At 31.1% G+C, this 72,089-nt stretch overlaps 5 protein-coding genes across 7 annotated transcripts; 3 read left to right on the top strand and 2 right to left on the bottom strand.

Annotated features, from left to right (window-relative positions):
- The first annotated feature begins 1,447 nt into the window (after positions 1–1,447).
- On the top strand, positions 1,448–18,516 carry LOC134690465 (protein phosphatase 1H-like). The gene is made up of 12 exons (XM_063550439.1): positions 1,448–1,474; positions 4,119–4,356; positions 4,910–5,045; positions 6,440–6,538; positions 7,340–7,483; positions 8,021–8,133; positions 9,632–9,716; positions 10,448–10,566; positions 11,115–11,178; positions 12,732–12,839; positions 13,350–13,495; positions 15,897–18,516. The coding sequence occupies exons 2-12, from the start codon at positions 4,133–4,135 to the stop codon at positions 16,039–16,041; spliced, it is 1,383 nt and encodes a 460-aa protein (XP_063406509.1). The 5' UTR covers positions 1,448–1,474; positions 4,119–4,132; the 3' UTR covers positions 16,042–18,516.
- Positions 18,517–24,095: 5,579 nt separating this feature from the next.
- LOC134690421 (WD repeat-containing protein 82-like) lies at positions 24,096–37,206 on the bottom strand. Its single transcript, XM_063550393.1, has 9 exons — positions 36,990–37,206; positions 36,063–36,160; positions 35,521–35,587; positions 34,620–34,719; positions 34,111–34,227; positions 33,552–33,707; positions 31,533–31,602; positions 26,089–26,231; positions 24,096–25,145 (listed from the first exon to the last, which is right to left on the bottom strand). Exons 1-9 carry the CDS (start codon positions 37,148–37,150, stop codon positions 25,116–25,118), a joined length of 942 nt encoding a protein of 313 aa, XP_063406463.1. The 5' UTR covers positions 37,151–37,206; the 3' UTR covers positions 24,096–25,115.
- Positions 37,207–37,595: 389 nt separating this feature from the next.
- LOC134690402 (glycerate kinase-like) lies at positions 37,596–49,041 on the top strand. Of its 2 annotated transcripts, none has more exons than XM_063550376.1 (5): positions 37,596–37,697; positions 43,509–43,940; positions 45,132–45,283; positions 46,273–46,448; positions 47,442–49,041. In XM_063550376.1, the coding sequence occupies exons 1-5, from the start codon at positions 37,690–37,692 to the stop codon at positions 48,360–48,362; spliced, it is 1,689 nt and encodes a 562-aa protein (XP_063406446.1). In that variant the 5' UTR covers positions 37,596–37,689; the 3' UTR covers positions 48,363–49,041. The 2 variants fall into 2 exon arrangements, with proteins under 2 accessions (XP_063406446.1, XP_063406454.1); XM_063550384.1 differs by having other exon boundaries at positions 37,602–37,739.
- A 4,353-nt stretch (positions 49,042–53,394) lies between these two features.
- Positions 53,395–60,380, bottom strand: LOC134690383 (UBX domain-containing protein 6-like). 2 transcript variants are annotated; one of them, XM_063550367.1, is made up of 3 exons: positions 60,037–60,380; positions 58,051–58,364; positions 53,395–57,046 (listed from the first exon to the last, which is right to left on the bottom strand). In XM_063550367.1, the coding sequence occupies exons 2-3, from the start codon at positions 58,298–58,300 to the stop codon at positions 55,941–55,943; spliced, it is 1,356 nt and encodes a 451-aa protein (XP_063406437.1). In that variant the 5' UTR covers positions 58,301–58,364; positions 60,037–60,380; the 3' UTR covers positions 53,395–55,940. The 2 variants fall into 2 exon arrangements, with proteins under 2 accessions (XP_063406437.1, XP_063406431.1); XM_063550361.1 differs by having other exon boundaries at positions 60,041–60,380.
- Positions 60,381–60,432: 52 nt separating this feature from the next.
- Positions 60,433–69,548, top strand: LOC134690375 (acid phosphatase type 7-like). Its single transcript, XM_063550350.1, has 2 exons — positions 60,433–60,917; positions 65,465–69,548. The coding sequence occupies exons 1-2, from the start codon at positions 60,693–60,695 to the stop codon at positions 66,794–66,796; spliced, it is 1,557 nt and encodes a 518-aa protein (XP_063406420.1). The 5' UTR covers positions 60,433–60,692; the 3' UTR covers positions 66,797–69,548.
- Positions 69,549–72,089: the final 2,541 nt, after the last annotated feature.

Raw genomic sequence — 72,089 nt, 5'->3', positions numbered from 1 at the left:
AATGATAGGTAGTGGGTTCGGAAGGGACGACGCCCGCGAAAGCTATGAGAATGAGATACCAGATACCGTAATGATTCCTGTCAGTAAAAAATCATTGATAGCACCATACTTTTGAATGTAAATGGTTTATTTGTTTTTGGTTAAATTTTGTAATATGTTAACTTTATAATCATCGTGTTAACCTGGAAGCTAGCCTAATGGTCATTGGTTTTAGAGAAAACGTCCAAACTAATATTACTTTTAAATAAGTTTAAAGGGTGCAGTGAGTGAGCATACAATCGACAAAAACACCTTTTAATGAACACTAAGAGGTGCAATATGAAAAATTATGGAACACCTAGGATTTCTTCCCACAAAAAGTGAATCAAAATATATCGTTCATTTAAAGGGATTTAAAAAAAAATCTTAAATTTTCTTTTGATATTTTTTTCTTGATCTGGAATATTTCACGACAATCTATGAAGGTTTATAAATAGAGCATGTAAAACAATTAATTGCGTAAAGAAAAGTCCGGCTATCTGTCTATCAGAAAAGAACAGAAAAATGAACGAAAACAAATGCTTTCCAAATTTTAGCTTTAGACATTAGTCATAGAAAAAGCTTCTTTGGCATTTTCATAAAATTCGATGAAGGTTCGACAAGTAGTTAATGTAATTGAGAAATAACTAAATGTAAGCCCAAACTGCGACCGCTTATTAATTGCAGAAAGAAATACATTTTGTCCTTAAAATGCAGGAAAATTGAAGATATAATTGCAATCTAAATATTGACGCCGCTTTGTCTCTCTTTTGGGACATAAATCACAGGGTCGACAAAAATACAAACAGAATTTCAAATCTGAGCAGATAGTGAATTGCTTTAAATATAAGAAAAGTACGTAGAATTCATAGTAGATTTAGACTTTTACAAAAGATTCGAACACATATATTAATAGATCTATTTGAGAAAAATTAGTCCCTTTTTATTCAAAATTTCAATCCATTGAAAAAGAAGCACAAGGCTGATGTGCTTTTGACCAGTTTTTTCTTATTCTAGGTCGATTATTTTTTTTATTTTCAAAATTCAAGTGTACGCCCGGGCGTTTTGACGTAAACGTAAGACAATAATTTACCATCAAAGTTTATATGACTTTTACCTGATAAAATTATATTTGACTATCAATTAAGTATTTCGAAAGATTTTTAAGAAGATTAATTTTGACGATCACCCATGACGGTCTAAAAACTGATAAATCATAAAGAACAATAGTTGCAGTTACAATAGAAAAGTTCTGCTATTACGTTTAAACAAAAGTAGCATCTGCAACAAAAATAAATAGCATTTAATCATCTATAATTAACATAAGAAAAACAATGCACTGCAATTTTCGGTTTCTACGCAGTTTCTGTCATTTATGGAACGTGATGGGTTGTATATTACAAACTTACTCTTCGGTGTTAGGGTTGATTGATTGTCAGAAGGAAGGAAATCGAAAGTAGGCTTGTGCATCAAACTTATAATAATACAGGAAATCTTATTGGTCATTTGATGTGGTAAACAAAAGAAGTACACATCCTTATGTTGTCTAGGATCTTTATAAAGTAATTTTCTCCATGCTTGTTACATAACACACAACAACTCACTGACAAATATAAAATTAAATAGGTTAAAAAAGAAGGCGTCAAACCAAGGACTTAAATAGATATATACGTCCCCGGTCAAACGTAGAAGACTTTTAGTAAATAAATGTAAGTGTGCAGATATTACTTTCTCTATTAATAAATGGATAACATTTCATATTGTTTACCACAAGCAGCTGTATCAGTAAATAAGTTAACATATTTACATAGACTTATCTACTGAGACCAGATTATAAATGAACATGATGAACCACAGGCACTTGTTTCTATCCATAGGAAGGTTGACTATCCATATTTATTATGGATAGTTGATCTTCCTATGGATAGAAACAAGTGCCTGTGTTATTATAGCACTGAAAAGAACAGACCATACTAATTGTTGAAGGCCTCACAGTGACCTATAGTGGGCCACCTATAGTTGTTAATTTCTGTGTCATTGCCTCTTATGAAGAGTGAATTATAGTTATCCCGTACCACTGTAAACTCGTACCAACGTCAACTCGTACCACTTTACAAAAACTCGTACCAATGCAAACTCGTACCACTGCTAACTCGTACCAACTTATTTAAATGCATTTAAATGGTGTTTAATGATGATCTATATAATTTACTTTCCCTCAATATTTCTCAAGCCTGTAAAATGTATATAATTTATAGTACAATTCCCAATTTGTAGATAATGTTCCCTGTCTATTGGATCGAAAATACTGCGGCAGATTTGCTTTGATGTCTCCTTTGAATAAACTCTTTTTTAAACTTTTACTGATAATCATTGAATTTAATTTTTAATCATTTCAAATTAATTTTTCATGAAAAAATCCTAGCAGTTAATCAAAATAATTTCCAAAATGAAATTCTTACTTTTTATAAATAACAAGTTACAATGAAATGTAACTGTTTCCTGTTCCCGAATTTTCTCGCCAAAAAGCACATGGCTTTCAATAATTGTAAACATAGCATTCGATTTGTGATCATGGATTACCAGCATTAAATTAATTGAATTTGGATATAGATATTCAACTTAAGGTACAGTTAAAGCAATGTTTTACTTTCTTCTGGATTATAATTACTTTGAAAGATCAGCTTAAAAAATAAAGCTTTTAGACAAACTTTCGTATTTTTTGTCTATTAAAACCCAGTATAAAATTCAAGTAATTCAACATTAGTTTTATTAAGTTTACAAAAAAATACCATAAAATATTCGTAGTTTTTAATATATTTTTGATGGTACGAGTTTGAAGTGGTACGACTTCCCAGTGGTACGAGTTAACTTTTTTGGTACGAGTTAACATGGTACGAGTTTCCGTTGGTACGAGTTAACTTGCTTCCTGAAGAGTTGTCTCATTGGCAATCATACATATCTTTATTATGTATCATAAGTTCAAGATAATATATCATTTAACTTCTTCAGAATAATGAATTTTATCAAATTATCATGTACTTAATATATTTCCTTAACTTTATATCACTTTCAAACTCTAAATGGTGCACATGATGTTACTAATTCATTTATTATGACGGTAATGTGTTGCATTTCCATAATTGACATATTTAACCTAGATAAGACAACCGTTCATGCTGGCTGTTCAAACCCCTTCCTCTGAAAAATCACAGTGCCAGTAGTTTGCTTCTTTACAAACAAAAAGGGAGGTTCATGGAAGAGCCTACACAAACGCTTTTACACTTATACTTATCCGACATAGAAATAACCTTGATTGTCCTAATCAGAATCAAAATAATTGATGCAAGCTATACTTTATTGTAGTTTTAACATTCATGTTATTTAAGCCCTCATTCTTGCTTGGGAAAAAATAATCACAAATATAATGCCTACCCATGTTAAAATTATAATAAAGTATTATTTCGTAAACAAAAAATGAACGGCCTACTTCATGTACAAAATAATGAACAAAAAAAAAAACATGTTGCACAGTAACATATGACAACCACAGGCTCCTAACTTGAAATGGGTACATGTACATACAGAATGTGGTGGGCTAAACTACTTTGTACGCAGCACACCCTTCTAAACCTCCCTGGAACAATGGTGTAACAGTGGAAATTAAGAACAAACTATAAAAATGGGTTGAAAAAGGCAGAACCTATCTCAGATGGATACAAATAGAAATACATCATATTTTTTTTTTTTTTATATGTTACTTATGTATATATATAGTACTTAATCTCAAGTTATTTATTTAAATTTACTATTATTGCAAACAAATGTACAATTTTGATGTCTTGAAAATTTTCTTATATGTCTTGAATTTATTGTATCAACTATAAATTCTTCACATTTTCATACAATACGTATGACCTGGACATGCATGAAATATTTGCCACTGGACATCAATCAACCAACCATCAATCATCAAAATAAATGTTAATGCAACATTTAAAACCCCCCTCCCCATACAAAAAAAAGAAAGAACAGACCTTACAAACAAATTACAAAACACCTTATAAATATAATATATATATATTGATCTTTCTTTGCAGATGATTTGATAACGATGTGGGGGAAACTACAAGGTGCTATTGACAGGTTTTCTAAGATTGCACAACCTGGTGAAGAACAAGAAGCAACAAACAGTAAACCAAGAAAATTCACTTATGGCCGTCCTGAATTCTTGCAACTTAATGATGATGAAGTACAAGTTTGTCAAGATATCTATACACGACCTATTATTGTTCCTAGAGATGAAATGCTGTTACTTAGGACATCTGGATATGCTGAGTAAGATTTTAATCATAGATCTATTATGACTTAAAAAATTGATAGCATTTAACTGCATGAGCTGGATTCATTGCCATCTTAAGCTTGGGCATCTGTTCTTACCATTAAAAAAATATTATTAGAATGAATCTGACTTCAGATCAGTAATTTAAAAGTCATTATCAACCCTAGTGTTAAGTAGAAACAGACTGAAATTTTATTTTTTAAAAGTTTATGAGCAATTTCATATCTCCAGGCTCGTGTACAGTAGCATCATGTCATGTTTTAAAATGTATATAGAGCAGACAGAATGTATCTTAATATCTTAAAATGGTTGAATTTCATTTGCAACTGTCAGTTTGACTTACTTGTTTATCATGGTTATAGTTGTGTTTTAGGTTGAATTTACATGTAGGAGCAAATTGTAATTTTAGGTAAAGCATCTCTTTTCTAAAGACACACCATTCAGTTTTCTTAAGAGAAGTTTAACAGTTAAAAATTTTATTAACATTTGTAAATACCTTTGAGTGTTGACAGTTTATAATCAAGATATATTCTTTTGTTCCAATCACAGGGTTATAAATGGTGGAAAAAGTAAATTAAATGAAGACCAATCTACATCCAAACAATTTTTTATCAAGAAGAAATCAGTAAGAAATGGTGCAGCATCCACAGAAATTCCACTGGAACCAATAACAGATGGGGGACCAGTAAGTCACATGTCTAATATCAGACATTTAGTCTTATTCTAAATCTGTTGATGAATGAAAGAGAGAGGTGGGTTATATGTGAATGAGAAATCCTAAAGACAAAAACAGACATCAAGAACTTCATTAATGATTCAACAATACTAGGGACAAGCCTGTCATAAAAAAAGGATATGGAATTATAAAATCAGTTAATGCACAACAAAACACACTCAAAAAGCAAAGGAACAGAGATTTTATTGTACTCTCTATCCAGATTTATATTGTCTAGAAACGGATGAATAAATTCAAAATAACACACAGATATGTGAATAAATTCAAAATAACACACAGATATGTGAATAAATTCAAAATAACACACAGATATGTGACTAACTACAAATAATTTGAGTGACAAAGACAACTAAGGAATAAAAAGTGACAATCACTGACAAGTTTTTGACTCAGAACAGGCAAATTAACATTTTGTGTGGTTAAACTAGTTTTTGAATACTTAACCCTCCCCATCTTTTATCACAGTCTGTGTAATAACAATATGAACACAGATGAAGATAATCAATTCAGAAAAAAAAACATTATGGTGGCTCGGGCCTATTCGAAGTTTCTATCAGAAGTGCAGTATTTTTGTTATTTTATTCTTTAAAGAAAATGAATCAAATTTGTTGAAAAAAAATAGGGGGTCACGGACCATTTAAGCTCAAAATTTTACTTTTAAACAGGTATGTTAAAGGGACCATTTTTCAATGAAATGATAGGGAAAATAAAGGTGTTGACATATTTTTATCAGAATATCAAAAAACCGTTCTATGACAATTGGTCCAAAATTGTAATATGAAAAGCTGGAATATAGCTTCAAAGAATGAGCCAATAAAAAACATAGGTCACCGATAAGGAAAAAAAAAATTTGGTCTTTTAACCCAAATTTTGGCGGGAAAATAGTGAAAATCGGTGAAATGTCATTTTGACCCTTTAAAAAATATGGATCATAACGAAAATATTCTATTAGTCACATAACTACAATGATTAAACATTTCTAATCAATCAAAATAATTCAAAAAGTTATATCGAATATACGACAAATACTTTTGTAATTTATGCGTGATATTATGCGCAGTTGAATAGTCCTGAGCCACCAAATTTGATACAATTAAAGGAAACTGCGTTCTTAGACTGTTCCTTAAATAAATGATAATTACGAATCAATGATAACAAGCCAAAAAAATCATCAATTCAGTTTCAGATCATACATATAATGATGATTTAAGTTTAGGATCAATACATGTACATGTAATAACTATTGACTAATAACATGACCTTTTGATGTAAGCCTTGACAACAGTTTATTCTAAGAAACAAACATGACAAAGTAATGAGTTTTAATATAACTGTCCTTTCAGATGAATGAGATTCCAGTGACCTACTTTGCAATATTTGATGGACATGCTGGCCCTGATGCTGCAGTGATGGCTTCTAAATTGTTACATAAACTAATTGAGGTAAGATGGCCTCCAGGTATTTAAAGAAATATATAGAGTTTAATGCAAATGTTGGGAATTTAGACTGAAATGTTGCTTTAAAAAATAAAACAAAACATATTATTCCATATTGATAAAATTTTAGTAGGTTTTTTATATGAATGGATTTTGAATAAATAAGCATATTCACCTACAGAAAAAGTATAATATACACCGTGCAAAACATCGCATGCTTTTACATGCATAATTTTGGTAAAACAAACTTTTGATGTACAATTGCTTTTGGTAAATAATTGCAATTTAATGCATTTCTCTCAGAATATGGAATAAAACAATTACTGTCTTTTGTTTCGGTAAATATGTGGTTTAATTGACTTTGAAAAAACTGATACATGTATTCACTTCGGCTGTTGGAAGTTCAGTTCAGTTCTTTTTGTAAAAGGCATAACAGTCACGGAACTAAAACACATCTGCACTCACTTTGTTTGTGTTATATCAAAACTATAAAACAGAATTCACATTCAATTAAAGATTGATTGGGATGTTTTCCTGTCTAGTGATTAGAAAATCAATGGGCATGAGATATACATTCATAACAGAAAATCAGTACATGCGCAGCAAAAAACACACAGAAAGCAAAGGAACAGTGCTTGTTTGCTGTTCTTTATCTCAAAGTCACAGTGCATGTGAAGCAAATATATTTAAAGTTACTGGTTAAAAATCAGAAAATATAGAGCAACAAATTTGTTGTAAAAATAAAAAAATATGAAAGGGATGTTGCATACTGATTGTAATATTTAAACAGTTACTTTTATTTTGTAGGAAAAGTTGAATGGTGTAAAAGACTTTATTTTTGAAATAGCAGGTCCTACCAAAGGACAGCTTGGAGATTCAAAGCACGATTCAAAATCCATATCTATCCATAGTTTAGTCATTGGTGCACTGGAACAATCTTTTATTTCAATGGTAATATTCACTTTTAAAGTCATCTGTTTTCAACCATTTCACGCTGTGCAACTGACCTATATCTTTTTACAAACACCAATGAATACTATCAATATTTGCTGTAAACTTGAAGAATGAGTCTTGTTTATAGTGTAGAAAGAGACACTTGAATTTTACAGCAATAAGTTAAGATAAAAGCATTCAATTAACAAGCATTTTAATTTACATGAAAACAATTATTGTAGTTATATGTCTATCATGGTTTTATTTAAAACACACACAGAGACTTAGAATATATATCATGTACTTGAGGTGGGTTTTTTTCAGAATAAAATGTATTAACAAATAAATTGTATGTTTAAAACATAAATAACAGGTAGAATAATAGTTAAATAATAGTGTTTTAAAACCCTTAATGCTACTTTTTTTTATTACAAGAAAGTTTTACAGATAAAGACCTAAACATCATATAAATGGAAAGAAATTATAAATTAAAATTTCTGCAATAGAATACCAAAGCTTTGTATCTTACTGTGTAAAAGTACTATACCATTTCAGGACCAACAAATAATAGACGAGAAACAGAACTATACAATATCAGGAGGTTGTGCTGTAATTGTTGCTTTATTTTTACTGGGTAAACTCTACATTGCCAATGCTGGAGATTGCAGGTTGGTTTATATAAATTAAATCAAATAACTTCAGACCAGAATATACTTGCTTAAGTCCAAACACTTTGCTGGCTGTTTGTAAAATTGAGAATGGAAATGGGGAATGTGTCAAAGAGACAACTTCCAACTTCTTCAGCTGGCCTCTAAACAAAAATGTTTACTAGTTCAGTGATAACGGACGTCATACTAAACTCTGAATGTACATATACATGTATTGATGATGTGTATGTGGTCAGGGTATTGATTTTTATTTATTATTGCTCTTGTTGAATGTTGTACTCTCTGTAGATTTGTGGTTATGATTTAGAATAAATATAGAGATATATTTTTGAAAATCAAAGCAACTGGTTTTTTTTTGTCAAAGTTAAATTATGATATTGAATATTTATAGATCAATTTATCTCAAATACTTTCAAAAGAAATGAAAAATTAATTCATTTTTGTCGAGCCTTCGACTTTAGTTGAAAAAGCAAGACTAAGCAATCCTACATTCCATCGTAGTCGGCAGCGTCAACAAATATTCACTCTGTGGTTAAAGTTTTTGAAATTTTAATAACTTTCTTAAACTATACTGGATTTCTACCAAACTTTGACAGAAGCTTGTTTATGATCATTAGATAGTATCCAGAAGTAAATTCTGTAAAAATAAAATTCCATTTTTTCCTTATTTTACTATAAATGGACTTAGTTTTTTCTGCGGGGAAACAAAACATTCACTCTGTGGTTAAAGTTTTTAGAATTTTAATAACTTTCTCCAACTATCCAGGGTTTGTACCAAACTTGGACAGAAGCTTGTTTATGATCATAAGATAGTATCCAGAGGTAAATTTTGTAAAAATAAAATTCCATTTTTTCCGTATTGTACTATAAATGGACTTAGTTTTTTCTGCGGGGAAACAAAACATTCACTCTGTGGTTAAAGTTTTTAGAATTTTAATAACTTTCTTAAACTATCCTGGGTTTGTACCAAACTTGGACAGAAGCTTGTTTGTGATCATAAGATAGTATCCAGAAGTAAATTTTGTAAATAAATAAATTCATTTTTCCATATTTAACTTTTAAATGGACTTAGTTTTTCTGCGGGGAACCATTACATTCACTCTGTGGTTAAAGTTTTTAAAATTTTAATAACTTTCTTAAACTATCCTGGGTTTGTACCAAACTTGGACAGAAGCTTATTTATGATCATAAGATTGTATCCAGAAGTAAAGTTTGTAAAAAGATTACTCTGTTTTTTTTCTGTAATTTACTTTTAAATGGACTTAGATTTTCTTACAATCATAAAATAGTAACAAGAGGAATATTTTTATTGATTTTTTTCCTCATTGTTGTTGAGCCTGCGATTTACAGCAAAAATAGGCGAGACACTGGGTTCCGCGGAACCCTTACAAATTTTTTAGTAAAGCAGACTAGACATTTCAGCATATGCACTATGTGCAGTTGATTGTGGTTTTGATTTTAGAGACATAACAATACATATATCTGTGCATTTTTGTAGAGCAATCTACTGTAACAAGAAAGTAACTGTACAGTTATCCAATGATATGACACCTCATTATGAAAGACAGAGGATAATGATACAGGTAAGATTTTCAAAGCTAAGTAGAGTCATTCTGACATTAAAGAAGACTGAGATGCTAAACAAGGTAGGTAACTCATCCATCACAATGCCAATCAGTGGGATGATCGCCATTGAGACAACTCTCCTCAATAGACCAAATGACACAGAAATTAACCACTAGCTAATATTTATTAAGATTTATGAGTATGTAAATTTGTTCATTAGTCAAGTTTGTTTGTTTATGGTTATGTTAAGGAAATGAACTTACTAACCAAACTTATGAAATTATCAGATTTCAAGATAAATGTGTGTCAGTCATGTTAATAAGTACACAATTCACAGTTGGTTAAGTTAACAATTTTAATCTGAAAAAGGAGTGTATGAAATATTCTCAAAAAACAAAAAAGTACATGACTAATAAGCTTTTATTAACATACACATGTTGTACATATGAAATGAAAAGCAATTATTGTAGGCAACAACCACTCATCACTGGATTACATGCTCCTGACTGGGGACTGGCATGTGAAGAATATGGTTATTAAACATGTTTGTGAGTGCTCAACCCTCTCATATCCCAAGACAATGTTATAACAGCACATCATATGAACTTGATTGGAAAGATTTGTTTCTGTTTTTCTTGCTTTCTGTAAATTGTTAATTCATATGAAACACAATACTTTTCTCAGGATATCTTTTTAAAATTTTTATGAAAAGAATTAATTTTTAAAACATACCTTTACACTTGTTCAGGCCATGACACGTCCAGAATTAATTGGAGAAGACTTCACTTACAACGAATATACAAGACGAATAACCAGGAACGATATTGGGAAAAGAATACTGTATAGAGGGCCAATGATGACTGGATGGTCAGTAAATACTTTTGTATTATGTTTGGATACAAGGTAGGGGGGATTATAGGTCATTTATTGACAGATTCATACTCAAAGGACTATAAATTACACAAAATTCATTCAATACAGATATATTCTTATTATGAACAAAAAAGAAAAGTAATTGAATTCAAATCAGTGATAGAATTAAAAGTTAAGTTTCACTGGCGAACAGTTTTAAATCAACCGATGGAAAGATATGGAAAATGACTATCATAAATGTATTTCTGACACAAGTGATTTCTGATCATGTCTTGGAATGAATTCCAATCATGGAAAAGAATTCTTGAAGTTTCTTACAATATCAAAGATGGTAAATGTCAGTTGCATTAAATTTTCAGATCATTAATGGACAGCTAATAAAAAATAAATTTGAAACATGGTTGATTATCAATTTTATTCATATTTGAAGTTACAGCTTTTGACGTTTAACAATCAAATAAAAGATACCAACATTGCAGGCAAAAAAAAAAAAAAAAAAAATGTACAAAAGTATATAATATAATTGATTTTGTATTTTTAAGGTCTTACAAAGTAGCTGATGAAGATGATTTGAAAGTCCCATTAATATTTAAACTTGGAGGAAAGGTAGCCAATTATTTTACTAATATTTATTTAATTTAAAAAGGGAAATAAACAGATATCTGTACATTTGTATTAACTGGACATCGGTGAGACTGCATATGTTTCTCATTAGACAGGTATTTGGTTCATTCACAATCTAAAATGCTCTTTTAAAGTGAATACCAGAATATGTCCACAATAAAAGATTTTAAAATCAAGTAAAGCCTTTTTTATTTTTTATGGCTGTGCCACGAAGTTGTCAGTGCCAGGGATGATGTAATCGTAATCTGTAAACGTAATCAATTGTAATTGATTACTTTTTTCACCTGTTTTCAATGAGTAAAAACAATAAAACTAACTCAAGTCAGTATGAAAGAAAACCTTTAAAACAAATAAGTGCAGTCTAGATGAAATGTGATGACATCTCTCATTCATGTTTAAAGTAAAAATTTCAAGATTTTAATTTTTTTCTGATCCTCAGTAACGTCAGAGATACCATCTTGAAAACAACTGTCAACTTATAATTTGGAAACAATACTTTAAATGCTGTTTTTGGTAAAAAAAAAAAGTTCAATACTTCACTATACAAATGTTGAGAAACATAGTTGTGTTTAACTAACTTTACTTTTTTGTTGCAATTTTGAAGCATGTAATTGTCAGATATTGAAAAGTAATGTAATTACTGTTGATAAAGTAATCGATTGCAATCGATTCTATACAAAAATCTGAGTAATCAATTATTAATCGATTGCACAAAAATCACTCATGTAATCAATTATTAATCGATTACATTTGTCAGTAATCATGCCCATCCCTGGTCGCTGTGGTCGGTGACATTTAGTTTGACCCTTTTTTGTAATTCCGTCATTCCATAATTTTGTCATTCCGTCATTCTGATATTCAGCAACAAACCATTATACAGAGTTTTTTTATGGCCCCGCAACGAAGTTGTTGGTGCCATATAGTTTTACCCTTGTCAGAAATTCCATCATTCCTCAACAAATCATTATACAGAGTTATTTCTAAATGCCTTCAGATATTAGGCTGATATTTGGTATATGAGTTAACTATGATGAGTTACAGAACAAGTTTAAGTTTAGTTCCGCTCCGCTAATTTTTGCCGAAATTACGGGCTTTGGACTTTGATAAATTGTTGAAAATCACAGTTATACAGATTTTTTTCTAACTGCTTTCAGATATTGGATTATTTTTCCAAGTGTCCACATACAAAAATATTTTTGAATAATCTTCAAACTTGTGGACTTTGAGGGAAAAACTAACTAAAATTGATGCCTTTATTGGTCTTAACATTTGAGTAGTATAATTTAAAACATCTGCAATGTAGAGGAGAAATATTTGTATGATAAATATCCATGATAAACTGCACATGATACTGCACAAACTTGACATCACAAACATTTAAGGTTGTACACACACACACACACACACACTATCATATAAAGTATTTAGTTAGTTAAACATTGTGTACATATCTTTATGCCGATTTCCTGACTTAATAAAAAGAGAAGAAAACCTATTCTGAGAAAATTTTCGAATATTTAAAGTATTTTTTTCAGTCGAGACTTATGCAGACCATTGGTGTTTCTAGAGGTTTTGGGGACCATGATTTGAGAGTTTTCGATTCAAGAATATATTTAAAACCACTTTTGTCTGCTGTCCCAGAGGTAAGTTTGCTAATCAATGCTTTTTTAATAAGAATTTTATATCTATTGGACATTTTTATTATAAAAAGAAGTGGTATGATTGCCAATGAGACAACTCTTCACAAGAGACCTAATGACAAAAAAAATAACAGCTATAGGTCACTGAACTGCCTTCAACAATAAGCAAAGTCCATACCTCATAGTCCCCAATGACAAATGTAATGTTTTCGTGCATTGTCATTTTAGGAGAATACTTGATTGATAAATTATTTATCCATCTTTTCAGACCGAATGGATTAGAACATTGCACTTTGAGTCTTAAACAAAAAAGAAAAGAGAGAAACAGTAATAAGTCCAGAAATTGCTAGGTTTTTATGGCAGGATGCAAATATAATATAGTTTCAAAACATCAACATGTATTAACAAATTTAAGGGATTTCCAAAAACACCCTTTTGTGTTCTTACCTAAGTTAATATTTACGTATAAGACAATGCAATTACATAGCAGGAGATATCATTTTATATATTTAGGTAAAGGTATTTGATCTGAAATCCAATGTAGAAGATGCTGTATTAGTAATGGCGTCTGATGGATTATGGGATGTTATAACAACAGAAGATGTGAGAACTACAGTATATAATGTGTTGAATCAGAGTAGGAAGGATGATCCTAAAAGGTATACATGTTTACAAGGTTTAAACAGGTTAACTTGGGGCTTCAAAGTCAGTCATATTTTATGGACAAGTCTGATAAATTATATAAATGACTTGTTGTGCCAAGGCTGAAACAGTTATTTTAATATAGTTTAGAAAAGAACAGACATTTAAAATATAGTTTAGAAAAATATTGAACTTTATGCAATCTTTTTGACCTTACCTTTTGCCTTATTCAGCCACACATTTCCAGTCATATAAGTGACATGATTAATAATTACCCCTACTATAATACCTTCTCATAACAATCAAGATTAATAAGTTCTCTGTCAGTTGAGTTTACCTGTTCAGGTGACAGGTTAACTATTTTTTGTACTGGACATTGATCGGTATAGTATGAAATCAGCAGAAATTATGGAAACTTTTCGTCTATTTCTTAGAGTGAGCAAAGCTTATGATAAAAGACTTACGTATAAGGTTCATATGTGGAGTAAGGATTGTTCTAGGTCATGGGATAAAAATTGTATAAAGAAAGCACAAATTTTAGGTATTGAAAATGTTATTAATGATCCTTTTTCCATTAAACATAAACTGCAAGATATCAAATCTAAACTATGTGAAAAAGATAAAAATGAGTGGGTTGAAAAATTGTTTAATGACAGAAATCAATGTAATGGTAATAAATTACGTATTTATAGAGAGTATAAACATGTTTTTGAATTTAGTTCTTATGTAAAATTAGTTCGTAACAGGCAGCATAGACATGTTTTGTCAAATTTTAGAAGTGGCTGTTTACCACTGGCAGTTGAAACGGGTAGATACACCAAGCCAAAAATTCCTTTAAATGAGCGCACTTGTATATATTGTACAGATAATTGTGTAGAAGATGAAAAACATTTTTTATTAGGGTGCGATTTTTATGCAGATTTAAGATATGATTTAATGAAAAATCTGGTAATATTTGTGATTCTTTTAAGGATCTTGATTTACAGGAATTTTTTTTTTTAATGTCAAATGATGCTATTCAACCACTTTTAGCTAAAACTTTATATCAAATGTTTTATCGAAGAAGGTTTTGTGTATAGTAATATTTTAGTACATTAGTTTTAATTGTTTTATAATATGTGTGATATTTTTAAAATGTCTCATAAGTCAGTAATTTGGCTGGGTACCAATATTTTAATTGTAATATTTGATAATTTTTAATTGCATATTCTGTAATTATATGTATTCATTGTGTTTTATATTGGTATGTGACACTTTAATAAATTATTCTGATTCTGATTCTGATTCTGAGTATTAAAAGCTATTTTCTTGAATTTCAGCGGTTTGTATCTTATATATAAAATTAGTCAAAAAGATTCTGATTACAAGAAAATCATATATAAATATGATTTGATGAGAGATTAAAAAGGTAGTAATAAAGGTTTAATGACAAAAATCTTTAGAACCATGTTGTTTGAACTAATACACTAGTGCGCAGGTGTGAGATTTCATTATGAATCTGAATTTTCAAAAATGCAAAAAATAACATTGATACCTACATCTGATGTTCTTGTCATGTCTTCTCCTGTAGAAAAAACGTGGAAAGATCTACTTAAACTCAATTGTGATCTGTAAATGACACAGATTTTACATATCTCTCTCTGGTCTGTGTTTACCATTGTCAAGTCAACATCCGGTAATAAAAAAAAGTACTGTTTTTTAAAGTGAAGTTATTGACAGCGTAATTTTGCACCTAAAAATAGTCTTGGACAGATAATAATAATACTCTGATATTGCACACTGCAAATGGTGCACTGTTAATTTAACAGTGAGTGCCAGAACAATGAATTTATTTTAAAAATCTACAAGTTAAATACTTTTTTTATGTCAATCAAGGAACCATAATTCAAATGATGCCCAACTGATAATGATTACTATGGAGGCCTTTTGTTTCTAAGTCTTAAGGGATTAAAATTGGGATAAGACAAAAATGTCTTGCTAGCTCAAATATTTTTGGAAGTCTGGTACAAGAAACCCAACAATTTTGAGAAATGACACTTTGTAACTCACTTCATCATAATTAAAATACAATTTCAGGGTTGTCTTTCCCACTGAGCTTAAAGTGTCCTAAATCTGCATTAAGATATATCCAAAATGCTTTATGACGTGCCTATTTCTGATGTTAGAATCATTGTACATAGTAGGTCATCTTTTAATATTTCCTCTTCTCACAGCAAAATGGCTATGTTGACATTGCAGTGAAGGATTAATTATGAAAATTATTTTCCAGAAACCTATAAAACCTTCTCTAAATAGAATCCATAGAATAAATTTGTAAAAATATTCATAGAAGATGAAATTTGAGTATAAAACATGCATGATTTATGACTTTTTCCCCCCTAATTCCACAGTAGTTTAAACGAATTCTGTGTTTTATAGATTTAATGCAGTTGCTCAAGAATTAGTGATGCAAGCCAGAGGTACCCCAATCCATGGAATGAATGGTTGGACTAAGAAAGATGGAACTGCTGGATCTTTTGATGATATTACAGTATTAGTTATACCATTGGGAGATGGGGTGTAATTTATGTGCAATCAAATTTTTATTGGACTGGATGGATATTTGATGTACAATTGTGTATCCAGGTGCATATAAAATGAAAAAATGTGTTCATATAAAGATGTGATGAAAGTCTAGTCAACATGAGAATCAAAACTTCCATAGTATTGCCCTACTGAAACTTGCTGTTCTATATTACCTTAAAAATGTATTGATAATTGTTTTAATGTTTTCATATTTTAAGCATTCCAAATAATTTGATACTTTAAATAAAGTCTTGTTACCTACATAAACTAAAGAATGATGATAATACTTGGTATACAGTTGTATGGTCATTGGCATATCTCATACCTAAAGGGATTATTTGACCTTGGTTCATTGTCTTTAAAAAGTTTTTCATTGTTACAAGTTAAAGTGTTGCCATTTTATTTTTTTCATTTGCATTATACTGTCAAAGCTACATATATGCCACAGTGTCAACAGTTTATTACATATTGGGATAATTTTAGATGTGTAGCAGTACTTTTTATGTAGGGTGTCCTTATTTTCAAATTGGACCAATTTTAGCCAATTTTGCTCCTCAGACTAATTGTCTGTGATTTTTCCAACATGATTGGATATATACTTTCCTTGCTTGCATTCAAATAGATGCTCCCTAAATATTTGATTCACTGCACCTGCTTTCTTCACAGCATGCTTTGCTAAGCACAAATATTTGTTTATGAAAATATTAACCTTGTTGCAGTCATACATTTGTTATACTGGTTTATTCTTCAAAATATGATAGTATTTATTGATTGTGAATCTATTCCAATGTATGGTTGGTTGTGATTTTATGCATGCAAGTAACAAAAAATATTAGTTAAGCAATTTTTCATTTTTTCTGCACCTTTTTTGTGCAATTTTAAGCATACACTAAAATATTTCAATTCAGCACAATTTATTATAATGTAGGACCTAAAGATGCTTAAGGTCAAGTGTAGTTTGAACTGTAACATGATTTCAATGGAGAAGCTGTATTATATTGTAATTTACAGTTTAATTATCAATGATTATGTTTGTTAGAAGAAAGATTTTTGGTAAATGGAACCTGCAGTTTGTTTTTGTTTTTGACACAAGTGAAAATTGTTTCTAATTATTCTTGGGTTTTTTAAAACCACAAGAAACCATTTTATATTTTCACCTTGATTTTTACACAGGATGGTGTGTTAAAAGAATGTACAATTTTATCCAATATAGTGCCAAAACTTAGTTGTGCCAACATTTATTGATATGCAGGCAATCTTTATTGTCTTAACAACATAAATTACTAATTAAATTATAATGTGATTTCTGAAATGAGAAAATACTTTTAAAATATCTACAATTATAAAAAAAGGTGTTTCTAAAAATATGAATTATGTGGAATTAAACAATTCGAAATATCCTATTTCATTATTAATTTGCTGAATAACATACTTTAGAAGTTCATAAGACATTACAATGTATCACTTTTAATCATCAATAATTTGTGTTTATACATGTTTAAATTAGGGCTTTGAACCTTATGCATTTTGTGTCAAACTACAAAACATTGCCATTAATTATATTTAGATGTGATCTAAGGCTTTACTCAAAGTATATTTTGGTGGGAGATGTAATTTTGATACCAAGATGCAAATATGTGTAAAATATCTTTTTGTTTTCAGCCTTGTCTCATATCTATTTTGACCAAAAACCATTTGTTAAATGACCATAATAGGCCAATATGTCAATTTTTACATGTTAATGACATCATAGAATCATCGCTAGTGACCTTTATGCACTAAAAGTATAGCAACATGTTCATTTATGCATAATATTAACATAATATAGAAAGTCGTGAATATTTTTCTTTTTTTTTTTCAATTTAAGGGGCCAAATAATGAAACTAATCATACCTTCTTCTTTAAATCTTCTTCAAAATTGTTATTGAGTTAGATTTCCCTACCCATGTTATGGGCACAAGACAGGTAGTCACTTCACCAGTCGGCATACAAATTAAACAATTTAAAAAAGAATGGTTTGTCATTGTCTGTAGAAACACATTTGGTTAAAAATTTTAACTTATAATCAACAAAAACTGTTAAATAACCTTTTTTAGATCTTGTTATTACTATTAAGAAATGATCAACATATAAACCCCAAAAGATGTTTTGCTTCAAAATATAGTTTACATAAATGTTAATGTTAAAAAAATTCAGGGTAAAACTTGCTCATAGAAATTTTGACAAAAAACTATGCATGAAATACACAGGCAGTTGTCTCAAAAAAATGAGATGAATGCAAAAAAACATCCCGTTGACCGACTTCTGAGGCCTGCTACTAATGATCCTGACAACAATGATAGTCGTGTCATATACCATTGTGTAGATAAATCAATTTAGATATACGGCATATGAAGTTTAGGTAGGTTTGACAACCGAGAAATAAAAAAAAATAACGGAAATTTGGGACTGGGTGTCATTATTCAAAAAAATAGTTAAGGTATATAGGGGAAAAAAATTGAGACAAGTGCCTGTGATGAAATAGCCATATAGATCAAATACATAAATTTCGACATTTTTTTTAGTTATATCAGAAATGACCTTTCTGCATTAATGTGTCCAATTTTATTTTAATCTCTCCAGTTTTCTATAACATACTTTTGAAAGGCTTGAATAGATTAACTTTTTATTTTGCAATTAAAGGAGCCAAATAATTGCCCTGATCTTTTTTCCTCCTTTTTCAAACTAGGATATTCTCTCATATGTACATATGTATACACCATCAAAGTTACAAAAACAAGGTAATAAAATGCTGATAAGTAGACTAGAAAAGGATTAACCAATTTAAAGGTTCCACAAATGAGATGAATATCTGTTATTTTTGCATTTAGAGATTGTATCGTTAAGAGGATCTATCCACATAGTGTCAGTTTGTTATGTTAACTCTTGTTTCATTTCAGTAGTGGTTATTGTTATTTCATCATCCATTTTTTCCAGTATTATTTAATGAGTAGTGTAGGTATAAATTCCCATTGGTGGCCATTGCCTGTTTTCTGTTTTCTTTGGTACGGTTGATCTCTCTTTTAAATCATTCCCAGTTTTCATTCTCAATTTTATTTCATGAAGCAGAAGGAAATATACAAATTTTTATATGGCAAAACATAATTTAAAACTTTTAGATTCATATTGATATACATTTAGGAGATGTAAACCCTTTGACATTCACAGTGTATTTCATTCTATATGGAAACTGCCCAGGGAAAGTCATTTACAGTCTCAAAATCACTGAATTATATCTTTTAACAAATTAAGAAATAATCTGTTGTATATTATATATTATCATACTCATTTTCATTACATTTGTATTTAAATTTGTTGACCAAATGTGAGAGTTGCATGTTTGTTATTCTTTTTTATTGTTAATTTATTTGAATTCAAAGATATTGATTAAATTTATTTATTTTATCAGTCATATTAGTTTGATTTTTATGCCCCACCTACGATAGTAGAGGGGCATTATATTTTCTGGTCTGTGCATCCTTCCGTCTGTTCGTCCGTCCGTTTGTCTGTCCGTCCGTCCATTTGTCTGTCTGTCCGTCCATTTGTCTGTCCGTCCGTCCCATTTCAGGTTAAAATATTTGGTCAAGGTAGTTTTTGATGAAGCTGAAGTCCAATCAACTTGAAACTTAGTACACATGTTCCTTATGATATGATCGTCCTTATTTTAAAACAAAATTAAACTTTTGACCCCATGTTCATGGTCCACTGAACATAGAAATTAAAATTGTGAGTTTCAGGTTAAAGTTTTTGGTCAAGGTAGTTTTTGATGAAGCTGAAGTCCAATCGATTTGAAACTTAGTACATATGTTCCTTATGGTACGATCTTTCTAATTTTAAAACCAAATTAGACTTTTGACCCCATTTTCATGGTCCACTGAACATAGAAATTAAAAGTGTGAGTTTCTGGTTCAAGTTTTTGGTCAAGGTAGTTTTCAATGAAGTTGAAGTCCAATCAACTTGAAACTTAGTACACATGCTCCCTTTTGGTTGATCTTTTTACTTTAAAGGCCAAATTAGATTTTTACCCAATTTCACAGTCCATTGAACATGGAAAATGATATTGCGAGTGGGGCATCCGTGTACATTGGACAGATTCTTGTTAGTTATACAATCGCCATTTTTATTTGTATACAATATTGAAGACAAGAACATTTTTTTTAAGTTTGTTTAGATACAGTTCAAAGTGATCTATTGCCATAACTTGGCGTCCATCATCGTCAACAAACTTTTTTCAAGGATCTTCTCTGAACAATTCAACCAAACTTAGTAATGATCCTATGGTATTTGGTATAAAGTTTGAGTTCTTTATTCTGGTCAGTCAACAAACATGGCTAAACAGAGATCATAGGGTAAAATGCAGTTTTTGGCTTGCATAAAAAACAAGGGTGGACACGTTGAAATGTCTCACCTTCTTTACTAACCATTGATATTATGTTGATAGTCCAAAATATGAAACTTACCTACAACTACATGTATCAGCATAAACTTTACATGATCCGAGAAAAGAGGTCAAGGTCAGATAAACCAAACAAGAAATACATGAACACCTTACAATCATTCAATACACTAAATATAGTTGACCTATTGTTTATAGTTTCTAAGAAACAGACTTAACCAAGACAGTGCACACACTGAAATGTCTCACCTTCTTTACTAATCATTGATATTATGTTGATAGTCCTAAATATAAAGCTTTATTACAACTGTCTCATAAACTTAACATTAACCAAGAAAATTTAACATTGACCAATGAACCATGCCAGGCAGGCATGTACAGATAACAATTCTTCCATACAACAAATATAGTTGACCCATTGCTAATAATATAAGAAAAACAGACCAAAAAAGAAAAAGTTAACAGAGAAATGAACTGTGAAAATGAGGTCATGGTCAAATAAAACTGTGTGACATGTACACCTTACAATCATCCCATACACCAAATATAGTAGCCCTATGGCATACAGAGTAAAAAAAAACAGACAGAAAACACAAAAACTTAACTATAACCACTGAACCATGAAAATGAGGTCAAGGTCAGATGACACCTGCCAGCTGGACATGTACACCTTACAGTCCTTCCATACACCAAATATACTAGACCTATTGCTTAGTATCTGAGATATGGACGTACTTTAACCTATAATGGTTTACTTTTTAAATTGTTATTTGGATGGAGAGTTGTCTCATTGGCACTCACACCACATCTTCCTATATCTATTGACCACCACAACTTAACCTTGTTCATTGATCTGTGAAATGAGGTCAAGGTCAAGTGAAAACTGTCTGACGGGTTAGGGGATCTTGCAAGGTATGCAAATACCAAATATAGTTATCTTATTACTTATAATAAGAGAAAATTTAATATTACAAAAAATCAGAACTTGTTTTTTCAAGTAGTCACTGAACCATGAAAATTAGGTCAAGGACATTGGACATGTGACTGACAGAAAATTCGTTACATGAGGCATCCATATACAAAGTATGAAGCATCCAGGCCTTCCACCTTCTAAAATATAAAGCTTTTAAGAAGTTAGCTAACGCAGTTGCAGCCAGACCACTATCCCTATGTCGAGCTTTTTTTCGACAAAAGTGCAGGCTCAATAAAAACTAAACATTAATCAATGAACCATGAAAATAAGGTCAATGTCAGATGAACCATGCCAGGCAGACATATACACCTTACAATCAATCTATGCATCACATATAGTTGACCTATCGCTTACGTTATTGTGCAAAAAACAAGAATAATGCTTATTTGGGCCCTTTTTGGCCCCCAATTCCTAAACTGTTGAAACCAAAACTTCCAAAATCAATCCCAACCTTTCTTTTGTGGTCATAAACCTTGCGTCAAAATTTCATAGATTTCTATTAACTTAAACTAATGTTATAGTGCGAAAACCAAGAAAATGCTTATTTGGGCCCTTTTTGGCCCCTAATTCCTAAAATGTTGGGACCAAAACTCCCAAAATCAATACCAACCTTCCTTTTGTGGTCATAAACCTTGTGTTAAAATTTCATAGATTTCTATTCACTTTTACTAAAGTTAGAGTGCGAAAACTTAAAGTATTCGGACGACGACGCCAACGTGATAGCAATATACGACGAAAATTTTTTCAAATTTTGTGGTCGTATAAAAACTTATGATTGATCAATGAACCATCAAAATAGGTTCAAGGTCAGATGATACCGGCCAGACAAACATTTACAGCTTACAATCCTTCCAGACAACAAGTATAGTTGACCTATTGTTTTAAGTTCACATAAACAGACCAATATACAAAAACTTAACACTGAGCAATGAACTGTGAAAATGAGGTCAAGGTCCAATAAAAACTGCAAGACTGATGGTTGTCATTTCTTGTTTCTTATAAGTCTCCTACAGACTAAGTAGTAGGGAACTTTAGGTTTGCACTCTGTCTGTCTGCCTGTCCATTATTCAGTCTGGCAAATCAGTTTTGCACACTTTTTTTCATGCTTGAAGATACTGATTTGATATTTTGTGTATTGTTGTAATCATGAAAAGTTACTGATCAAGTTCATTTTTTTTCTGGTTTGATGATTTTGTGCAATAATGGTCCTTTGACATAGAAAATTCATTTGTATAATTAGTTTTCCTCATGGGTTTTCATCAGCATGATGTTAGAAGATGATCAATGGATTAATGGTATATAGTTTTATCATGACAAGTTACAGGTCAAGTTCAAATTTTGCTCAGAGTTGTTGAATGGATAATTGGTATGTAGTAACTACATGTAAGTTAGCATTTTGTTCCAGAACACTTATTTTTGAACCGCACAGGTTCTAACATCAGACTCAGACTTCTTTTAAAGTGAGTTTTACAGTGCATATTGCTCTGTGTTTGAGTATTCCACACTGGCTGGAGGTATAGGGGGAGGGTTGAGATCTCACAAAACTTGTTTAACCCTGCCATATTAATGAGCCTGTCTCAGGTCAAGAACCTATAACTTTTGTTTGCCTTTTGTGTTTATTTAATCACTCAATCTCAATTTGAAGTCATTTTGATTGATAGTACCTGAGCAGTAAGATGGAAATATTTGTTTGATGCACAAACAATCAGATAGACTAACAAGTTCAATACAATATAGACCCCACTCCTGTATAACAAGCAAATGAACATATAACAGTTAGAATAATAAACCATGCAAACCAAGAGTTTAAATGCCTTGCTTTCAAACTTTGCTTGGTTGTTTGCTCAGGCATTGCAATAAAGATTGACACCTAAATTCAATGGAAAGGTAGAGTAACAATTAGTTTACTATATAAAAAAAGAGTTGATTGGACAAGTGATATTATATGATTCAAAACAATTTTGATATTAATTGACCAATCAAACCTTTGTGTAGTGTAAACAGACTGTTATACTCCACCTACCTATTGAATTTGTGTGTCAATCTTAATTACAATGTCTGAGCAAACAACCAAGCAAAGTTGACAAGCAAGGCATGTAAACTCTAGGTTTGCAGGCTTTATTATTCTAACTGTAAGGCAATGTGCAAATACAAAAAGATGTGGATGTGTATAATCATACTTGTCAAGTCGGCTTTTTTTTTTTATCAAGAACATAGTATATGGCTTATGAATCTACCTACTATCATGGTCAAAGAAAGATTTGTCAAATTATTTGATACAGGCTTGAGAATCAACACCAAAAAATAGACAGAATATCAACTCCATCTTCCAAAAATAATAACACAATTTTAAGTTTCTCTTTTCTTTACTTAAGATACAAAATTGTTATTTATAATGGTACTGTTAGGTAGGATGTCATATGAGAAACCTGTCACACAAACTTGTAAAACTGATAATACATATCCTTCATCACACTTATACACACACATCACAATACACATCAGTGTTGGCAGTGAATAACTTCTTGGTCCTTTCTATGTATTTATACATGTGTTACTATGTTACAGTTACCTACATTGGAAAATAATACCGGGTAAAACAGTCTTTTAAATGGGGCATTAAATGATCATATACACTTAGTAATGAGGTTTACCTGGATTTACATTTATCACAAATTATTGACATTACAGTTACAAGTAACTTTATGAAAAGTTAGTCTTTTTTAAACACAGGATTTATATCCCTTTTTGTAAGTACACAACAAAAAATGGTTATGTAAAGGACAACATTATAGGAAAGAAAGTGATGATGACATTGCATTCAGATCTTTGGATAGCTTAATTTGAAATAGTGTTTGTGTGAATCACAAATCTTAAGGTTTATCTGAATTAAACATCTTCACATAAATGAAGTATGGATGAGTTGTATTCACAATGGTGGGCAATAAAATGGTGGGCATATATAATGGTTCAATGCCCACAACTGAAGCAAATATAAATGTGGCACAAAGAATTTAAATTAAAAAAAAAAAAAAATAAGAGTGAAAAAATATCAATGGTTAAAATACTAAACAGGCAGACTGTAACATTCACATGTTTGACATATTTATGTCTTTTGTGTAGCAAATACATTGTGAGATTATTTGCTGTAGATTTTTTTTTACATAATTAAAATGTATAAAGTAAAAAAATTGTTTGTACTAAAGTAACTAAGGTGTTTTTTTTTTTAAACTAATGTTTAATTTTTTTCTTTCTAAATTTCAATTACATGATAGGTGTCTTTTAAAAACACTGAATCAAAAAAAAAAAAAAAAAAAATTGCAAAGCAACATCACTTCAATTTTGACTGTTCAAAAACTATAAAGTCTTTCATTTTAAATCAAATTTAAATATCAAAATATGTCTTGAATATGAAGTAAAAATATTTAATATGTCTAAACCTTAAAACAAGATACAAATATTCTGAGCCTGTGTCTCTTGCACTCTAATTATTTCAAACAAATAATGTTTATGAGGTTGCACATTAACAGTGAAATAAACAACAATTGTATAAATGCATCTTTCCTAATATGTCTCAGTCATATACAACATTTATAAAACATTCATCACTATTCTTCATGTCTTTGCTGCCTCCAATGTTTGTATGAAACCATTTCTTAATCACTCAATCATCAATGTAAGGTAACCAAAATGCCTAAAGATAAGGGAAATAAATAATTTAAAAAAAACAGTAAATAGCGTGGAATTCAATATATAACAGTAAAATAATGCATGGACAGGTTAAAGATGATCATCTTATAAAAATAACCTATACTTTGATGGATCATCTTATCTCGGGACAAGGACAGGTATTTGATCATGACTAAACATTAAATAAAAGGCTGATAACTATCTCACAAAACAAACAAAAAATGTTTAATTAAAGGTTTACCAAAGAAATACTTTAATAAAGTCTTTTTACAATATAAACATACATCCTTATCTTATTTTCCTAGCGAGTCAACACTTATGTATCTCAGATCTTAAAGACAGTAATTGCCAGTTTTCCTGCTGCAGATCATGTTACTCTACAGCACTCCAGCTTCCAGCACCAACAAAAGCTGGCCACTGAGATAAAGCCAAAAGTGCAGAAGTTTTTTTTTAACACCATAAAATCAATCATTCAATCCTTACTTTTTGCTTTAAACTTAGTACTTTTTATTTGGCCCTTATCATTTGTATGCCCCATTTATGGACATTATGTTATCCGGTCTGTTTGTCTGTCCTGCTTCAGGTTAAAGATTTGGTTAAAGTTTTTGTTCAAGGTAGTTTTTGATGAAGGTAGTTTTAAAGAAGTTGAAGTACAATCAACTTGAAACTTACATGTCGTTCACATGTTCCTTAAGATTTGACCTTTATAATTTTACTGCCAAATTAAGAGATTTTCACGATAACTGAACATAGAAAATGATAGTGCTGATGGGGCATCTGTGTACTGGAGACACATTCTTGTTTGATTTGAGCGTCAATGATGAGTCTTTTGTAGACAAAATATGAGTAAAGGGCAAATATAAAATTTCAATCTAAGTAACTATGATGAGTTTATTTAAATGGTACAGATTCCTTGAACCAGTTATGAATTTTATGTAAATATTTACCATATTTGTACAAGCAGTAGCTAACATCATTAGTTTAGGATTAAACTGAACACATTGGACTGGTCCTGGATGATCACAGTTAAACACAGCCACTCTCACTCCAGTGTCTGTATTCCAACAGTTAATTTTACCATCAGTTGAACCTAGGCAACACAAATTAAAAATTAAAACATAAATACTACACTATAGGTATGTCCCAGTTCCAAAAATTGTACTGCGACAACACTAGGTGTTCATGTATTGGTAATATTAATTTAATGGTCTGTTGACCCTAGTCCTAGTATTGATTTCAAACTAACTAATACTAGCTTTGTTGGCTGAATAGTCATGCAATTGTAACATAGCAGGAAAGGCAGCCAAGGCACTGGTTTCAATATTGTAGATGGAATACTCATTTGCACTGACAAATTAGTACAACAGATAGGAAGATTAATTTACAATTTTTCATATACAAATATTCAATTTTTTACAAAGTTTTTATCACAAATTAAAGAACCCACAAAGAAACTTGAGTTATAAAATAGACAGAAATATGTCTCACCTTTTTGTCATTTTGATAGTAAATTGCAACTGTTGAAAAAGTTGACCTTTCACAAGTGGTACCCCATAAACTGACCTAATCACAAACTAGAACATGTAAACTAAGCAAAAAAAGTCAATAGACCATAACTGAGTCAGTGGAGCCAACTAATCTCCATGACCTAATCACAAGGTGATACATTGATAGATCATGGTATGAATAATGCATCTCAGGTATCAAGATATGGTTTGACACATTTTATAAATAATGTATTTCTTTCATTATTTCATTACTAAAATAATTGACCCGGTAGAAGGTGGTTTTTATAGCAATGTTCACTTAAAATTTCAATCAACTAGTATTTGCCAGTATTTACCACCGGCTTGATCAATACTAGTATTTACCACTTTTTTGCCAACCTTAGATATATGGCATACATAAATAATATATAAATCTCTGGTATCAAGATATGGTCTGTCACATGGCATACATAAATAATATATAAATCTCTGGTATCAAGATATGGTCTGTCACATGGTATACATAAATAATGTATAAATCTCTGGTATCAAGATATGGTCTGTCACATGGTATACATAAATAATGTATAAATCTCTGGTATCAAGATATGGTCTGTCACATGGTATACATAAATAATGTATAAATCTCTGGTATCAAGATATGGTCTGTCACATGGTAGAAATAATGTATCTCTGGTATCAAGATATGGTCTGTCACATGGTATACATAAATAATGTATAAATCTCTGGTATCAAGATATGGTCTGTCACATGGTATACATAAATAATGTATAAATCTCTGGTATCAAGATATGGTCTGTCACAAGGTATACATAAATAATGTATAAATCTCTGGTATCAAGATATGGTCTGTCACATGGTAGAAATAATGTATCTCTAGTATCAAGATATGGTCTGTCACATGGTATACATAAATAATGTATAAATCTTTGGTATCAAGATATGGTCTGTCACATGGTAGAAATAATGTATCTCTGGTACCAAGATAAAGATATGGTTTGATACTTAGTATACATAATGTATCTCTGGTATCAAGATATGGTTTGATTAAGAAATAATTCATGGGGGCTTGAATATATTGTAATTTTACCACGGGTTGGCCCTTTATGACTAATATTTTACCCTGAGCGTTAGCGAGGGGTAAAATATGGGCATAAAGGGACAACCCGTGGTAAAATCTAGATATATTCAAGCCCCTATGAATTGTTTCGATTCTAATAGGACAAATATGGCAATTCTTTTGGATCAGAGCGCTCTAGGTGGAGGCAAATATTTGCCGTTCTCATAAATAAACGGGCTGTAAAAGAACGGAGCAAACTGAATTAGTGACATGTTTTAACTGTTTAAAATAACGTATTTAGATAATTTTGGATGGATTTAAATGATAATTTACTTATATGTCTAACATTTTAAAAAAATGGCTTATACCACATTTTAGCATCGTTTGTTTACGTTTCCTTGTTGTGATGATTTGTGGATTCACAAGCATGAAATATATTCAATTTTTACCACGGGTGTGTAATTAAAGCGTTTGAAGGACGTCATGTTAGAATACATGGTATTTAATTTATCTCTGGTATCAAGATATCGGGTTAAACTTTGCTCAGTGCTCGAATCAAATATTTTTAGTGGTTGTTTTTTTAGTATGAGTACAAAAAACTGACTCAAAAGTTTTATGAGTTCAAGGCCAGGTCTGACACATGGTGTAACTGATGTATTCTGGTATTAAGGTATGGTCTGACACGGGGTATAAATAATATATCTCTGGTATCAAGATATGGTCAAATACATGGTATAAATAATGTATCTCTGGTATCAAGATAAAGTCTGATACATGGTGTACATAGTTTATAAAGATCTAAAAAAAGAAATGAATTGAAGTTAGACTGAAGGCAATAATTAGAACAAAGTTACCAAGAACAAATTTGCAGAGCAACATACTGAAAATAACTGATGATTTGTAACAGTTGGCAAATATGCAGGTCGAATGTTGCCAAACTATATCAGTAAATATAGCAATTCAACATTTAGTTATGACCATCAAATATAAAAAAAAAAGACTTTTGTACATAAATAAGTCCATATTTTTCTTGTTTGAATTGTTTTCCATTTGTCTTTTTGAGGTCTTTTGTAGCATACTATGCAATATGGGCTTTACTCAGGGTTTCCGCTGGCGGTTGCCATTTTTCGCAATTTGCGAAAAAATAATAATTTTGGCGATTAAAATTCGTCATTGGCAAAAGAATTTGGCGAAAGAAATATATATAACGATTTATTTTCAGCCATCTTGTTTATTTACTTTTTTCGGTTTTCTCTAACTTTTCCGATCATTCAATACTTTGAATTCACCTTGAACTCGTTAAGATTTTGACAGAAAATCAATAATCAGCTGATTGCATTCATAGCTATCGACATCAAAGGACTAATTAATAAAGGTGTTGATTGTATAATATGACAAATGATAAGGTTAAATGGCATCTGTCACATGTCACAAAGGGGAATAATTAACTATTTTACGACGCACGTGTTTGAAGCAAAATTTTACGCTTCCTGTCCTTCTTTAAAATGATAGTCAGAAAAGAAAATTGTTGTTATGACGAAAATGTTCAAAAGCAAGAAAGGTCTCTGATTTAAAACTTTATCATTCAACTTTCAAATAGATCATTGATTTGAGTTGGTACTCTCAAAGTAGTTTCACTTACACACGTGTTTCAAGCGTATAAACGTTGCGCACGATGTTCCTACAACACGACGTTACACCAACACGCCGTCAACGAGGGTTTTCTGAAACATTTGACGTACATTTATTCAATTTTACAAGTTTCATTTGCTTTTTTTTATGTGGTTAGTTGATTCCAAATCTATCTCTATTAATTTTGTGATGTCTTTTTACCATGAATTTTATAATTACCTCAAGTTGTTGAAATCGATTAAATAATTTTTACTCTTAATTCACCTTAAAATATTGTATTGTCGTAAGTAATGAACTTGAAGGATAGAAAAATGGGACAGAAGTATACGGTTTTCAATAAATGAATTTTTACAAAACTTTAATCACAGGCTGCTAAAATTGCATGGTGCATATCATCTGTCATTGTAAATTTAAAATATCTTGACTCAACCCTAATTAAAATATATCCGACACTCTGCAAGTAAATAAAAACATATTTACCCCCATTGATTAATTTGAATTGAATTGTGTTAAAAATTTGCTTGACACATATATGTAACTTGTCAAAATACAGCCATTAAATAAAATCATTATAACCCGATCTTGAAAATTATTTTCCCTGTCATTTGAAGTTGCTTGCTTTTAAAATGTGCTTATCTTCTCCTCAATCGTGTGTATAATACGGGGTTGCATTAATTCAATGAAACTGTATTTGACTCTGTTTCCGATAAGTCTTTTAGTTACCTCCGTTTCATGCACAAGATGCACCGTGTTTTTTTCGACAACCAGCATTTTTTTTCAAATTTCACCACGCGATTCGTCAAGTAAAGTATCAGGAACATACAATTGACCAAATTTTGCACACATAACGTCGAAAAAAAAAGCATTTGTTTGATTTTTTCGACGTTTTTCGACGTTTGGACAAAATGGCTACCGTTTTGAAATGTTTCGTAGCATTTTATTCCTGTAAGACCCAAACATGTAGTTAATAAAAAAAGAATCTAGACTTTATGTTCTTTTCATGTATCTAACTTTTGTTTTGGTAAATTATGTATTAATTATTGAAATATCTGGTAAAAAACCCGCATTATTTGCTTGGACAAACGAAATATCAACTTGGACAAAATGGCTACCGCTAGAAAAACGACTGTGTAGAGATGGTTTTATAGAATCTACAATTTTTGAACTCACGAACAATGAGGCAAATGTTTGTTCTTTCGGTAGATGTTATAATTATCTCACATTTTGTTAGTGATTTTTTGCTATGTCTACTTATAAAACTACCTTTTAGCCGTTAAGTCAACGAAAAACGTCATTGGACATTTTTCTTATTCCAGCTTAATATGCAACCACCGAGTCAAACGTTATACGGCAAAAGAACGGCTTTAATTTAACCAAGAACAAACACACTTCGTTGCTTCTGTTAAGTTTCGGGAAGATCAGAGAATAAGAAATAGGAGCACTATACATAAGAGATATAACAGTTGTTCAAAAATGAAACGTTGGACATCCGTTTTTTTCACATAGCTTTGTTGTTTTAATCCTCAAATATACTAGATATTACTAAGCATATGACCAAGAGCTATAAGAACACAAAGGAAAACATATATTGAATCAGTTTTTATAGTGGTTAGTGTTTGTTAACATTTTATTTTTTTTTTCGGAGGAAATTTCGAAGATTCTGTTTTAAATCATAGAGGTTGTAGGAACAGCGTGCGTGATGTTATAGTTTTACTTATTTACGATGGTCTAGAAAAGGAAACTGTCGTTATGAAGAAATCTATTCAAAAGGTTTGCATGAGAGTAACCCTTCAATGTAATGACCACACCTTACAAAAGGGATCAATTCCAAGTGATAAGATGCTTTGTATTGTTGTAAAAACCACTTCTTATTATGGGGGGGGGTCTGGAAAAAAGGAAATTTTTAAAAGAAAAATATAATTGTGTTACTTGGCGAAAAAAATAATAAAGTGGCGATAAATATGTTGTTTTGGCGAAAGAGGTGGCGAAAAAAAAATTGACCCAGGGGAAACCCTGGCTTTACTCATTGTTGAAGGCAGTACAGCGACCTATAATTGTTTATTTCTGTTTCATTTGGTCTCTTGTGAAGAGTTGTCTCATTTGCAATCATACTATACCTTTTTTATATTGACAAAACAATACCTGACCAATGTAATAGCGTACAATTAATTGTCCCAATAGAAATACTTACCAACAAATGCAAACTGTGAATCTGGACTAAAAGATGCTTCCAAACTTATACCTTTAGTGTTCTGAAAGCCCTGTGAAAAATGTGTTTGTTTCAATAATATATCAAAACTACTATACATCATTGGATATAAACAAGAGGCTCTCAAGAGCCTGAATCGCTCACCTTAATTCTTTTGGTTAAATCTCTCATCAATGATTATTTTGGCTTTTCAATTTATTTAAATGTTTTTTGGATCGTCCTATTTTCTTCAAAAGCCCAAAAAAATAATCATTTTCTCCTATGTTCTATTTTAGCCATAGTAGCTATGTTTCTTGACATACAAGGAAATAAAATATAAAATTTATACTAGATACTCTGAAACTCATTTAACCTAAGTTTGGCTGAAATTGATACAGCAGTTTCAAAGGAGAAGATTTTTTAAAATAAGTCAACATGATGAACAAATTGTGAAAAAAGTCTTTAAAGGGCAATAACTCCTTAAGGGGTCAATTGACAATTTTGGTCAAATTGACTTAATTGAAGATCTTTTTTTGCTGAACATTATTGCTGTTTACAGTTTATTTCTATCTATAATTATATTCAAGATAATAAACAAAAACAGCAAAATTTCCTTAAAATTATCAATTCAGGGGCAGCAACCCAACAACAGGTTGTCTGATTCATCTGAAAATTTCAGGGCAGATAGATCTTGACCTGATAAACAATATTACCCATGTCAGATTTGCTCTAAATGCTTTGGTTTTTGAGTTATAAGCCAAAATCTGCATTTGACCCCTATGTTCTATTTTTAGCAATGGCGACCATGTTTGTTGATAGATCATAACTTCGGATACAATTTCCAAACTAGATACCCTAAGAAACATTCAGTTAAAGTTTGGAAGTATTTGGCCCAGCAGTTTCAGAGGAGAAGATTTTTGTAAAAGATTTCTAAGATTTACGAAAAATGGTTAAAAATTGACTATAAAGGGCAATAACTCCTAAAGGGGTCAACTGACCATTTCCGTCATGTTGACTTATTTGTAAATCTTACTTTGCTGAACATTATTCCTGTTTACAGTTTATCTCTATCTATAATAATATTCAAGATAATAACCAAAAACAGCAAAATTTCCTTAAAATTACCAATTCAGGGGCAGCAACCCAACAACGGGTTGTCTGATTCATCTGAAAATTTCAGGGCAGATAGATCTTGACCTGATAAACAATATTACCCCCATGTCAGATTTGCTCTAAATGCTTTGGTTTTTGAGTTATAAGCCAAAAACTGCATTTGACCCCTATGTTCTATTTTTAGCAATGGCGACCATGTTTGTTGATAGATCAAAACTTCGGATACAATTTATAAATTAGATACCCTAAGGAACATTCAGTTAAAGTTTGAAAGTATTTGGCCCAGTAGTTTCAGAGGAGAAGATTCTTGAAATAGTTTACGAAGACAGACGACGGACGACAGACGACGGACGACAACGGACGCCAAGTGATGGCATAAGCTCACTTGTCCCTTCGGGACAGGTGAGCTAAAAAGAGAACATTTATATCAAAGTCTTGCAGAAAATACCTGTTATATTGAAGGTTAAGGTTACAGATGAAGGTTATGGTGGTATCTATCACACTTTCATCCCTAGTTTTTGGTGGGGTTCGTGTTGTTTATTCTTTTGTTTTCTATGTTGTGTCATGTGTACTATTGTTTGTCTTTTTCATTTTTAGCCATGACGTTGTCAGTTTGTTTTAGATTTATGAGTTTGACTGTCCCTTTGGTATCTTGTGTCCCTCTTTCTTATTTAACACATTCATGCCAAATATCATAAGCAAATATCACCAATGTCAAAAGAAAATAAAGTTTTGGCCAATGAATAGTTGTATGCGACCCAAAAGTAATTTTATTAACTATAATTTAAAAATAGACACAAGTTGTCAAATCTTTTGTATTAAGAAAAGAAGCTGTTTTGATAAAGTAATCAAGTTCCATAATTCTAACAGATTTGAAGTGTATGAATTTCAGGAAAATCAAGAAATTACCATAAATGTCTGTAATGGTGTTCCCTGGAAGGCATCAATCAACCTGACAACCTGTCCATTGGTAGATATCAGTATCATTTTACCATCAGGACTAAACTTCATTCCAGTCCAGTCACAGTCTTTATCTTGAGCTAGTTTAAATGTGGCAAATGGTCCCTGTAATGAAACACAACTATTTATCTACAAATGAATAAACAAAACTTTGAATAATACTGTCAACAAGTCCATTTACTGACACTGTATTGCAAAGAAAAAGTAAGTTTACTTATCAAAATGCAGAAACAGTAACAGTGATATGTTTTGGCTGTGAAAGAAAAAGCTATGTAGTATTGAGAGAAAAATGGCACTCTGGAAAGGACAGGCGGACCGCCCTGTGAAAGGGGCCTAGCTGGAACACTGAGTGTCAAATGATATTGTGTTTATAAGTGTATTTCTAAACAAACTGTACAGATTAGCATGCAAACTTATACCATTTAAACAAACTACTGACATAGGAAGGCTAGGGACAATGTGATAGTTTACCTCCTTTTAATGTTATCAATCAGATATTATAGCTTACCCTATCAAATGACCTCAGATCATATAATTTAACACATTCTGAGTTGATACCAGCAGCAAAAATAAGTCCTTCTGGATCAAAAGCTGCAACAGGCCGACCTGATAAATGCATTAATCCCTGAAATACATGTTACAATATAAGTTTATTCCAGTTATCAAATATGATTCCGTCTACAGCCAAGCTAAAAAATTCTAAATTTCTATGTGGATCTCCATTATTTACATTAGTACATGTACATGTAGTATTTGATATTTTAGAATTGATTATATTATCATGGATGATTTATTTTAATTCAGTGATTTAATTTCTTTCTTTAAACATGAATGCTACTAGAAAATGTTACATGTACGTTCTTGATTATAATCATAAAGTTTAAATAAAATCACTGTTTCTTGCAAAAGTAGTTTATTCAAAGCTGTTCAACATCTTTGACCTGAATATTCATCTCTAGTTTTTATACTTGAAGGCTTATAAACTGTGAACCAGCCTGTTCAATTAAATAAACTTACCTGACAGTTCTGTGAACGCAAATCCCATAATCTTAGTGTTTTATCTAGAGATCCCGAGAGGAAAGAATCATTTATTGGTGACATGTTCAATGCTACAACCCTGAAAGACATAAAACAAACATTATTTAGAACTGCAGAATATATGTAAGACCTGGTTTTCTCTGATAAGATATGGTTTATTTTAACAGGACATTAGAAATGTGATTTTATTAGCTAAATTTATATCAAATAAAAACTTATTCTCTTTTTTAGTTGATTTCTAACAAATAAATATGCCAATGTAACAGTAATCAGAGAAAATGATTCTAAATATTTTATAATCAAAATTTTCATGAAAAAACACAAAATATACACATCAAATATAGAATTTATAAATTAGTTTAAACTGATTATTTTTCACTCTTAATCATAGCCTCACCTGAATTCATATAATAATGAAAAAGGGTAACCATCTGAATATACATGTACATGATGTATGTAATTGAATGCTCTCATTTTAAGGTCACATGTTATGTATTCATAAGATTTTAAGATAAAAGAAAATGTGGTAATAGTGCTAACATGACAACTCGCCATGATTACACAAGTTTTTATATAAAATATTTCTACCAGCAAAAATACATAGTATTCTTATTAAAATATTTTCTTATTTCATTGAAACTTACTGAAATTTCCCAATTGTCTCCCTTGACCATGTTGACAAAATGTCTGAAGCTGGTCATTTGAGTTATATTTCATTTGTCATTTCAGTGCATTTTTTAACTTACTGTGCAGTATGTGCTTTGATCATCGTTGAAGGATGTACAGTAACCAATACTGAATAGTGATTTACTTCTATGTCATTTACTCATTTATTCTTCTTATTTATATATATATAACTGAGATGTGATAATCTACTTACTTTTTAGTGTGGCCTGGAAAGTATCTAATGTATTTATTGTCATGAAGAGACAGATATCTGATGGTATCTAAAATAAACAATCAACACAAACATAAACATGTTGCATATATATCATGAAAACTGTTGTAGGTCATTGTAGGTGGTGCATAATAATTTCTAAAATGTTATAAATTTGACATCATTTGTAAACTATTGTAATTTCACACTATCCTAATCTATTTTTCAAATTGAACATGACTGCATTGTAAACTACCTTAACCAAAAACCTCCAGACTACCATTGATTTCTACTGTATGTAGAGCATATTAACAACTGTCTATTTTTTTTTTTACAAATAATCAATCAGCTGTAGACTTTTTTAAATGCTCATTACTTCTCAAATAAGGGCTATGAATTTCCTGTACATTTGTATGTTCACATGAATTTACGCTATGCATACACAATTTGTATATGAAATTCCTCTTGTGAGTTTACATGTCTCCAATATGAAGTTGTAAACAAAGAACCCCCCTCCCCCTAAAAAAATATAATAAAATATATACCATCAACTTTGGTTGAACTGTGTAATGCTGTGTTGACTGCGTGTGTATAACAAATCAAATCCACACCATACTTCTTACTGTTTAAAGTTTTCTTAGGCCTGTAAATAAAATCATTTCCTATGATACATGTACATGAAGTTATAGATATGTGAGTTTATTATCATGATTATAAGTACATATTATACAGATATTAAATTTAAAATCAATTACCACAGTTCATTATACTGTGTAGTAAATAGGTATGCTTAAGTTATTAAAAGACTTCTCCGATCAAGAACTAACAGCAATTGAACAACGAATTGTGCTAGCTTTTTTATAATACCAAAAGATCAGAGTACTGACATGAAACGCAGTGAATAAATAATGGGAAACAATGTACATAACATGCACATCTTACCAAACAAGAGAAAACGTCAAAATAAAACGTCAAAACATGTGAAATAAAAAGAATGAAAACGTTGCATGAAAATAACCCTGTACCACCCTTTTTTTACTCATAGCAAGCTACATGCATGCTTTATTTGCATCAAAGCAATTTAAAACAACAAATTAATATTTTACAATCAATGAATCAAGACTTCCTGTCAATAATTCAACTTGAATTTGATGCAAACATATAGGCACGTCGGTTGTGAACAGACATTATTGGCTAAAGTGTAGGGTGTGAAAGTGTATTGTGGGCAAACGGATCTGATAGTGAGTGATACTGCCAAGGGGCATATTGATTGGCATTGATTTTCATACAATTCTGTAGTGGTAAGCATAATTCATAATTGCACATGTGAGCGTGCAATCAAAACCAGATAGATGCATTCTAGACCGAGAATTTTTTGTCCCATGCAACGCGTCGAACATAAGACTATAAAACCAATAAGTGATAATTATGCTTGCAGCCAAATTATTTATGAAGGAAACTTGTAAGCTTACGTTCCATTCTGGCAATCGTATATGACGATAGAGTCATCATCACTGCTTGAAATAAGAGTTTCTCCGTTTGCCGAAAAGTCTAAATTATTTATTCGTTCTGTATTTTCCCTAAATACTTTAGCAACTCTGAAGTTTCGAACAACATTGTCAGTTAACTTCATTTTGTGAATTCGTAGGAGGCGCTGTTGTTTATTTACTCCGTCATATTGTTTTAGTATCACGAAACACCCAAAATGCTACAAAGCAAACCATTGCATAAATAAATACAATAATGATTTTTGAAAAATACACACACTAAAATAATAAAGTTTTTCTATATTTCTAAGTAAAGAATGAAAAAAAAACCATAGAATATAACACCAAAATCATGAATAATATACATCACACCGAACTATTTATTGCCGTTGTAGTGCAATTTAAACCTTACTCTAATTTGGTATTTAGATGTTTCTAAATTAATGTTCATATTTTAAAAACAAATCTAAGTGTTAAAACAATTCTGACCCCTTTACATATTGCTAATCGCTTTATTGTCATTTATCTATTAAAATAAAGAGATTCGAACATGTTTAGTCTTTTGTTTTAAAGACTTCATTAACTGCGGGACAAGATTTGAGGACACCTTGCCTAGCAGACGAAAAAAATATCTAAGCTAGATATACATTGGTCTTGTTATCTCTGTTATGACCCCTTTAAAACTATGACACGGTAATATACATTCATGTGTTTCCTGTCGTCCTGTTCATAATAGTAGGTGCATTCGAGTTTCTATCATAAAACTTTAATGTTGCTTCTTTCTGCCATATCAAAATTAGAATGCATGAATGTAATCTTCAAAATGTTGATGATTTTCTGTAACTGAAAAAGAAGATATTTCAGTTTACTCTGGCTTCTTACTGCCTTGGAATAATCAAGGATTTGTATAGTTATACCCTTGGAATAATGCATCAAATATCTTGTCATGTCAAGATATATCATTTTGCTAATATGAGGCAGGCATAACCTGTAAATCAGGGAACGAAGTCTCAGCAGTGATCGGGAAGGACGTGCGCCCTGCGCCTATAGCGCATATTCACCAGAAATGGCGCATAGAGTGACAAATGTAAGCGCCCACGTGGCGCACGATATTTTTTCACATCGTTTCGAAACGTTTAGATATCGTCAAATAGATTTCCGATCGTGTTCCGTGCCGCCATGTGTGTGTACACAACTGTATGATGTTCCTCCAATCATAGGAGCACCTATATATTTTAGGACGTCTCGGGTGTTTCCTTATGGTAATAGAACCATGCGGTTTAACGTCTCGGGTGTTTTCCTATGGTATTTATAGAACCATGCGGTTAAACTGATAACCCAAAAAACGTAATTAACCATCATTCATGATATAATTTTTTTATAAACAACTTTACATTTGTGAAATTTGGCTATTACACACGAGATTTAACTCTAATAATAATCTTTTAATTAGTTTAGCTTGCTATTATTTCGATTGAAAACCCCTGAAGCCTTTTTATGAAAATAGTTTTTGTCTCCATCAACAGCGCTTAACTGTCCTTGTCATTTTTTGGTCTTTGGCTCGTTTTGACATTTTGTAAACATGACTTCAGCGAATTATTGTTTTATTCTATCAATTAATGGTACTCTCTACTGTTATTCTTGTTATCGTGATGAAGTAATAATAATAATACAAGAAGTGCAGAGGACGTTGCTGAAATATCCTCTAATACGCAACGTCTGGAATGGGTATGGTATCGACGAAGACCCAAATTTAATGTAAAAAAAAAACATGAACATGAACAAGCCAAGGTAACAGTAACAGTTTAAACATTGTAATTTGTAAATAAAGGTTATCTTTAATATTGTCCGTTTTGGAAGAAGTTATTGTATATTCATTGAAATTACAGAATCACAGGAACAATATCCATGATATTATTTAAAATCATTAAGGTAAGTACCAACACATCTTTTCCAAAACATGAAAAAATAATGATACTTTTTATTTTTTTACAGAAGTCAATTCAAATGGCCCACTCATTTTACAACATGGCCCATTATTTTTTAAAATGGCCCATTGAATTTATTTTTGAGGGGCCCTGGGCCCATGGTGAAAAAAACCTTCCAGATCACTGAGTCTGTATGAATTATTTTTTTGTAACTTAAATATTTGTTAAAAAAAAGAAACGGAAATACTGTAACGTTTCCGATTTTGGTTCTGTTGTTAGGGATTTTAGTTGTGACGTTATTTAAGTTATGACGTCATATGCAATGTAAACAAAGAAACGCTATCATCAGGTAACGTTTTTTCATATCAAGGAATTATTAAAAATGAAATTGGTATTGCATTCCTTCCTATTTATAGTAGACTGATAAATATATATTTTACTCAAAGATTCATACAAACGAGACCGAAAAAAGTAAGTACATTGTAGATTTCTGCGCAGGTCCGGGATTTCAAAACATGACATAAAAAAAATTGAATGATTTTGAGTTCATTAGTACAATGAAAAATTCGGGAAATTTTCCAGAATTTTTTTTTTCATTGAATTTTCTACTGTTATTGGGGACTTCGTCCCCATATTAAAAACAAGCTTTATTTATAGTCGGCAAAGTATACAAACTGAGACAACATAAGCTTTATAAGGAGCTTTTTAAATATCGACAATCGACACAACATACAAGATATTTATAACAATATTTTCCTCTAGGTGAATGGAGGTGTGCCTTGATTGGCAGAATTATGTTAACAGATTACAGAATACATGACAATTATAACAATACAACACATGATACACATACATTGCTGTGACTTCTTACTGCCTGATTTTCCGTGTCTAATTAATGCATCAAATCTCTTGTCATATTAGCATGTCAAGAGATATTGTTTTGCACTATTTTGCTTTCATGCCTTAAACGAGGGTGGTAATACACCTTATCGCTATTTGTCTGCCATTACTGGATATCACACAGGTTCTCATAACATTTTGATGTAATTAAACACCTGACACCACAATGAAAATTGATTGTTATAATTGCGTTAAAAGTTCAAGCTGCCAGGTCAGCCGGGTTTAGCGGTAAGGTGTATGCCCTTTAACGTCAGGCGTTCAACAGTCATTTTTGGCTAGCGTTAGCGTCGAGTTGGTCTAAATTTTACTGTGATTCGTCAATATATCCAAATCTTGATTCATCATTCATCTCAAAAAATTATCATTGCTGTTATTTTTGGAGAAAAAAATAGCATGATTCGTCAAAGTCACCTGATTTTTTTATCGTCTGAAAGAAAGTGCATATTTTATCGTCATGCACTAAAAATTACTGTTAACCGTTAACGTCAGTTGGCAAGAATTTTTACCTTTATACGTCATGGAGGTACCCCCATTACTACCCTCTATAAACACAGACGTCCCTGTAAGGAATCAAAGCAAAAAGTGTAATAGCCTTTCAAGACGTCATAATTATTTGGACTAACTTAGATTGAAGTTCACATGAATAAGGATTCAATCAGGTCAAACTATTCACTTGCAACTAGCAATTGTGAATAATTCATTATTAATGTTTCCTATCATATTTTGACAAAATGGAACCATACTCGTAACTGGCTGTTTAAAGCAAATTATTATTTCACATTTCACTTTCATTAATGACAATGAAAGATTGAACAAACAAAAATCCCAATTTAATTTTTTTAAGTATCATGTACATGTACCTAACATGTGCCCCTTTAATAATACATCAATCCATGCCAGTATATGTATATGGACCATAATTTGCTATTGGGCTCGTTTCCTATAACTATAGAAAAGTGATAAAAATGTGTATTACTGTAAGAAAAGTCGTAACTACGTCTAAAGAAGCCTTTACTTTTATCAACATACAAAATTGTGTATGCTACTCTTCCCTAGAAAAAAAATTGAAATTAAAAAATTTCAAAGATTATACGACCGTATTTTTGTGTCGTTTCTCGCGTTACTTTTCACCTTCCGAAGTGCATAACGCTGACTGATTTATAGATAATGGTCACCGGCAAATTTGTAACTTTTGCTTTCAAATAATAAAGAACATTGACCAATAAGAATAGTCAAAGAAAAGCCGAGAATTATAAGTATTTCTGTAGCAGGTGTAAGAACAGTGGCGTCACTTTGGAGTCCGATTCCGTAACGCAAATTTTAGATGATGCAATCTGCTTTGCTGTTATAGAATTCTTCATAACAATATGCAAATATAAACTCTCGCGAGATGTTCAAACAGGTAAATCAGAGAGGATTTACATTCTAGTTCTTTTCCTTGTAATAATTAAGTTAGAAAATGACGTTATCGTTATGCGTTACATTTCACACAAAACAGAAGTCCAGTTATTTCCTTTTTTTAATAAAAATTGTTTGTCTATTCATTTCCGGTCATACGTGAAACATGTGACTAACATGTGATCACGCGATTACGGCCGGATATACGAAATTCTAGGTCTAAACGTTGTTTTTGTTTCCAACGGGATGTTAGCAAACATAATCTGTAGACTTGTTTCGTCTTGTTTAAAAGAGGAAAATACAATTTTCCAAGAGATTGCGCCGGGGGTCTATTATTTTTCCTATGTGCATAATGTTACATACGATCCTGTGTGAAAATAAATGCCCAATGACTTGACAAAATCGATTTCAGATTTGACAGACGTTAGAACACACTTTGTTTCCCGATAACGATGTAAAGAGTCCTTGGAAAATTCAATCGAAATTACGTCTCTTATCAATGTACCAATGCTCTTTGGATTGATTTTACTTTAGCAGTAAATATTACTGGATATTTTAGGTGAATAGATATAATTTAATAAAAAATACATGTTAATATACCGTTACACTTGGAATGTACAAAGTTAACATCTTTGTCACAATTTTTAATGATTTTTTTTATTCATGTTCTGCAAACACTTATCAGAAACGCAATAAACTTGTCAAAGGAGAAGTAAACTTTTATCATGCATGACTTGAAAGGAAGTACTTTATTGATTTTAGCCCATTAAAGTAGGTTAAAATGTGGAAACCATGTAGATGGTGTACAGGTCACAAATATCACATGGTGCCTATTTTAAAGATTTTAATTCCAAGTTAAAAGTTTTTTCCTTTTCTGGATTTAAAGAATTTTACATTGCCAATGATTTGGAATAAATTGTATATAACTGGAATTTCAAAACCAAATATAAATACATTTTTTGGCTTAAAAATCAAGATACAACGATTATGGTATCCTGTATCAATGAAGAAAAAATGGAAATTTCTGAATAAATTGTACTAATTGTTTTCAAAACAAGCACATATTTAGGAGTTTTATAATACTGTTACATTAAAGATGGATTTTAAGAAAAAGCATACTGTTCAGATTATTTTAAGCAGATTTTGCAATAAAATAAAACTTAAAAAATGCTTTTGGTTTCTTATGGTTTCCTGTCGCGTTTAAAAAAAACTTTAATTTAACATTGAAAATAGATTTTAAATATTAACATGAAGCAAGTAACACTAGTAATGGTGTTCATTTATGTCTTTTGAAATATATTGTGCAAAATAAAGAAAATAAAGATTGGTTTCCTGTTTGGTTTCCTGTCACGTAAACGGTGAATCAAAATGTATTAATTTTTTCTTGAAAAACTCAATTGTTCCATTAATACTATTCTAACATCAACACAACCCACAGAATAAAAATTAAAGTTTTAGAACTTATAAAAAAGGATGCCAAAAGAAACCAAAGGTCGAATACCAAATTATGGTCCATATGCAAATATTGTTTGCTGTGATATCTGACTCACTTCTTACTGTCATTGATGGACATGTTTATCAGAAGGATTTGACAAATATAATCCTGTTTACATAAAATTTAATGTGAAACTGAAAAAAGAAACCATGAAAAATTTAAAGCATGACTGGAATTTGACAAAAAAAAAAAATTTATTGTTTTAGAAAATCAAAAACTTGACAGGATTTTAAGAAAATCAAGTGCCAAAAATCAACTAGAAGTTTAGAATATGTTCCAAAATTAATCAAGTTAAAAAAAATTAACATATTTTTTGTGGAAGCTAGCTATATATATATAGGGTTCCAGTATTTTTAAAAGATCACTGTCAGTCATGTATATTTCAAAGCACCATTATTTTTTTTATATTTGGGGTTTGCTATAGAATATTTTGGCAACTTGAGGTTTCATGGTTACTAAAGCTTGTACACAGGTAAAAAAGAGTTGAACATTTCATTGGTTAGAATTTAACTTCCAGTGATGTTTTTTTTTCTTAAATGCGATGAATTGTTATGTGAAATTTGTCTATACAGTGTACATTGTACTGGACAGGACAACATTTACTCGTGCCAAATGTTTTCTGCACAATTTTTTGAAAAGGGCAAATTTTGAATTTGTTTTTATTTTGTTATCCCTTTCCTGTAATAAAACTGACACTCCAGTACAGAGTTATACCAATAAATAAAAAAACAGCATTGGCCATTGTTATAAAAATGTATATTTTTTTTCTTTCTAATTGAACAGGTACGTCAGTTGGCTTTGTCCAGTCTGTAAATTTATTTCACCACACAGACAACCTAGAGTATTGACACATTTACCAGTCAATGGATGGACGTTTAATTTTTACAAATACTCATCTTACATCAGTTGTATAAGGAGAACGGACACTGCTGAGATGGCCAATCAAGATGTTGTGTCTATATTTTCATCTGCTGTTAATTCTGTACTGCCCCATCATTTGATACGTAAACATATACAGTTGGATCACAATGGAAAAAATTTGGTCATAGAGGATAAGAAATATAAGTTAGATAACAATGTTTATGTTGTTGGTTTTGGGAAGGCTGTATTGGGGATGGCCAGGGCAGTAGATGATACTTTATCACAGCACATAGTTAAAGGTATTATTAGTGTACCTACAGGAATTCAGGAAAATTTCAGAGATGCTGGCAAGCTGTAAGTGTACAATATTTAATGCTTTGATGAATTATGTTTTTGTATTGTAGTATTGACACATGTATGGAACTGAACACTGTCTGTTCTCATTTATCTTTAATCATTTTAGGCAAGCAATTATAGGAAAGCTTATGGCCATCAACAAGGAGAATTACCCATACATTACTGGCAGCTATAAAAAGCCAGACATGAAACATTTGAGACAGTTTCATTGATAATACCGGCTGAATGATATATATATATATAAAACCAATAACAAAAAAACAAATATGACAGATATCAACCAACAACAATCACTGATAAACAAGCACAATTTTTCTAGAATATATGTATAGGGTGTCGTTAAACAATTAGTATTTATATTATTGGGTGTATATTTTTCTTATGGTAAAAGAAGGTAGTATTTTTATATTATACATTTATTACCATTTCTTATGGTAAAAGAAGGTAGTATTTTTATATTATACATTTATTACCATTTCTTATGGTAAAAGAAGGTAGTATTTTTATATTATACATTTATTACCATAACTTTACTTACAACAATATGAAATAGCTTTTGCTAAGCTAGAAAGATTAAATAATAGGAATTTATGGTGATGAACAATCTTTGGTTAAAGTGGATTATATTTTTTGAATTTCATTTCTTTTTACCAGTACATCTCACTCTCACACAAAATGTTACAGGGGAGATAATCTAAATTACACTATTACAAGTTCTTAGATATAGATAAAATCATTAATGTTTCACAAGAATCCATAATTTGTTGCAGACAATATTCGTAAGGCATTTATTTTTTTTCATTTTATTTTCTTAACAAAATACACCTTTAATGACTGCATGCAAGTGCTCTGAATGACAACAATGCACAGAAAAAAACAACCTGATGGTTGAGGCATAAAATATAATCTATAAGTATTGGATGCTTCTTTTAATAATCTTAATTGCTAGTAAATGTGTTGATCATGTACACATTTTTGGATTAGAATTACAAGGACTTAATTTATTGTATTAACCTGAAAAAAACAAGAACATACAGAATGAATGCTTGTCTTTAATTTGTATTATTGTGATGTTTGCTTCTTGTTCGGTTTTAACATGCATATATATACATTCATATAAAAAAAGTATGTCTTTATAAAAAAAGCAAATTAACTCATTTTATTTATTTCTGTTATAATCTTTTGCAGTGATATGTTACTGGATTCTAACAGCAAAATAGAGGTGAGAGAAGGATCTAAAAACAATATGCCAGATAAAAGTTCTTACCAAACTGCTGTGAGAATTCAGGATTTGGTTTCTAAACTGAGGGAAAAGGATCTCCTAATTGTCTTGATATCAGGTATTTATTAAGAAAATATTTAGGGAGTCTTGTCACTTGTCTGCCATATACTAAAAAAAAATGCAGTATGATTGCTTATGATACAACTCTTCACAAAGACCAAATGAAACCAAAATAAACAACTATAGGTCACTCTTACATACAGCCTTTTACAATGAGCAAAGCCAATACATGTTACTTGATTGTCTTCTGTTAAGTTCTTCTTTTAAGAATACTTTCCTTATTTGAGTCATCCATAAATCCTAATTTTTCAGCCACACTTAAACATATTTAGGTTGGTCCAAACCCTACCGAAAGGTTGAAACAGTGGGTAGGTAGGTAGATAGGAAGGCATTTTTTTCAACAAAGAGAAATTAAAGTGTCAAGGTTTTTAAAGCTCCATGCCATCTAATTAAAAAAGAAAACTTTTTCACATCAGGACAACAAAAGATTTTGAATAGGCAGCTATTTTTGGGGTAGGTACTAAGGGTTAGGACAAACAAACATAATCTTTTTTATGGCCTTATTTGTGCCAATTTTTATTATAACTCTAGTAGTCAAATAGTTCTAAGCATATTACTTTTCAAAACAGTGTAAGTTTGGCTGATATGCAGTCAAACATCATTTAGCTCTTATTAAACAATGTTAAAAAATAAAATTAAAAAAATAAATATTGAAAAACCTTTTTGGCAATACATGTACTGGGAATGGGAATACATTTGTATGTCTAAGAGACAACAACCCAACCAAAGAGCAGATAACAGTCAAAGGCCACCTATGGGTCTTCAACACAGCGAGAAAATCCCCCAGCTGCATTTAAAAAAAAACTGTTTATATTTCTTTACTTTACTCCTATAATAATCATTCATTGTAATGACATTATAAACTTGGAAAGTCCAATACATGTGTCTCATTTAATTAAAATAAATTGTTGAGAACATTAAAAAAAAAAGGTATAGTGCACAATAATTAAAATGAATTCATACATTATTTTTATTTTAATAATCCAGGAGGTGGATCTGCCTTGTTGCCACTACCAATACCACCAGTTACACTGGAGGAAGAATTGGAACTTACACAGATTTTGTCTAAAAATGGAGCCACCATTGATGAACTTAATATTCTCAGGAAAAATATTGAAGTTTTGAAAGGAGGAGGCTTGGCAAAACAAGCATTTCCAGCAAAGGTGTGGTGATAAAAGATTCTTCTAAATTGTTTTCTTTCCAAATAGTATAATATACAGATTACTTTATACTTTGGGTACTAGCAAACAAAAAGGCTAGGGTATTTATAAAAAAATAAAATATACAAGTTTGAAAACCATTTGTTCAACTTTTTTGATTATTTGGGCTTTTTTAAACTTTTTTGATTCAAGCATCAATGGTGAGTCTTTTGTAGACTGAACACACATCTGGCATTATACAAAATTAAAACCAAAATAAAAGGACCAAATATAGATCTTCCTGGTCTTCTTATGAGTTTAAGTAACAGCAATGAGCTTTTAAAATTTGAACAATTAAAAGAACCTATTCCTACACTATTACGAAAAATGTATAACTTGATAAGATTTCTTTTGTCTACCATCTTGAATATGTAAGGAAGATGAATTCCATGGTAGCTACCCTGTATTCTATTACGTTATTTAAACAATATTTCATTCAAAATAAATTGAATTAGAATAAGATTGGGCAACTAGTCAAACTAAGCCCACTTTTTGTGGTTGCCACCTGTTTTATGGAGAATTTCTAGTCTAGATATCATAATGATACAATTTGATAATTTTCAAAACTGAGATGTCAGCATATCTATCTGTTTATACTTTATAGACATCATACATATAATCAGTCTGCGCCAAAAAAAAATTCATCTACTAGTCTGGACCCTCTATAGCAGGAAGTGTCCCTATATGACTATATAAAATTTTGAAAATTTTCACTAGTCTAAATCAATATTTACTAGCCTGGGGCATCGGACTAGTGGCTAACTGTGCAGACTGTATAATTATGAACATTTCTTTTACTTAAAAAAAAAACCCAAAACTAAGGATCAAGAGACAACAATTAAACTAACTAAGAGTTGACAGCAATAAATTTTTATTTCATTATTTATAATTAAAAGTTTAAATTGGTAATGAGTTAAATTAAAAACTTTATTTAATTCAGTTTTGTGTATTTTGTAGGTTGTTGCCTTGATTGTGTCAGATGTTATAGGAGACAAGCTGGAGATAATAAGCAGTGGTCCCACGGTGGCTGACAAGTCTACCCCACAACAATGTCTGATGATTCTCAAACAATTAAATATACAAGACAAAATACCAGTATCTATTAACACTCTTCTTGTAAGACGTACAAGGGAAATTACTAAAAGTACAGGTGCTGTGGAATATACTGGAGGAACACAGTGGGAACATGTTCAAAATGTTATCGTTGGAAATAACAAAATGGCGCTGGCCGCAGCCTCTATGAAGGCAGAACAACTTGGTTTCCTGCCTATCATTTTAAGTTCTGTCTTAGATGGTGAGGCAAGTAAAGTTGGTGTGATGTTTGGAATGCTTGCAAGATATGCTGCACTCTCATTTGGGTACAAAGTATCAAATCCAAAAAGTAGTGACTATGTTCAGTTGGAATTAGATCTGGTGTCAAAAGGGGTTCCGAAGAAAACCTTGAAAAAAGTAGTTGCTCTGGCTCACCATGCTTATAATATTAAAAAAAACATCTGTATACTGACTGGAGGGGAGACAACTGTGCAAGTAAAAGGTTCAGGAAAAGGAGGGAGAAATCAGGAGATGGCTGTTGCTTGTGCTTTGGAAATAGACAAACAATGTCATAGTGATACATCAGTTCTGGCAAATTTTGATTTAATTTTTCTGAGTGGTGGAACAGATGGTATAGATGGACCAACCCCAGTGGCTGGTGCAGTGATAGATCAAACATTTATACAAAAATGTAATGACAATAATATGGATGCATTGACCTACTTACGAAACAATGACACATTTAATTTATTTGAGAAAATAAGTGAAGAATGTTTTATACTAATTGGTCATACCGGTACAAACGTAATGGATATACAAGCTTTGGTGATTAAGAGCAAAAAATGAAATATTTACACCAAAGAATGAATGTTTATCCTCTAATGCATATATTTTTCTCATCAAAATGAGTTAGCAATATTTTGTAAATCAGCAAAGTTTGAGTCATTCTGGGAACTTTTTGAGAAAACACAGGGCGACCTAGTCACATTAAAGATGGAGAAACAAATGACCTAATTATTTTCAGATCCTTTTTATATTTGTATTTATATTTATATATATATCTATACAGAAATCCAGACAATTTGTATTCAATACCATATTTATATTATGATTTGTTAAAATGAAAATAGAAATGTAAAGCACAGCTTTCATATTTAATAATTTGGATTTTTTTACTGGCATTTATATCGGTGAAAGATAAGTATTAATAGATATGTTTATTTGTTCCTTGAAGAACCTTAGAAATACAAATGGGTTTTTTCATCAAACATACAGTTTAGGGGGAGGAGGGTATTAGATAGCAGTGCAAGTTTTTTATAATCATTTATTGTTGAATGATTATTTTCCCTGAAAAACATCAGCTGCCAGTATAGGAAATATTAGCTGGTTTAATACTTTGATTGTGTACAGTAAAGGTCTGACAGTGAGCTTTATTTAATACAGTATTTTTTGTAACTATTTTGCTTGTTTGAATGTTTTATTATACTGTTACATTTGTATTTAAGAATAAAGTGCTTTTCTTTTACTGATTTTTCTAATATATATTCTTTCATGCACTGTTTGTTATTCTTAGCTGTTGTTGGGATCAAATAAATGGAAAATGTGTCCATGTGACAATGTTGATGACCCTGCTTGCACATACTGTGATGAAGGGACATAAGTAGAGAATTGAAAATTTAGAGAACAGAAACCAAAAATTCAGCAATTTTTCCATTTACAAAAGGACATAACTGTAGAACGGTGAAAATCAAACCACCCAAATTCAAAACTGAGTTTTGTGGTAATACACATTTTGTATAAGTTTCATAACATTTGATTGCAATCTTAGTAAAAGATGAAAGCTTATATTGTAGTGTTTACCATGTATACAGATGAAGGGAATGTCCCCTCATTTGTTGCAGGGGCTTGAATCAATTATTTTTAACCTGCCATCCTCATGCCAACCTGATCAGTGCTTTTATTTTGTTTTTGCTTATTTTGTATGGCCCACCTACAACAGTAGAGATGCCATGTGTTTTCCTGTCTGTGTATTATCTGCCTCCAAAGTATGCCAGACCTAGGGATTACAATAGTGGTGTTAACTATTTGTATAAAGCTTTATTTTTTAGACAGTAGTAGACTTGGAGTTTGATACCTGGTATGCAGAGGCCTCATGTTACAGAGTTTCCCTCTGTCATATCATGATTTTCCTTGAAAAAATGATAAATTACTTTTTGATAAAAAAAACATAGGTTTATTGGCCATAGGAAGTGCTCTTTATTCTGAGTACATGTGATAGAATGATGATGACGGAAGTCTTTAACAACCTTGACTGGCTATACAGCCCTCACACGGTGAGTGTAATAGAATCACTATATTTGGTACATAGATTCCTAGCAAGGTCTACATGTCTATTGGCAAAGGTTAACCTGACCTCGCCTTCATTTCATGGATCCCTGATGTGTTAAATTTTTGTTGTCCAGCCAGTTTCTCAAGATACTACAAGAAATAGATAAATTTTTGTTGTTGTATAGAATAACTGTCGGGTTTCATTATATGACCTTGACCTCAAGTTCATGGTTCATTAGTCAATGTAAAAAAAATTGTGGTTTTGTCAGTTTATCAAATACTATCAACTACCAGTAATAGGTCAACTATTATATGTCTGACTGGTTGGCTTCATCTGACCGTACCCTCAATTTTATGGTTGATTGGTAAATGTTTAGTTTTTGTGGTTTGAGCTATTTTGTTGATACCATAAACAATACCCATAAGAGCCACTATATTTTGTGTATGGAATGACTTCCACTGGCTCTCCCTTGACACCATTTGCAAGTATGGTCTTGAGGAAACGATGATAGTCCGTTGGAAGGGGACGATAAATGGCCGAACCGTGTTACCAGAGAGCCATATCTCTTGCACTTTAAAGACACCCTTGTAGATTTTGAAAAAGAGTAGGCTAATGCCGCTACAAGGCAGCACTCGCACCCGCAAAGTGGGAAATATAAGTTGAAAAACTTGATTCCCAATCCACTATAAATAAACATGTTTAAACTAATGGTTCACAGGATAGTGTTAAGTTTTTGTGGTTTGATCTATTTCATTGATACTATATATATGGCCACTGTATTTTGTCTTCTGTGTACAGGTCTGCATGACTGGCAGGTTTCATTTGCCCTTGACACCATTTGGATGGTTCACTGGATAGTGTTAAGTTTTTGTTGTTAGGTCTATTTTTTAAATCTATAAGGCAGCAACCATTTGATTTTCGTGGGGGGGGGGGGGGGGGGGGGGTATGTTTTTTTGGGAAAAGAAGTTTGTTTCCAGTTTTTGGAGAAAAAAATAATTTGTTTTGAATTTTGAAAAAAAAAATTGTTTGTTACACCCTCAGCTGCCACTATATGTAATGCTAAAATTGAAAGAAAAAAAATTGTTTTCGACGTGTCGCGTAAAAAATAGATGTTTTCGCCACAGGCGAAAAAAAAAGTTTGTACAAAAAAAAAAACCATAGCCCCCCTAGAAAATCAAATGGTTGCTGCCTAAGCGAAAAGGCCACTTTATTTTGTTATGAAATGATTGTAAGGTGTACAGGTCTATATGACGGGTTTCATAATTTCTAATTTCTTGTTTTTGTTGATGTCAGTTTGTATGTTTTTGGTGGGATTCGTGTTGATCAGTCTAAATAGGTATAGGAAGATGTGGTATGAGTGCCAATGAGACATCTCTCCATCCAAATAACAATTTATGAAAGTAAACCATAATAGGTCAAGGTGAGGCCTTCAAACTGAAGCCTTGGCTTACACTGAACAACAAGCTATAAAGGGCACCAAAATTGCAAGTGTAAAACCATTCAAACGGGAAAACCAAAGGTCTAATCTATATAAAAAACCGAGAAACAAGAAACATGTATAAATTACATAAACGAACGACAACTACTGTATCTCAGATTCCTGACTTAGGAAATAGTTTTCTTCATTGTGTTTTGAGTACTGTTGTTTGTACATTGTACTATGGTGTTTGTCTTTCTGCCATGGTGTTGTCAATTTCAACCTATGAGTATGAATGCTCTTTGGTATCTTTTGCCTCCCTTTTTAAGTTTCTGTAATAGACTTTATTGTTGCTTTGATGATGGATATATATGTAATTTGATGGTTTGATATATACCATATCATATCCAGAGAAGTGTTGAATTTTAAGACTTTTTGATCGATATAACCAACTTCATCACAAAATAAAACTAACTTCCAATGTAAGTGATTGTCATCACTAAGCAGCTTTGTGTAAGATTTGTGCTCACATCTTTATTTGGAAGGTTGTTATGCACTATGTTGCATACTATACTTGTTATAAGTAAAGAAGGCAGTAAGGTGACCTAGTTGTTAATTTCTGTCATTTGGTCTTGCATGGAGAGTTGTCTCATTGTCTCCATTACAGCTGACTGCTTTCATTAATTCGGGTGTTCTAATAGTGGTCTGGATAGGTCCATGGGACACATTTCGCATTTCATGATGATGAGATGCACGTTGAATTCGTGCCTCTACAAGGGTATTTTAGAGGTGCAAAGTTTTTGTGTCATAATCTGTTTGATGCAGTACCAATGCCACGACTTAACCCATGACAAAGAGAACAGGCAATAGGACGTTTGAATGCTGGACAACGACATGAGGTCATTGCAAATGCATTTAACTGCAACATTTACGTGAATGCCACAATGCAACAAAGAGTACAAATGACCGTCCAAGTACTCAACACTAATGGCGGACACACACACTACTGACTGTGATATGGGGGTGAAAAAATTTATCAATGAACAGTAAATGAACTGAAATGATGAGAATTTGTTAAATAACAAGGGTATTTATATGCCCATTCAATAAAAAATATAGCATTTATTCTTTCGTTATGTTTGCCTTAAATTTCTGTGATGTTTCTTTTGCGGTTCAGTATATATAAAGTCTCTAAAGTACTTATAAACATGATAAATGGGTAAACAGATTTTGCATTTTCTGAAGAAAAAAAATGTATGTATTTCCAAAATTTGTAAGCTTTTTGGTCATGAATGTTTGTCTCTAATATTTAATTAACTGTGCATTTGTATTCAGATATCGCAGATCAAATTTATTCGTTCATTGTGTAATCATACGTTTTTTGATTGAGTTAAGTCTGCCAATTGATATTTTATCGTATGTTTTTCTATGTTGTGATGTTATGCTATTGTTTCAGAAAAAGGAAGAAGGTTTGGATCCATTAAAACGTTTAATCCCGCTGCAAATGTTTGCACCTGTCCTAAGTCAGGAATCTGATGTACAGTAGTTGTCGTTTGTTTATGTAATATATCCGTGTTTCTCTTTTCTCGTTTTGTTTATATAGATTAGACCGTTGGTGTTCCCGTTTGAATGGTTTTACACTAGTAATTTTGGGGCCCTTTATAGCTTGTTGTTTCGGTGTGAGCCAATGCTCCGTGTTGAAGGCCGTACTTTAACCTATAATGGTTTACTTTTTAAATTGTTATTTGGATGGAGAGTTGTCTCATTGGCACTCACACCACATCTTCCTATATCTATTCATAGCTAATTTAATTTCTTTTTGTTGAAACATTCAATCATAGAAGTCTATCTATATAAAACATATTGAATTCATATTTGATATCCAGAAAAACGGCTACAGTTTAAATTTATGTATGCTGTATTCAATACGACTAGAATTACTTCAACAGAAACAATTTATTCAATTTTAAACATTCATAGATACTTAAATTTCAAAACGCTTGCACAACATATTCAGAGCATATAACAAATGGAATACATATATAAAACATTTTCACTGTATAATCACTAACACTATTAAAACTGTCATCATAAATGCTTCTGAATAATTTAGAAAAAGAAAAAAAAATATGTTTATTACATTATATACTTCTTTGTATTCTACTCATAAGGTTAAAAAAAACTACATGTCATATGGAAATGAGACTCTTGTTAAATAGTAACAATCACGAAAAGTGTTAAATATTGGATGGAAACTTGATAAACTACATGTACATACTATGATCTGAACCATTCCATTTTCTAGAATTCTTTAACTCTTATATTCAAATAATACTCTGTTTAAAGTACTTTATGTTAACAGGGAAGTGTATTACTTTCCATCCAGAATATACTACAAGGCAGGTTTGAATGAAATCTGTTTATTTGGATCTGTTGTACATTGTAGCACTGAAGATTGTTTGTAAGAGATATAACAAGTTAATAGGAAATAAGAGATATGTCAAGTTAATAGGAAAAAATACTCAATTTCAGTTCAGATTATCATGCCATTTTATAGATTTTTAAACGGAACAAGAGGCTCTCAAGAGCCTGAATCACTCACCTTAATTTTTTTGGTTCAATCTCTCATCAATGATTATTTTGGCTTTTCAATTTATTTAAATGTTCTTTGGATCACCCTATTTTCTTCAAAAGCAAAAAATAAATAAAAATCATTTTCTCCTATGTTCTATTTTAGTCATAGGAGCTATGTTTCTTGACATACAAGGAAATAAAATATAAAATTTATACTAGATACTCTGAAACTCATTTAGCCTAAGTTTGGCTAAAATTGATACAGCAGTTTCAAAGGAGAAGATTTTTTAAAGTTAGTCAAAAAGATGAACAAATTGTGAAAAAAGTCTTTAAAGGGCAATAACTCCTTAAGGGGTCAATTGACAATTTTGGTCAAATTGACTTATTTGTAGATCTTACTTTGCTTTACATTTTTGCTATTAACAGTTTATCTGTATCTATAATAATATTCAAGATAATAACCAAAAACTGCAAAATTTCTTTAAAATCATCAATTTAGGGGCATTATACCTGAAAAACCAGCTACCCATTTCGGCTGAAAATTTCAGGACAGGTAGACCTTGACCTAATAAATACTTTAACTTCTTGTCTTATTTGCTCTAAATACTGGAGTTTTTGAGATATAAGCCAAAAACTGCATTTTAACCTGTGTTCTTTTTTTAGCCATGATGGCCATGTTTTTTGACGAAATAAAAAAAAAAAAAAAAGTTTATTTTATACACCCTACTGATCATTCAGTTGAAGTTTGGTTGAATTTGGTTGAGTAGTTTTAGAGGAGAAGATTTTTTAAAGTTAGCAAATATGATAAACAAATTGTGAAAAATTGTCAATAAAGGACAATAACCCCTTAAAGGGTCAATTGACAATTTTGATCATATTAACTTATTTGTAGATCTTACTTTGCTGATCATTTTTGCTGTTTACAGTTTATCTTTATCTATAATAATATTCAAGATAATGACCAAAAACTGCAAAATTTCCTTAAAATTACCAATTAAGTGGCAGCAACCCAACAATGGGTTGTTTGATTCATCTGAAAATTTCAGGGCTGATAGATCTTTACCTAATGAACATTTTAACCCAGTCAGATTTGTTCTAAATGCTTTCGTTTTTGAGATATAAGCCAACAACTGCATTTGACCCCTATGTTCTATTTTTAGCAATGGCGACCATGTTTGTTGATAGATCAAAACTTCGGATACAATTTATAAAGTAGATACCATAAGGAACATTCAGTTAAAGTTTGGAAGTATTTGGCCTAGTGGTTTCAGAGGAGAAGATTCTTGAAATAGTTTACGACGACAGACGACGACGACGAACAACAACGGACGCCAAGTGATGGCATAAGCTCACATGGCTATGCCAGGTGAGTTAAAAAGGAGGGGGTATCAGCCCAAATTACCAACAACAAAAAAACAATAAATCCCTATTTTTAGAAAAATAAAGCATTCTCTCGAGCTCCCTGATCTAAAAAAAATTATTCAATATAGGTTTGAATCATTAAATCCCCCCGAAATAAAGATTTTAACCTGAAAAGTCTAGATAAGGGTCCTTCTAGATCTATACATGTACATTGTACCTCTAAAACAAATTTCTTTGATTTCACATATGAAATATTGTACACTGAAAGCCATTGCTTTCAGAATGTGATATTCTTATTAATCTTAAGTTATGCCAAAATCATGTAAACATTTTGAATGAATCAGTATGCACCAAAATCTTTTTTGACTTCTTGTCTGAAGACCAATATTTTTCAAGGAACAAAATGGAATGCCAATATTGATTATCAAGTACAGTCAAACTGGCACATAAAAGTTAACCATGGAAACAGAGAAAACTGACCTTATATAAGAGAGAGGTTCAAAATATATAATATAATATTCTACAACAAGACAAGAAGAATGTGACCACAGTGACTGTGCAGGACAAGTGAATTTTTAGCTGGTTTGACTACTGGTATGTCACAAAAAAAATTGGAATTAATATGTATAATAAATGTTTTAATAATCCCTCAAATATTGTTGTAAATTTGTAATATTAAAAAGGCTGAATAATATATATATGATAATTATGCAATTTAAAAGAGAAATTTCTTGCTGCTTTTTTATAATGACTGAATTTGAGCCATGATATCTGGTTTAAGAATAGAACTTGTAGCTCCTCCTCCTTGTGCTGCATGCACATCCTTCATTACAGATTCATCCCATACAAAATGCAACACAACTGCAGGACATAAACCAAGCTCAGCCATAGTTTTTGTCTCTTCTGTTAACTTACTGCCATTGCTGGTTTGTAAAATAAATGGCATCCAGTCATTCTCTAATGATGATCTTATAAAATCATACAAACAAGATAATTTTTCATTAGCTTTGAATATTCCTTGAATAAGAATACCATCTGGTAATCTAACTCGTACAAGAGTGAAACGATATTTACGTAGTTCCTTCATTTCATCCCTTTCACGCATTGCCTTGGTACGTAGCATGCCCAGTTTTTCGACAGCTTCTTGCCTTCTTTGTTGTTCTTTTTTAAGCTCTTCTGGATTTATAGCGTAAAATTCTTCAGGAATGTCAAATTTGGATGAACCCGAAGATTGATGAAAAACTTTTAAAGCACGATCAAGTTGACATTGTATTGGTTCAGCTGCACTTAAAACTTCTTTTATTCCATTAAGCCTCTCAACATTCTCTGCAATTTCCCCCGACATTACATAGAAGTTTTCTTCTTTATCTTCAAATGGTAGCTGTTTAATTTCAAATCCACAAGCTTGTAAGAATTCATCTGTTCCATTTAACTGAGATACCCTTTCTTTAAATGCTTTATTTGACATCCTTATTTTTCTATATTTTTCTTCACCAGGATTATTTGTTATATTGTCTAAATATTTAATTAAAGTTTCTACACAGATTTTTACTTTTTCTTTGTCTTTATTTAAAGTTTGAATCATAACTGCAGAGGACATTTCTGGTTCTTCAGCAAGCTGAGTAAGAAGGAATTCATGAATATAAGCATCTATTTCGTCCTTTGGAAGTACTGCTGGCCCAATATCGGGACAGGTATATAAAACATGACGTATCACAGGAGAATGATCTTTTTCTATTTCAACTGGTCCTTGCATGGCTTGGGCTTGTGATATCATTTTTTCTGTGGCCTTTTTTTCTGCCTCCATCTCTCTTCTCATTCTAGCTTTCATTGACATAATGTTTTCATCTGTTAAAAAACAATAACTTATAATGCTATTAAAATACATTACTGAACAGTCCTTCATTAAGTTCAATAAGGCAAACTAATCTTGTCGCATGAAGACATCTATAGAAATATGACTCTACTTAAACTGCATTTCCTGTACTGTTTTTTATTGTACAAAATTGTATATGTTCTTTAGAAAATCTATTGTTAGTCCACTGTTTGTCTGCAGATAAAGATTGAAAAGGGAAGGTGTGACATAATTCTAAGGTTGCTACATGTACATACATTTTTTTTTTTTTTTAAATGCCTTTCTAATGCCCATGTATTTTTTCTTATGTTAGGAAATTTTTGTATTGATTGCAGAATCATGTTTAAGACAATTTCTATTTAATTTATTTACAACTTTTTATATTTATAAACTTTTGATGATTTATACCTTTCTAAGGATTATAAAAATCAGGCACATGTATACCTGTTTTTTTGTTAAACTGTATGTTACCCTCTAGATGTCTTATTGATATTTTTTTGGTGTCATTAACCCCACATATTTTGGGGAGCATTTTGGGCATGTCTCTAATAAAACTGTTAACCCTTTCCTCCAAGGATCTTTTTTTATATTCTTGATTAGCATAGGACTTTTTCAATAAAAAAAAAATCATCAGTTTTAAAGTATTGATGCATTGCAAAAACGAATATTTCATCAATGAAATTCCAGTCAGATATATCCTTTTTATATTAGATACAAATTTTATTAAATTTGATACAGATTTTTAGTTGGTAAGACGTTTCAACTGAGGTACTACACAAACATCGAAAGGTGTTGTTATGGAGGAAAGGGTTTAACTACAATCATGACAATGGTTTATTTCTCTGATATCATATACATGTACATGTACAAAAAAATATTTGCCATGTTGAAGTTCCCCATATTATTTCTTTTTCATATATTAACAAAAGCTGATTGAATCTAATCACAAAATGTAGGAATGGTAAATTATAAAACAAATAGGTAAACCAATCATTACCTTGTTTAGATTGTTTCTCTTTCTGTTCCATTCTTGCCAGTGCTGCAGCCGCTGCCCGTTTCTTCTCCTCTGACACAGCAGCATCTCCCCTGGGAGAAATTGATGGTTGACTACTGGTTCCTGGTTGTGGTATAGGTCTGTGTATGGGAGGGGGTCTTTGTGCGGGCTCATCTAATTTATGTCCCTCACCGTACTTTTTAAACTTAAAGTCCATCTTCTTCTTCTGAAAAAACTTCTTTATTGCCGACATCTTGGTGTTTGGCTTTATTCCCTTTTTAAGTGTAGGTCAGGCCTTACTGTAGTCCCAAATAAATCTGTTTAAAATAATGATGATAAAATTACAGTATAATTTGCAATAATCACAATAAACCAAAATTTATTGATATTTACAAATGAAGTCCATTTCTTTTGCATGTTTAGCCTGGCATGACTTTTGATTCCAAATATACCCCCCCCCCCCCCCCCCCCCCCCAAAAAAAAAAGTTTGAATATAATGTGATTAAATAAATAATTATTACCCCAATATACTCAAATAAAAAGTTTCAATATTATACAATTTTCATGTAATTGGCTCAACATTTACAATTAGGCCATAATAAATAATAGGTTTGTGTGCCCAAAGCTGCCTTCTCAAATTCTTTTATTGTCCTGATTTAAAGAAGTTTTTTTTTAATCAAATAGGCATGAAGACTAATAAACATCTGATACTTCAATTCCTTTTTTTGAAAAAAGAAAAGAAAATGCCTTCCTTCCTACCCACTGTCTCAACCTTTGAGTAGGGTTTGGGCACACCAAAATATTTTCAAGTGTGGCCTTAATTTTGTATATATATATATACATGTATTTCAAATGTTTCTATCTTTCACTAAGTTAGGACACTGGTCAGCTTAACATGAATAAACAATGAAACTGTGAAGAAACTGTTTGTTTGGGTCTATAGGGGGTAAAAAGAAGCATCCTTAATAGGAGCCTGTTGCTCAGTGGTTGTCATATGTTGATGTGATTCATAGGTACATTGTATTTCTTGTTCCTAGTTTTTTTTATAGATTAGACCATTGGTATTCTTGTTTCAATTGTTTTATACATGTATATATGCTTGTAATTTTGGTGCCGTTTACAGCTTGCTATTCGGTGTGATGGATAGACAGCTGTCTCATTGGCACTCATACAACATCTTTTTTTTATGTTAAATTTATATATAACTGTGAAAATGATTTCTCCATTGTATGCTGAATATTCATTTTTTTTCTCAAGTTTCATTGATCTGTAGACATCAAATTTCTATCTTGTAGTGTTATAGTTTATAGTTAACATATTGAAAGTTGCATATCTCAGTGTTCTCCCCAGAATTTTCAAATAGCACTGTGGAAATTAACCAAGCACTCAGGTTTTCAAAAAGTAATCTAGTGGATGCAAGACTGGTTATGTGTCTAATATTGTTGTAATGTTATAGATAAGGTCACATGTGTCTACAATGAACTATTAATCAATTGAAGCAAGCACCTGTCACATGACTTTCAGGTACTTTTTAAGTTTTTAGTGCCTGAGAATAAAATGTACTTTCATTTTGACAATAAAAAAACATATAGTGGTCGCTAGTTGCATCTGATTTAAAAAAGATATGAAAGTACTTATATGATATTAATGAAGAGAGCAATTAATTTCCTGGGAACAATTTCATTATTACATATTACATAATTTAAGTAATATCCAGGCTCATGACTTTATTAATAAGTCCCTGTTTACAATTTAATCAAATGCGGGACAAGCACGAGAAATAAGGAGTACCGACACAATACACGAAAAATAAATAAGGGGAAACACTGAGAATGCACATTGAACCAAACAGGAGAAAACGAGAAATAAAACATCAAAACAGGCAAACACATGAAATAAAAAGGACAAAGTTGTTGCATGAAAATAACCATTTTAATACCACCCTCGGATATAAATTAGGAATATAGAGAGTCTTTTTTTGTTACTTACTAACCCTGTCTTAAAAACTTTTCACAAATGTGCTGCCCATACAATGACCATGCAATCTTTATAAGGATAATGTTGACCAATAACCAGGCTAATAAAAAGAGCAGTATGGTGCTTTGCACATCTCCAACATCAATTTTTAACCAGGATAGAATTTCGATTTTCACTTGCTGAAACACTGAACCGATATAGTCTGACGTAACTGTATCTGTAAAATATGAATAGAATGTTTGGTCACTCATCACATGACAATTGTTAACAATTATGCTACTGGCAAATAGCAAACTATTTATGACTGTGACAGTGTTTGCAAATCGAAACCGGTGTCAGGGGAAAATGGATCCGGAATTTTTTAACCGGAAGATCTTTTACAAGTTAATTCTCTAATAAAAAGTGTTCTGAATGGGAAAATGTCTTGCAAACAGAACAATTTTGAACATTTTATTTTTAATTTAACCTGATCAACCGTTCTATATGTTGTTGCAATCGTTAAACAACTATCGGAAAATCGGAAAATGCAGCTCAAAACCGCATCCACACTGACTTCCGGGATAAACAATGACGTATAAATGCCAAATGAAAACAGAAAAAAATATTCAACTATGAACATATCTAATATGCCAGCAATCTCGATGTGCTTCTTATTTTTCAGTTAAGGAATGATGCATTCTTCAAAACAGATATGGCTAATATACTTTTTTTTTGTTTATGTTACTGCTTGCATGGGAACCTTTGTAAAGCCAAAGCCAGCTGCTAATGTAAATGAACCACAGCAAATCCACATTGGCTTTGGTCAGCGATTAACTGACATCATTATTTTATGGTCGACTAAAAACAATGATTCGTCAGTCGCAGAATATTATACAGGAAACACAAATTCAAAGGTATTCCAAAAGTATTTGTATTATACATGTAGTTATCTTTTTTATAGTCATTCCGTACTGAGACTACTATAGTAGTCTCAGTTCCGTACCAATAAAAGAGGGTGGTAATGGGGGTATCTCCATGACAAATCACAGTAAAAATTCTTGCTAAATGATGTTAACGGTAATGTTTGATGCATGACGACAAAATGTACACTTTGTATTCTGTATTCTGTAGGTGTCGCTGTTGACACTGGATTGTCTCCCTTGTAATTTTTGAAATCTCGCGTGTATATATATATATCACTCTGGTAAACCACTCACTTGTACTTTAAAATATATAATTTTAGGTGGCAACTGCGCTTAACATCATTGACAAAATTTAAAAATATATACATTTATTAATTAAGGGGAAAAAATATTTAAAAATAAAAAAATAATATTTCATTAATCAAAACGGCGCGACTCGCAAATAAAGTCACCCAACAAACGCATTAGTGTTTCATTAGAGACGGAGACATTGTCGTTTTTTTCCATTGACAATAAAAGTTCCAAATCAATATGCAACGATCCTGTGTTAAAGTATATCTCATGTATAAGTTTTTGTCTTGCCTCTTCATAGTTTTCACAAAATAATAAATAATGTTCCACAGTTTCTAATTGACCACAATCACACTTGGTGTCTATATTTTGATTGATTTTGTTTAGGTAATTTTTTAAATAATATCCGGATCTTAAATTTCTAATAATTTTTGCTGTTTTATGATCTGGATAATCAAATGTTGATTTATTGCTGACATTCTGATGAAAATTGTAATAAAATCTTCCTGTATCACTGTTATCCCATCTATATTGCCACTTTTTATTTACTAAAATTCTTGCTGCTGTTTTAATATCTTGTTTAGTTACTGTAATATGAGCTTCTTTTGGAATTTGATTTGCTTCTTTGGCTGCCTCTTTAGCTAGTTTATCAGCTATTTCATTTCCTATAACATCTGCATGTCCTGGGGTCCAATCAAAATTAATTTTTATACCATGATGTTTTTGTATTGATTTAATAAGTGAGATAATTTCATGTGAAGTGGATCTGTGATTTACGATTTTCCAATTTAAAGTTAAAATTCCTATGGCTGACTGAATGTCCGAAAATATTTTTACTTCTTCTATAATGGTTTTATTTTCAATTCTGCTAACATAATCTAATACCAATTTTATTGCAACAAGCTCTGCCAAAAGAATTGATCCCCTTTTTGAAACGGGTTGTTTCAGTTCAATTTATTTTGGAAAATTACAATTGCACCTGCTCCACAAGGTCCTGGGTTGGATTGGCAAGAACCGTCTGTAAAAGCAACAACTGTTGATGGAGATACTGTGTTAAGTTTGTTTACTATTAAATTTTTTCCTGAGATTTCTTGTTCTTTTGTTCTATTTTTTGAGGAACCAAGAGTACACTTTCTTTTCAACGACAAGAAAATTGACTGATTTTGACAAATCACTTTAAATTTCCCCCCAAAATGAAGGGAACGATAATTATTTGACCTCTAACATTAAAGATAAGGATAGTTTGATGAATCACGGTAAAAATATAATCAATTTGATGCGAACGTTATGGTAGCTGAAAATGACCGTTTGGCACCTGACGGTAAAAGGCATTAGTACTCTCTGGCCTCATGAAACTAAAAGGCCTTATTATTTGGTCATATACATGTATGTCAAGAAATAAGTGCTAAATATTTTAGGGTACCAGGTCTGTTCTCAAAGCACACCCACATCCTACACATTGGCTCCCAACATATTTGTACCTTGTGTCCTTTTCAACCTTTGCATTCTACACTTTTCAAGAATTCTAGTTAAATCGGCATCTGGTAAAATTGGCAGATACATGTATGGTAGCAATACAGAGTTAGAAGTTTAGTTTCGTATTATGGCCTCTTTGAATTTTTTAAGTATGAAAATTTTTGTACAATAAAATTGATTTTTAGATAATTGTAGAATAATATAGCCTTCTTAGTGGGTTTATATGAACATTTATATTATTTTTAACATGTTTTATTAGGCCATTTATATGATTGACAGTCCATATTTTCCTATCCGTACCGTCCATAAATTATTGTAGTGTTTATCAACAAAGATTTTGCGCTTAATCTTTTCAATTCAATTTTATGGAAAAATGAGCAGAAATGTATATGATTTTTTTGGACCACTTGATAGATATAAACCTATGGATTCAGGAAAGGTATCACTGTAATTGATTAAAATTTTCCTTTAGACCAAATTTTGGAGAATTTTGTGACATGTACAAACAAATTTTAGTTCTTTCCTGTTCCCTAAGTCATGTAAGTGATTCAATTTTAAAATGTTTCTAATATGAATATGGAATAAGTTGTAGACACTATTTTTGGTTTACTAGTAAATCCTGCAATAGTTTATCAAATGCCAATTATCGATTTTAGCATTTGCAATACAAAACATGCAAAAGGTTTTGAAATATACTAACATATAATCAGATTTGTTGGTAACATAAAAGAATCCAGTAACAGGACAACGCTAACAGGTCAGAGTTGGTAACAGAAAAAAAAAATTTCCACAAAAGGTTATCAGGTTATAGTTTAAGAAAAATACATCATTTCATATTGGTCACAAGATAACAAGATAACAGCAAACAATGTCATTTATTCTTTAAAACTGTATTTGCAAGATGAAAAATCTACCTAGGTACATGTTAAGAAAATTCTTAAATAAATTGATAAAATGTTCTCTGCTGTTATCAAAAGCAAAAAACCTATTGATTTTTTTCATTCAATATATATACTGTATATTATTTTGAAATTTATTTGATAGGCTGATGATAACTTGTCTTATATTAAATAAAATGGTTGGCATATAGTAGATTAACCTTTTGATTCATCAGTGAAATTGTCTTTAAAATCCTTCCTGTTGCTGATTATGGTTATGCTGTTACTTTTTATCAGGTAACATGACAGAACATAACAGAAAGGAATTATGCAGTACATTTTGTTCATTTACTCCAATTGTGTAGAAGTTTATTTCAATGATCTACCATGTCTACATATCAATTTGATAAGATACTATAAAAACACATGTATTGTTATACATGTTATAGTGCTGACAATGAAATATTCTCAAACATGACAAAAAGGCTGTAACAGGAGGGAACAACAAAATTATTTTTCTCAAAATTCTGATCTTTGGGGAGTTAAGATTTTTCAAACTGGCTGCTATTCACCTAAACATATGGAGTCATACATTTTTTTTACATTCAGGAAATGATGCTTTTCACATTGCATTACAAGAAATAATTTTTGGTCTTTCAAACGTGTCCTCAGGTGGAAAAAACTCAGCGGTTACAGGAGGGAAATTACCCCTGGGGACAACATTTAAAAGTCCCTTAAAAATGCTAAATGTTCTTAGATGCTTTAGTTATAACAAAATCAGACCAGTAATGGAGATTTTTTTTTATATAACATGTATAATCTATCAGATTTGTGAAAATCAGAAGGCTGTTTACATATTATTTAGATATCTTTGAATGATTTAATAAATTTCAGAAAAAAATAGGGGACAACATCATGAACATGATTTTTTTGGGGGTTGGCCATTTAAATTATGATATTTTATTAGAAAAAGTATTAAAAAGAATGTTTAATTCGGTGCAGTTGGTATATTATATACTCTAGTTAAGGCCGTAGTTTTTTAATTTTTAGTTTTACGAACCCTCCTACCCTAATTTTTGCCAAATAGGAAAAAAAATAAAATTAAAAATGTTGATTTTTATTTTTTTTTCTCCTCCGACCCAGTGTTTTTCATGCAAAAATAGATAAATTATAGTTCATAACTGCATGAATTAAAGAATCTAAATTTATGCTCTTGGTGATATAGTAAGTTGTTGCACATTGATTTTCAATTCAAACCTTGTCAAGAAAAAAAAATAGTTGTTACACTAGTAGAAAATCTCCTGGTGAAATAAAAAAAAAATTTTGATATTAACGGTTGGTATTAAAAAAAAATTCAGCAGCAGGATTTTTTTTTTTTTTTCGTCCTCCTATTCATTGGTTTTGTCAAAAAATTTTGTAAAACTAAAAATATAATAACTATGGCCTAATACTGAAACTTAAGATTTTCGAAAAAAGATACCTGAATAAAAAAATAGTTGCTGATGAAAGACAGGACATGGGAATTAGACTTTTTCAGATAGTGTCTCATTTACATTTTTGGGCGGTTTTTGTATATCTTTTTTTTTCGTTCAAGTTTACATTTTGTATGTGTAGTCAAGGTATTTGGATATTTTTTATGAATATTTTAATTAGGGTGGTAAATGGGGGCTCTGAACACGGAAACACATGAAATAAAAATCGCTAAAACGTTGCACAGTGATGATGCATGATGCCAGTCCACCAAGTTATTCCTTCAATTTTTAAAACATGTTCAATTTCATGGAATCCTTGGTGAAGTGATTGAATCTGATAGGTAAGATAGAAATAGGTACATATATAGGAAAGGATTTCTGCAATATTCTTACCAGCACACGTTTTCATTTCTCATTTCAGGCTATTAAAGGGGAGACAATCCATTTTGAAGGAAATCCATTAGGATGTCAATACCTACACAGAGTATATATATCAAATCTAAATCCTGGTAAAAAGTACTTCTACAAAGTTTTTGGACAGGATTCAGATTCTACAAGCAGTCAATATAGCTTTACCATTCCAGATGTGACGAAACCTCTGACATACATGATTTATGGAGATCTTGGTTTACTTTCAGCAAACCTTCAGTTTCTGAAACATGAAGTTATTCTTGATCCACAAAAATATAGTGCTATCTTTCATATTGGAGACATTGCCTATGATCTTGGTAGTGATGGAGGGAGAAGGGGGGATAAATTCCTAAATGCAATTCAACCAATGGCAGCTCATGTGCCATACATGACCATTCCAGGAGATCATGAATTGTTTCCTGGAAGTAAAGACCATTATAGATTTAGGTTTTCAACTCCTAATGCTGGTTGGCCAATGCCAATGTACCAGTTATGGTATAGCTTAGATGCCGGCCTGATACATTTTGTCTGCATTTCTACTGAAGTGTTTTTCCAAGATAAAGATAATATTGATAGACAAATGAAATGGCTTGAAGAAGACCTGGAAGCAGTAAATGAGGATCGGAGTAAGCATCCATGGATAATCGTTTTGGGACATAGACCTATGTATTGTAGTGTTAATGATGACAGTGAAGATTGTCGGAAGACTGATTCTGTTGTCAGAACGAGGCTTGAGGATGTATTTTACAAGTACGGTGTTGATCTCTTTATAAGTGGACATCAGCACTTATATGAGAGAACTTATCCTGTGTACAAAAATAAAGTTCTGGCCTTCAGTAATAGGAATCCAAGAGCCACAATTCATTTCATTGTTGGTTCTCTTGGGAACCAGTATTTGACTGAATTTAGCTCTAAGCCAGGTGGACCTTGGTCAGCCAATGTTGTTTCAGCAATGGAGATGGAAATCTATGGTAAAGTGAAAGCTTTTAATGACACCCATTTATTCTGGACTGCTAATAAAGCTATGGACAATGGTGTGGTGGACAAAGCATGGATAATACAGAATCAACATGGGTCTTTTGATCAGGTCGTCATTCCAGATCCACTCGGTGCTGCAGGAAAACAATGGAGGAAACACAATCAAGAAGATGATAATACTTTTATCAATTTGAATTTCTTCTATGTTGATAAAGACGATTACAACACAAGAGTGACAGTACTAATGTTTACTTTTATTTTTCTTATCTTTGGCATTTGCTTTCGAAAGAAAATCTTAAACAGTTTCAGATATTGTTGTATTAATCATGATAAATGTAAAAATGGCCAGCTCATTCCAATGTAGATTTATTTTCATGGCTTACTAAAATCTATTAGTTTGTAAATAATGAAAATGTAAAAAATATTAATATATAATATGCAGCTAAATATATATAGATCTGAAACATGTGCTATGAAACCTAGATTTGAAACCAACATTTTGGTACTAATGCACATGCCAAAACATTTGGAACAACTGGACTCTGTTTAATAATAAATGTTCAGTGTATGAATAAATGCAGAACATGATTCAACAACATATTTTACTATATTTGAAGATTAACTATTACAATCTTGTTTACTTGTAACTTTGAAACATTGTATAAATTCTTATGTTTTTATCTCGTACAGTTGTCTAGAGTTATCTCCCATATGATATGTATATTTTTTTCTTCTTTTTATTTTATCATGTTTATTGTCAATATACATTGTAGTTTGATAAAACATGTAGGGTTAGCCCAAAAGATACAGTATTCAACAATAGACAGTATCTATATGAAATGTCATACTCTTCTCCTGTTTCTAATATAATATTTGTGAATCAATAAAACAGAAACACTAAATTCTCTAAATAACAAAAAATCAAACATTGACATGATTTCAATATGGTACAAGTACATTAATTAGGAACCAATTTTATTATAGAATTATCACATTGATGAGCATTTTTTTATATAAAAATATACATTTTATTTTGATTTAATGGTAGCATTATTACATTTTTGTACTTCATGGAAGTTCATGGTGTCATGATTCGTGTATAACTATTAGATAATTTTTTTTTACAGATCTGACTGGTCATTAAATGTTGGATTAGAATTCATTCATTTAATTTATTATCATCATTTTGTGGCATTGCATTTTATATCAATCATGTTCATAATTTTCTTGATGACTATTTTATTTAAATTATCATTTGGGATTAATGTCAATTTCATCATCCATATGTGCATATACATAAATGGTGTTTTAAAGGAGTTTTCCTTCAAATATTTTGTTGTAAATATGGGAAAAAACTTTATTTTTTATTACTTAATATTCTTTGAACTTTGCCTGTTAACTCAGATACTTTGATAGACATGATAGAAAGGAAGAAACTGTAGACATTGTAGTCAAAATCGAATCTAACGTTTTTTACAGTTTCATGCATGTTATTGCATATTTCAAGTGTAAGGCATTTGTAATTTATTTTTGAAACTATTTTCCCAACAAAGATCTAGAATGAACACCAATTTAGATAACATTTTTTTTTGTTGATGACAAATTAAAGTTCATTTCCAACCTTCAGTGTCATAATTTTTATAAAAATTAAATGTTGAGGTAGAAAAATTGCATACCTATGTTTAAAAATATAAATATAACACTGGTAATTTTTTAGTAAAATAATAATGAAAATGATGGTGTTAAATTAAATTCTTGTGTTGTCTGGTTTTTTTTTATAAACATCTATATTACTTAAATTATGAGGTCCAATTTGTCAGCTGTCATCACGTAAAAACGATGAATCAAAGAATTCAACTTTATATATAACTAATATAGTACAAAGGTGTAGATTGAAAATTACACCACTCCAGGCCCTTTTGTTTTCCACGTAATTAATATTGCCAATAATTAAGAAGTTCTGGGTCGAGTTCGATGCCGATACCAATACCAATAGTATATTCACCTGTTACCGATTACCTTATCTGTAAGTTCCGCATCTGACAGGCGCACAACCAAACGGTGTATTCAGGATTAATATGCTATATAGTATTACACGGGTGATAATCACAGGGTTGACACTACTTAATTGTTAAATTATTACCTATTGTAGTATTTTAATCAGTTAGACTTTCTAAGATAACAATACGAATACTAAAAATCTGGACTAAAAATAAGGCGTATATAGGTATAGTTTTCAATTTGTTAACGGACATGACGTAAAACAGCGAATCAAAGAATTCAACTTTGTTTATAACTAATATAGGACAATGCTGTTGATTATAAAATACTCCATTCCAGGACCTTTTGTTTTCCAAATAATTAATATTACCAATAATTGATAAGTTCCAGTTCGACGGGTTCAAACAGAAAGATTTGAAAGCAGAGAAAACTGTGTATCTTATAATTGGCATGACTTTATCAAATGACAATACTATAGTTATATACTTTAATTAAGTCACGGACCCCCGATATCACGGGTGTGTTCTAGTATGATATAAGATTGTACCTTGGTTTCTTTTTGGATTGAACACAAAGTAATATTTTTGGCCAAAACAAGTTATCTAAATCAAAGTTGTAATCGTTGTCTCTATAAAATGTCTTCCATCTTATGGATGATTATACTGTAAATATGCATTTTCAATCAGATGACAAAGTATTTGGTAAACATTTTCATATATAACTTTCATATATAACTAATTTATATAACAGAACTACAATTATTTTATTCTAGATCAAAATGTTATTTACTGGTAATTTTATAAGTCTTGAGATTTTTTTGCCTGATATTTTTACAAATGAAATATTTAGTAGACAAAACTAAATTTATGATTCGCTTCAATCATGTTAATTGATTGGAGTTTATAGAAATCAGTGCTATTTCTTCATTAATGTCATTGTATAATTGTTAGCTATGCCTATATTGATGATTGTATCTGTATAATTGGATGTATTTACATTTGTTTATGTACATTTTATTGAAATTTATATGGAGTATTTGTATTTTTTATGAGATTTTGAATTTTGTTAATTGATAATTTGTCTGGTGTAGTACACTGCCATTAAACACTATACATGGAAGTCTAATCTTTTTACTTCTCTGTGATGATATCAGTATTTGAAAATATTTTTTTTTATTTTTAATTAGACAAATATAAAAAACAGACACTCTATCAGAAAAGTGCCATTTGGCTGATTGTAACTTCACTTGACAAACAGGAATTATGTGCCATAATGTGATAACATTAATCCTGTCTTATTATAAAATTAGGAGAAATGTTATGAGATATCTATCCAATAGAGTCAAAATGAAGCAGATTTTAGGAACTTTAGGTCACCTCATACAGTCCTCAGTTATGAGCAAAAATACCCATGACAAAATGTGAAAGAATTCAAATAAATAAATCAGTAGACTGGTTTATGACAAATCAATTAGATAAAAACAAATAGGACAGACAGCATGATTGCAGTATTCTTATGCTTTTTAATTTATTACCAAAAATTACTGAAATATAAGCAACTTACAAAATTTCTTTGGTCAAAATAATGATTGATTGATTGTTGCTTGCTAAACATCCAGTGGCAATTATTTCATAGATATAGGAAGATGTGGTGTGATTGCCTACGAGACAACTCTTCATCCAAATAGCAGTTTAATAAAAGTAAACCATTATAGGTCAATGTATGGCCTTCAACACAGAGCCTTGGCTCACACAGAACAACAAGCTATAAAGGGCCCCAAAATTACTAGTGTAAAACCATTCAAACGGGAAAACCAACAGTCTAATGCATATTTCTGACATTTGACCAATATTAATAGACCAGAAAGAAATCATTAATGTTACACAAAGTAATGAATACTTTTGTTTGTTGGTGCTTTACACAACTGCCGTCACTATTGGCTATATTGTGACAGTTAGTTTAAAAAAAAAAAAAATTAAAAAGAATCTTATGGGTAATACTAATATGTAAATGAGACAGCAATCCAACAACATGAAAAACAAAATACAATTAGAGAACCAAAATACAATTAGAGAACCAAAATACAATTAGAGAACCAAAATACCATTAGAGGTGAATTATACAGTCTACAACAGTAGATAGTTGTCTATACATTTCTAGATCCTAAAAGGTCTTGGTTAAAAATAAAGAAGTGAAATACTTTTAACAGAGATTATCAAAGCGCTGCCACAAGGTTTAAATAATGCAATTCCCACAAAAAATTACATATGACAGAGTTGAAATATTTTTTGAGATCTTTATGCTCTCTATACTTAGTCAGGAGCCTGCAATTCAGTTGTTGTCGTTTGTTTTTGTGTTATAGCTGACTTTGTAGTATGGTTTTCGCATTGTTGAAGGTTGTACAGTGATATACATTCTACAGTTGTTAATTTCTGTGTCATTTTGGTCTCTTGTGAAGAGTTGTCTCATTGGCAATCATACCACAACTTTTTTATATTAGCTCACATGGTCATTCCATAAATCAGGATGTTAGGGATGACATCAAAAGTTCAATGTAGAATAAAAAAAAACTTAATTCACATAGTATTTTAACTGACCCCCATATCCTCCCTCTTAACTTAATTAAGTGAAAATTGATTGACCAATAAGGACATATATAAAATCGATGTCAATTAAACAAAACTTGCAGCAATTTTGACCCCCACCCCAAACAATTTGAATTAAGGTTTTTTTGCTTCATTGGTTTTTTGATGTCGTTCCTTAAGCAACCCACAATCAATCAATCAATTACTCTACCAACCAACATGTTTGCTGTTGCTAAAAGTAAAACATATAAGGACAAGTCTATTCTCACCTTTTATTTTAAAGAATCAAAACACTTAAAAGTAAATATGGCCATATAAAAGTAATCAGCAGGTCAAAGTATTTCCCAAAAGTTCAAAACCCATTTAGAATTATTGGCCCATGTAAGATTTTGGCCAAGTTGACAAAATCCTTAACCAGCTATGGGGTTATGGAACTTAGGTGGGCTAGTATAAGTGGGAGTCTAATTTGTAAAGATCCATGAAACTTCATAGAAAGATTGCACATACGCTGAAGTTATGAACCTGTTATCAAATTGTTAAACGTCTCATTTTGCCAGACTCAAGTAAGCTCATTTTTCAAATATTCAAATTTCCGTATAGATCATTCTCCATTGCTGAAATATACAAATAAAGCAGCTTCAGCAAATCTAACATTGGATAAAATTAGTCAGCAGGTCAAGATTTGTCTCCAGAACAATTTTCAGACCATAATAAGTTTTTGGCCTTTTTAAAAAAAAAAAATGTAATTGGTTTACGTAATTAGCCATTTTTTGATATTTTTTTCATAACATATAACAGGTAGAGTGAAATTTAAAACAGTAAACATTACTTAGATATGTTTAAAAAAAAAGGTTAAAATTCGTCAAATGATCAGATAGGAGTGTATTGCCTTATTGCTAAGATAATCTGTTATATGTCGCTAAATTGCAAGCCTTTTTTTTGCACTGAAATCCTTAGTATCTTATTACTTTCATACGACCGCAAAACATTTTGGCGTTGTATACTGCTTTCATGTCGTCGTCGCCCAGACGCATTTAGCTTCCAGACAATAACCAGAAGGTTCAATACCAC

Source organism: Mytilus trossulus, chromosome 1 (assembly GCF_036588685.1).
Source record: "Mytilus trossulus isolate FHL-02 chromosome 1, PNRI_Mtr1.1.1.hap1, whole genome shotgun sequence".
NCBI lineage: Eukaryota > Metazoa > Mollusca > Bivalvia > Mytilida > Mytilidae > Mytilus > Mytilus trossulus.
This window is presented reverse-complemented; position numbering and strand designations above follow the sequence as displayed.

Excerpts from the sequence above, each read along its gene's own strand:
- LOC134690465 (XM_063550439.1), top strand. The coding sequence starts at position 4,133 with ATGTGGGGGAAACTACAAGGTGCTATTGACAGGTTTTCTAAGATTGCA. Across the intron at positions 7,484-8,020 it reads AACAATCTTTTATTTCAATG|GACCAACAAATAATAGACGA; the intron begins GTAATATTCACT and ends ATACCATTTCAG. Across the intron at positions 11,179-12,731 it reads TATTTAAACTTGGAGGAAAG|TCGAGACTTATGCAGACCAT; the intron begins GTAGCCAATTAT and ends TATTTTTTTCAG.
- LOC134690421 (XM_063550393.1), bottom strand. The coding sequence starts at position 37,150 with ATGAAGTTAACTGACAATGTTGTTCGAAACTTCAGAGTTGCTAAAGTA. Across the intron at positions 35,588-36,062 it reads CAGTTCAACCAAAGTTGATG|ATACCATCAGATATCTGTCT; the intron begins GTATATATTTTA and ends TGTTTATTTTAG. Across the intron at positions 26,232-31,532 it reads TTCACAGTTTGCATTTGTTG|GTTCAACTGATGGTAAAATT; the intron begins GTAAGTATTTCT and ends TGTGTTGCCTAG.
- LOC134690402 (XM_063550376.1), top strand. Across the intron at positions 43,941-45,131 it reads TTCAGAGATGCTGGCAAGCT|TGATATGTTACTGGATTCTA; the intron begins GTAAGTGTACAA and ends AATCTTTTGCAG. Across the intron at positions 45,284-46,272 it reads CCTAATTGTCTTGATATCAG|GAGGTGGATCTGCCTTGTTG; the intron begins GTATTTATTAAG and ends TTAATAATCCAG.
- LOC134690383 (XM_063550367.1), bottom strand. The coding sequence starts at position 58,300 with ATGTCGGCAATAAAGAAGTTTTTTCAGAAGAAGAAGATGGACTTTAAG. Across the intron at positions 57,047-58,050 it reads AGAGAAACAATCTAAACAAG|ATGAAAACATTATGTCAATG; the intron begins GTAATGATTGGT and ends GTTTTTTAACAG.
- LOC134690375 (XM_063550350.1), top strand. The coding sequence starts at position 60,693 with ATGATGCATTCTTCAAAACAGATATGGCTAATATACTTTTTTTTTGTT. Across the intron at positions 60,918-65,464 it reads CAGGAAACACAAATTCAAAG|GCTATTAAAGGGGAGACAAT; the intron begins GTATTCCAAAAG and ends TTCTCATTTCAG.